General features: G+C 38.0%; 1 long non-coding RNA gene across 2 annotated transcripts; it reads left to right on the forward strand.

Moving 5' to 3' along the window:
• Positions 1 to 3,136: 3,136 nt before the first annotated feature.
• Positions 3,137 to 59,553, forward strand: LOC134172443 (uncharacterized). Of its 2 annotated transcripts, XR_009967923.1 has the most exons (4): positions 3,137 to 3,460; positions 52,401 to 52,524; positions 57,286 to 57,430; positions 58,688 to 59,553. It is a non-coding gene; the product is annotated as an uncharacterized LOC134172443 (long non-coding RNA). The 2 variants fall into 2 exon arrangements; XR_009967924.1 differs by lacking the exon at positions 52,401 to 52,524 and having other exon boundaries at positions 3,165 to 3,460.
• Positions 59,554 to 72,089: the final 12,536 nt, after the last annotated feature.

Consider the following 72,089-nt stretch of genomic DNA (forward strand, 5'->3'; position numbering starts at 1 on the left):
TGTTCAAGACTTATCACTGATAGTAAGAAATATTAGTACTCTATTGTTTCTCTATATTTTCACCTGGGTTTAAAAATGCTAGTTTCCCCAGATATTTAGATTTATTTCTTCCCCTCTCTCTATTAGTATTATTATTTCTTATTATTATCTTCAGTTATTAAACGATTCTTATCTCAACCCACAGGTTTTTAACTTTTTTCCAATTCTTCCCACCCTACCAGGGATGGGGTGTCTGGAGTGAGTGTGAAGCTGTGTGGTACTTCAGTTGCTGGCTGGGCTCAAACTGCAACAGTAAATAAATGGATTTTGCAGATGAGGATTTCGTCAGGGTTCTGTACATATACATATATTTGATTCATATCTGCTTCTGGCCATAGTTTTTAGTCAAAGGAGTGTTGGCATATTTAATGGCTGACTGTATAGTCAAAACCAGAAAAATACCATACTGTGTAAAGCCAGTGATCTGTCTAGCCCTTTAGTGTAAAGGAGAGCATAGTCAGGATGAACATGAGATTGGATGGTTCTTGCTGTTCCTGTGTAATTGGAAGGAGTTTGGTAGCAGAGGGACCTCAGGAAGACCTCTAAGTGTGTAGGTCAGGGACTGTCCTGGGCCAGACACACCTGACTCCTCAGTGGACCCACTCTGCACTAGATCTGAACCAGTTAGGGAAGTTTTTGTCACCTCTACAAAAAAATATTTAAGAAAGGGTGGTACTAGTCTCTAGGCAGAAGATGAGAGACAATGTGAGGACAGGAAGGACACCTGAGCAGCGGCAAGGAGAAACAAGAAGTATGCGTGGGCAGGATGAACAGTAGAGAAAGAGTGAGATACCAAAGGAAAGGAAGAGAAAGAAGAGAGATGCCAGGGTTGGAGGGGTGCCTGAGCAGGGGCAGGACTGCAGAGAAGGCATAGGAGAAGGTACAACCCCCAGAAGGATAGCAGGTAGTGGAGAAAGTCACACCAGAGCAGTGGAGTAAAAATCAAGGAGCAGCAAAAGAAAAGGAACCATTGTTAATTGGAATCCCCCAAGTGTTTTGTTGCCTGTGACAGAATGCCCTGTCTTCTTACTTGGCATCTAGAACTGAGGGCATCTTAGGGGGTATATTCCTGCATTGTATCTGCTTTCTAGGTTTCAGATGATGAATTTGTTGAAGCTTTCTCTGAATCTTGATTGTATGGTCCCCTTTCAGTCTTCCACTTTTCCCCTGAAGAAGCCCAGCTTGTTTAGTCTGCCTGTACAAGGAAGCTATTATCCACTTGATATTTTCAATTGCCCTTCATGGGCGTTTTCTAAGTCGATTACATCCTTTTTAGAGGCAACTACCCTTTCCAAGGTGACCAGACCTGCATTCAGGATGTGGATGCAGCAAGATTTTATACAGTCACAAAATTAAGTACTTTGTCTTGTTTTCAGTACCCTTTCTGAATGACACCTGATGATCTGTTGGCTTTTTTTGGCCACCGCTGCCTATGTATTATATTCTAGGTAAATTAATAGTAATTGCATCGCTGAGTAGGTAGTAAGAGTAGATGACTTAGACTGAATCCTTTGCAAAGATTGCCTCTCTATGGAAAAGCAGCAAACAGCCCTTATTTTGAAAATAAAACCTGAGAAAGTTGAGAGGTACATTCAGTACTCTCTGTGAAAGATGTTCTGTTCTCTGGCAATTTTAGTTATAATATTGTGTAGAATAACCAGATGTTTTTTCTAGGTACTGGCATTAAATTAAACAAAAACAAACAAAAGAGTTTTGGCCTCCAGCTTCTCAATAAATCTAGTGAGGGAGCAAAAGCCAAGTATTATATTCAGTTGTTTGTTTCTACACAAATATTATTCTCTTCCTCAGCTTGATTTTGTAATGTACTTAGTTTAAAGGGATTTGATTTTTTTTTATTAACGTTAAGGCTATTGTGCTGAGTGAAATCATTAGCTTGTCCAGATGAACTATGTTGAGAAAGATGGGTTGTTTCTTTGTGCTGATACTGAAGAGATTTTGAATAAAAGTGTGCAAGTCCAAAATTTAGGAGAATGCTTGTTTCCTACTTGTTCTAGCCAATGTACTCTTCAGTATACAGGCTCTGTACCTCCACCCATGTATTATGAAAATTATATGCTGGTGTATTGCTTATGAAAGTGTTACATGACCTCTGAACAATGGGTGCCAGTGTTGTTAGTATATGAAACATGAAAAAAAGGATAAAGGAAATGCTTTCAAATGCCAGAACCATTGCCAGTTGGAGGAATTAATAAAAGTAAGGCTCCAGAAACTTGCCAGTATATGAATGTCTTGCAGAAGCAACCCAAATTCAACAACCCAAACAAAGCTTCACTTAAAAATAAAAATTAGTGAAGGAACAATTGCTCCCTGTGACTCTTCATCTTGTTGTGTGTTTTCTCAAATATAATAACTTCCAGCTATGTATTTTCTCTGTGGTACACTTCCTTCTACCTTGTCCGATGCAGTCTCAGGTGTCATGGGAGGATTTTTGTACACTGGCTTAATATTCTTCACAGCTATGTCTTTCTATTTTTTTGCGTTTTCTTGAAATGATCTTTAAATGCACAAAGGTTCTAAGAAGCTTTTGTTTGACTTCTGTACTAATCTCCTGCAGGAAAAATAAAAGAAAGGGAGCTATTTAAAAAAAGAACCCAAAGCAACAGTAAAAAACTGCCGCACCACCACCAAACAACCCCGTAAACAAGCCCACTAAATAAATAGAAAAGTAGCTTTTGAGTCTTCAAGAACCACAGGAAAACAGTATACAGCAGTTTTTTTAAAACTGTATTTACAAGACCTTTCCTCCAGGTGGACAACTACTATTGTTTTAAAGAATATTACCTCAGTAGGATGCATTAGTATCTTGTCGGTTACACCTTTTCTACTGCAAATTCTGTTTGCACTGACTAAATAATTGTGGCTCATGAAAGACTTTTCTCTGTTAAGGGAAATAGACTTTTGTTTGTTAATTAGTTTCTGACCTGTATTCCATAGCTATGCTGACATGGAGTGTGTTTTACTTCACACCATTGCCTGTTTAAAGGCTTGGGCTGGCACTGGCTCTCCCATCACTTCTGCACATCATAAATAATCAAGTTTTATTCAGATGGGTTCCCTGATAGGAATTGTGGGTGTTAATACCAGTGATGCGATCTGGGGAGCTGGACAGTTAAGTCATTAATAGCTCTAGGAAATAGATGTTCTGCAAACATTTTATTGTCTTCTTAACCTAGATTGAATTTTCGTTATCCCTTACTTTGCCTGAGCATGTGACAAAGTGGCTTATGTGAACAAAGTACTAGGACGAAGTCCAAGTTTGGCTGAAACTAAAACAAGCCAGTAATTAGTGTACTTGCATTCCCATATGGCTGTGTGATTACTTACTTGCCCTCTTTGTGAGCTAAGCTGATAGAAATCACTGAATCATGGATGGGAAGACTGCATGCAAAATGACAAAATGGTTAAGTCTAAAGTTAGGAGCAGATGAAAACATTATTAACTAGGAAATGATAAATTCAAAAACAATGGAAACAATCTCTTGAGACTTTTCACCCCTCCTATATATATATTAAAAAAAAGTTCTATATCCATGGAATTTCAGCTTTATATGAATTAGGTACTTCTGGAAACTGTCTTCTTTATCAGAATTCACAAAGCAAATCCATTAGTCAGTAGTGATCATATCCTGTCAGTTGAAAATATTTTTATGGATATGTGTTTTTTTTTTCTGTAGTCAGTGCTGAGGGAATTATGTTGCTCAGTGGTTGAGAAATACTGAGATTAAGCAATGTTTTTCCCATTTACACTAGATAAATGTTAAATATATGTAACATACCTGAACCCTTTTGCCCGCCAGTGAATAATATTTAGCTTTAAATAAAAATAAGTAAGAATTCTGGGAAATGCAGTAGAAGCTTGGTGGTTCTTATCTGAAACTAAATAAGCTGTGACTGTCTGTCAGAGCAGTGCTTTCAGTAAGCTGCAGATATTAACAGGGATTCTTTTGCTTTGTCTTTATCAGTTTCTTCATCAGTGAATTTGGCTTTGGATTTTTTGATACTTGGTTATTTTCATAAAAACACTTTATGCTTCATGCTTCTGACATGTATCACTTGCAGTCCAACTGGATGAAAAAAAACAGGAGCCAGGTTAGATGATGAGAGCAAATTCTGACTTTGTGAAGTGAAAATCCTGTTAGGTATCAAGCCCTATTCATCTTATTTAAGGCAATTTGCTTAAGATGCTTGAGGCAACATTTGTTTTTAATTTGAAATATGCTTAGAAAACTGTTTCTTATAATTGAAAACATTACACATTTATGAACACTAGGGAAGTTTCTCTTTCAAATTTAATACTTCAGCATGATAATGCAGACTGTACATTACTCTTGCCTGATTCAGGGAATTTCTTGAATCATAAAGAACACTTGGATATAAGAACAAGGAACGCTTATGTAAGACTTTTAAAGTAGGCAGCCTTGCTTAATACAGATAGTGTTTTCTTTTTTAGTAAGTGCCTGAAGTGTTGTTCACTTGCTAATGATTATTTTGCATTCTCTTTCTTTATCAGTTTTCTATACCTGTATGTAGAAAAACAAAAGATTAATAATTGATCTGAGCAAGCAAATACAAGTTCTTTTGCAGGAATAAGAGTTTCCATTTTCTTATTTGTTGGATTTAAGTAAGGTTGCCTGTGGCTGGTAAATCCTGCTTTCATTCAGTCAGTCTGTGGAACTTGATGTTTATATGATGTCCATTTTGAAACGTTGCTGCAGAGAGGCTATATGGAAGGTAGTAGGATTAACATTAAGTATTTCTTGGGTGCATGGTTGTATTTCTATGCAAGTGGAGAGGAGCTGAAAATTTTACCAGTACTCAAGGGCTTATGGGGATAGGAAGGATGGTGGAATTGTTAACAGTTACAGCAAAACAGGAAGGAAAGAGTTGGGAGGAGGGAAAAGGAGCTGGTTTTGACATGCTGTTATTCGTTTGGCAAGAGGTCATCTGAAGAAGATTCTGTAGAAGCAGTTCTAATTACAAGTGTGAACAAAAGGGAAGTGAAGAGTTAAGAAATTTGGGAATCATTGACACAGAGACTGTAATTTAAATCCTTGAGAACAGCTATGGTTGGCCAAGGACAACCTAGTTATGCTGTGTGCATACTGCAGAGCATATGCATCTTAAAAATGTAAATCTTCTTGCTTGGATACTAATTTTGTAAAAATGGAAATAAAAATAATCTTGAAACATGGATATCTATTGTTCAAATTTAAATTTAAGTGCTTATTTCTAGAAAAACTATGAAGAATTGCAGAAATCTGTAAGTATCAAATCCCTTCTCATTAGACCATAGCATGTCTTCATGGCAAATAATCAAGGTTACTTCATTATGTAAACTTTCCCTGAATACACAAAAGGCAACATGATAAAATAGTTATGGTTTTAGCAAGGAAGCATCAAAAAAATTCTCTTGCAATAATGGTTTATTTTATGCACTGCATTTTCCTTTAAAAAAGGGCCCAATCATCTTTGATGTTCAAATTACTATTTACATACAAGGAATTTTTGTTACCATGATTGTCTGAGAAACTAATTTGGAGTTTCGCATGCCTGGAAGTTACAGTTCACGCCCAATGATAAAAGCCATGCAGAATACTGACATAATTGGGTGTACTGTAGTTCATCTCCTGCTGACGTGTCTGCCTGTTGGATTCAGAAAACATCAGATGTTTAGAACACTGCAGTTAATGATAAATGGGGAAAATATCAAGAGAATTAGTTTCTTCAGGCATTCAGGCATGTGATAATAGTCAGGTTATCTGCTTCTCATTAGCTCGTCTCTTTTTCACAGATTTAAAAAAAGTCATATGGCTTCTCTTTTTTGCAGAAATTTACTGATACACAGGCTGTCTTTTTTTTTTCCTCTTCTGTCTAGTCCTAAATGCCTTTTCAGTTGTTTTATCATCCATAATTTGTATATGTTGTTATTTGTCCTCAGTGTTTAGGAAAAGTGCACAACCTGGTGTTCATAACATATCTTGCCTGGAGCATGGTTAAATTTCAGTATATACAGGCCTTGCTTTAGAAGCATAATTATTTTCTTAGTCTGTCACTGTTGTTGATGTATGGTTTACCATTTCAGGTTTGTTGTTTGTGTCTTTGTTGTTTGTTGTTTTTTTTTTTTTTCCCTTGATTCTACTTCACTTTGCTGAAGAATGGTCTGATCAGGAAAATGAACACTTTAATGGTATTGAAAATATGTGGTGTTAAGAAATCAGTTGTTGAACTGATTCAGACACTGTTCTGTTCTGACTTTTACACTGATGTCAATGCAATTTCATGGAGAAATAATGTCTTGTTGGATTTCAGAAAAGGACGTAAGTATATTAAAGTATATTTACATAAGTAAAGTATATTCGGAGAATCATCATGTGGTTGCTATCCTTTGGCATGAATGTGGGTGTTCTCTGCTAGTATTCAAAACCTATAGCTCTGTTATGGGTTGTTAACTGAAGGCCTTCATTATTTTGAGACGTGATCTCAAGCTGCAAGATGTGAATCAGATAAAAATCCCCAAAAGTTCTGGCATTCAAATTCAGACCTGTATCTCAACTTCCCCCAACTGTCGAAGGTCAGTTTTTGTCTCTTGTTGGTTCAATTCTTGTGTCTCCTTTCTGAGTTTGGCAGAGGAATTGAAAGGAATATGGGCTCAGAGATGGAGGCTTATAAATAGAATCCACTCTATATCCCTGCATGAAAGGTAGTGGTTGGTGGCTTTGTTAAACAGCTGCTTTCATGTCCCATAAAATGGATTAACTTTCTCCTTCAGTGTAAAGATTGAATTTAATAACTGAATTATGAAGTGACATGTATCTGACTTAGAAAAATATAATACCTGGTACTTTGGAAGAGCTGTATCAAAACAAATGGTGGAGAATTATACTGTTGTTCTTAAATGGCAGAGGATGTGGTTGCAATATAAAAAACACACAAAAGAGCAATTTACTTTGGTCTTTATTGTTTTTACTGAATTTATAAGGGAAGGCCTTTTAGTACTAAGTGAATCCTTAAATAGAAATCATGGTGACTCAGAAACTTTTTGGATGTTAGTGTGTACATAGTTACCTTCAATTGTTCTTTCAGAGAATTTTATGCTGATAGCTGACATGTAGAACCCCATAATTCCAAGAATTTATAGGAAGTAATGGTTGTGCAAAGACTTCATGATGAAGCAGAAAACAAATGTATTCTAATACCACCCAGCTGTTTTCCAAGATAGCTCTGACCATCCTTTACTATTTAGGTTGCATAGGTGCCATGCTATCTAATTTTGCATTATCCAGTATCTAAGCGTACAACAGGCCACAACCATCAACTTCTTTATAAAGTGCAGTTCATTATTACTGGCGGTTTGGCAGTTGCTATTCCTGGCAGTCCTGTCTCTTAAACCTGAGGTAGTGGGATAACATTGTCAGACAGATCCATCTACAACAATAATTCTCTGTCTCTAATTCTTAGGTTCCTTTTTTAGTTTGGATCTGTTTGAATTTCCCACTGAAATAACTCAAATCTGGACCCAAATATTCCCAATTTGGTATGTTTGCTTGTCAGTGAAGAATCCTTCATATCTGAAAAATCATGTCAGTCAGGTGAAGTTCCCAATGACTGGAAAAAGGGAAATATAACCTCCACTAGCAAGAAGGGGAATATGGAAGACCCAGGGAACTACAGACGAGTCAGTCTCTCCTCTGTGACTGGCAAAACCTTGGAGCAGATTCTCCTGGAAGGCATGCTAAAGCACATGGCAAAATTTCCCTTCATTTGCTCATGGCATAAAAAGGAGACAAATCTTTTCTGCAGATGTTTCACGAGGCCACACCTTGTGCAAGAGTTTACACTATCCGCGACTATGAAGCTCTAGCTAAGTGAGGGAAACAAAAAGCAGTTCAGTGGAGGAAAGAAATAGCCTGCATTTTGGAAAATGTGAAGTGGCTGTAGCCACATCTCACAGATGCCCTAGCATTGCTAACGGACTTGAACAGGCTTGTGCCACCCATATGGAAGAGTTTGTGTAGCTGATGCCTCTTCTCTATGCAGGAATAATATGAATGCTAGAAGTCCTACAGTAGAGTACTTTTGTGTGTGTTTATTGCAAGGTGAAAACAACTAGCTGGATTATTGATATAATTTTAGTGTTAACTGTGTGGGAGGAACACTTGTCACTAAACGTGACCATAAACTCCCAAAAATGTCTTCATGTTGTGGTCATTTCTCAATTCTGCGTTGTTTGCACATTGATAATGGACCAGTAGATCTTATTTGAAAGGCAGTTTATGGTTAGTTGATGCTGAGAGAATTCTTGTGAAACTAACTGATCTCAAGGAACTCTGTATTTAGGCTAAGGTAACTGAAAATCAGAACTGTTGACCTCAGCTCCCAGTTCTTCTGCTAATAATGTGTGGCCTTGTCTGAGAGTTAACCTCTGCATGACAGCCTCACATTCTAATATTCTCACATCATATTTCCTCTGGGCTATTCTGGGTATAAGAATGCATCCTAAGACTGGAATGAAAAAGTACTGCTAAAATGCAAAGTGATTTTATTGATAAATATGCCAAGGATGCATAAGACTATGTAAGACTTTGTGATTTTTAAAAAGCCCAAAGCACTAAAAACTAAACTGAGCTCACCTGTTAATTGCCTACAGCATATAACACTTCAGTAGTCAGATAGTCACTTTGGTACTCAGCATGACTGGGCTATGTAAAAGCTTTGTAGAAGTGTTGCTCTGACTCCCTGAAGCTTAATGATGAGATGGAAGTCATGGTTATTCTGTTGCTCTTTCAAGAACATTTCTACATAAATTTAAGGAAGTGACTTGCTTTATTTCGCTTTATTTAGGGTGATCATATCAGGTTAAAAGTGAAAGGTGTATGTCCCTCACACCTGTGTCCCTCAGGGTCACTCCATGAGCTTGAATGCAGAGGCACCTGTATGGCATAATGCTGTGCAACATCGAAATTCCCCCTTGTATAGTAGTGTGCATAGCACTGTTGTGTCACTAACTTCCACCGTGATGCCAAATCAGCATAGCACTGAGCCTGGGACAACTGGACAGGGCTAGTTGGCTTTATTGCTCCTGAATTTGAGTTAGTTCATCTGACGTTTAATTAGTGTGTGCTTAAGTCACGTTCAAGACGCGCGTCTCTGGTTGCTCATTGTCGGTTGTCTGCACAGTAATGTCACTCTCTGTAGTCTGGAAATCACTAAAGTAAGGCCTGTGAAATCTTTTTATGGACCAGCATTAAGTTTAAAAAGAAAAAAACCCCAACATATACATACATGTATTTAAACCAGCTATTCCAGGGGTAGAACACGCAGCTAAACTTCCAGGCTAAATTCAGAACTGTCTGGCAGAATGTGATTAAGGGAGGAAATATAGTTTTGACTGAGAGATTTTATTTCTCTGAGCAGACCTTTAAAATAAGATGTGTGGAAATTGATGCAAAATGTTTGTGTTGTAGCCTGGCAAATGGCAATACTATATGTAATCTATTATCAGATGAATGGCATGTTGAGAAATGATTCAAGCTGGTTAATATACAGAGCTCTAATTCTGCCGCAATGTCCTGGAGAATACCACTGAAACAGCAAGTTGCCTGTCAAAACACCATAGACCTGTGTGCTTGTGTGAGCATATTTAATTGTCATATTGCAATATCAATAACACTTGAGGTTCAAGGCATTTCGTGGGACTTAGCTGGGATTCAGAGTGTCGTGGTTTAAAACCAGTCAGGCAGCTTGTTCACTCACTCCCCCCCTTCTTGCCCTCCCCCTACTCCCGGAGGGGTGGAGAGGAGAATCGAAAAGAATGCAACTCCCACGGGTTGAGATAAGAACAGTTTAGTAACTAAGGTATAACACAAATCACTACTGCTACCACCAATAATAATAATGATAAAGAGAAATAACAAGGGAAGAGAATACAGCACCTCACCACCTGCTGACCGATAACTCACTCCCCCAGCCCGACCAAGCACCGACCCATACCTCGTCCAACCCCACAGTACCCTAGCCCTTCCGGGTGACTCTCAGTTACATCCTGGGCATGATGTGCTGTGGTATGGAATACTTCTTTGGTCAGTTTCAGTCAGGTGTCCTATCTCTGCTTCCTCCCGGCTTCCCCTCCTCCCCGGCAGAGCATGAGGCTCAGAAAGTCCTTGGTCAGACTAAAACATCAGTGTTATCAGTGCTGTTCCCAGGCTGAAAGTCAAAACACAATGCTGCACCAGCTACTAAGAAGGAGAAACATGACTGCTACTGCTGAACCCAGGACACAGGGTCTGAAGCTCAGCCAGGTGCCATCTGCTCTTACCAGCTAGTCATTAATCCTCAGGCAATGCCTTGTACTTCAGTTTGTATTCCTTATCAGAAAGTTCTGTTGCTGAAATTTGAACTGTCACTTAAGATCTTGTTAATAATTAATTTTTCATGGGAAGTAATGGCTTGCAATAAAATAGAATATTTCCCCATGTGTAGTTAGCACTTAGTGAGCTTCCAGTAATATATGACTTGTGAAGCTGAGGGGTTAACTCCAAAGAGTTTGGTGCCACACTGGAGTTTCCAGCAGTATTTTTGCAACATCAGGAAGTGAAGTTGTTAGGAGTTCAGCTGTTTCATGAGGGATATCTTATCCATCTCCTTTCAAAGTCTGTTCTTTCTGTATTTATATCATTTCAATGCAAGAGCTGTTAGCTGTTATACTGAATGTGTTTGAAGGATCCCATATTTTTGGGTGCCTCTTTCATGTTCACATAACAAGCTTTTCTCTGGAATACTGGGAGTGGGTTAATAGGGAAAGGCACAGGAAATGTTAGAGGAAGGTGCATCCTGGGAATGAGTTTGCCCATCCCTTTTAGGAAGTGGCAATCTAGTTCTTTGTCATGTCAGTCAGCTTAAACCCACTTGATGCAGCCAGTTTCCTCCAATTCATGATTGTGTAAGTAGAGCACTGATAGGCATTTCTTTTCCAAGATTTAAAGTCCCCCTTCTAGGAGAAAAAGAAAAAAAAAAAAAAAAAAGCAGCTGTAATTCCACCATTTCCTGCAATTGTTCTACCTTAAGCTGAAGAAGATATGTGTATGGCTGGGAAAAGGCAGGAACTCCTAATTGCCATTGTTACCTGATATTTTGCCAGAGTAATGGGGGAATATGATAAGCTGTGACATCTTTGATAATGGAATTTTACAGCAGCCTATTGACCTGGGCAGCCAACTGAGCAACAAGCATTTGAATATATCTCCATTCATAGAAGTGCTGAAAGCAGAATCTTACTGCTGTTCTCCTACAGACCCATTCTGTTACTTTTACTTTGACAGCCACATGGTAAGATTTAAATTTTATATAGCTGTCACCTTGTCAAGATGGATATCTGATGTCCAACCATTCCTTATCGCAGTGTTGCTTAGCAGCTTGAGTACACTGCTAGACTGTAGGCAGTTTGTATAGGTCCAAAACATACTTTAAGAGAAATACTGGCTATCATATTGCATGGAATAAATCACAGCTCAAATCCTTTCAGCTGTGTACCACTGATAATAGCAAAAAAAGAACAATTCTGTTTTGCAATGGAGAATGTATCTCTAGGTAGCTATGCTGCTACTATACTGCTATACATGAAGTACCGTTTAGAACTGAATGTGCGTATTTTTAGGGTTTAGAGTTATTTGATAGTTGAAATTTAATGCAGACAGATAAACCTAATTTCTGGACTGCAATGAAAATTTATCCCAGAGTTCATAAATCAGAGGTTTTGCAAAAATCTACAGTCAGAAGGAGGTCAGAAACAAAGAGAAGAATCCACTCTTCTATCTATGGAGATAGAAAAATCAGGCCTTCCTTAGTGTTCCAGAGTCCCAGGAGCCTTTCCAAATCAGATATCTACAATGTCTCAAACCTGATTTGGGTAAATGTTCAGAAGTTCTGAGTTTTTCCAAATATAAACTGATGTAGAGTCTATGTGAGGAAATATCATTAAATTCCTGATGAAAAGATCGTATTTCTTACTAGCTTCTTAGCAGTGACAAAATTCAAGCATTTCCATGTTGATTGCTAGTGCCTTTGGAAATGGTTTAAACTGAACCACGAAATGGCCCATTTACCTCTCAGTAAGTGACCCTGTAGGAAGTTAGTACAGGATAGCAATTAGGTTTAAGATTGACATTCCAGCTTCTTTTGCATTTGACGGGCTAGACAAGCCCTTATATGAGATTGTTTTGATGTGCTGGAATCAAGCTAAGGATCTTGCTAAAGTTTTGCAAACTGTCAAGTCCATGAAGTTGTTGTTTTTTTGTCTGGTATCTTTGAAGTATAGTCATATCAGCGCTAACGCACAGTGGCAGTATTCCAGATTTCCTCTTTCAGATCTCAGTTTAAATTAGGGAGGGTAGCAAAATGTTACATGTAGACAAAGTCGTCAAATTAAAAATAAATAAAATAATTCCAGTCTTTGCTAAGAATTTAGATATCCTTATCCTCGAACAGTGATCGTTACTGTATCCTATCTAGTTTGTTTATTTTTATAGGGTTTGTATATTCGTTTGGTTGTTTCGGTCTTTTTAATTTTCCCTTTATAAAGCTTAGAGGTAAAGAAGAAAAAATAGAGGTATTTAGCATTTCCTTCGATTAATTTTTCTTTAGAAAGTGTAACAGCTTGTGTGCTTCATCTGATCAACTTCTAAGATTAATGTCTGGCTACTAATTTAAAGGATATTTGTTTTACAGTTCAAAACTGTAGCATATCTGTGGAAAAATAATTTGTTGCTTTGAGAAATACGAAGGGAAATGCTCCCTGTTCTTATCTAGATGAGCCAGTAGAGAGCAGTATCTTTCTTGGCATTAATTTTCATGTTTGCTGGCTGCACTGTAGTTCACTTTTTCTCAGTTAGACTGTGAATACTTGGAAGCAGACCTGCTCACAAACAAATTGCCGTTATGGAAGCAGATTCCATGTCAGCGCACTGGCAGAACAGATGGAGATTCAAAACAAAATGATTGTTTAGAAAAGTTCACGTAGCATTACTTTTCTTTAGTAAGTTTACTCCCTACTGAGCTATCTGGAACAAGTGATAGTTTTATTACATTAGCTATGAAGTGTGTAGTTAGGTAAAATCCAGCATGCAGATGATCTAATGGGATCTATTGATTAAAATAGTCACTCATAGGTGTAAATGCCTTTCGTGGATGAAATGTAAATGAAATGCTGCTGCTTTTAATTTCTGTGAAATCCAAGGCATGTTTCCATATTCGTAGATTTAATCCTAGTAGAAATAGGACAGAGAGGGTAAAAAATGAATTTGGAAGCAGAATTTTCAAACAGAATCAGTTAATAATTTTACTTAATTTTGATTTTGTTCTTCTTTGGGTTCATTCTTTCATCTGTATTATCAGAATGAAAATTTGAAATTGTCTTCTTTTATCAAAGTGTTCAATTAACTTACTACTTTAATAAGTAACAATACTATAAAAAACGTTAAGTCAGCAATAAGAAACCTAAAAATCCTCACTCCCTCTTTGCTTACTTTTTGTCTCTGACACCACTTTTGAACGTGCTGCCTTTTCTTTTTCAATGCTAGGTAATTTTAATTATTTAGACAGTTTTGAAGATGTGTCACATTATAGCATATCAGTGAGAGTATTTATTTTTGCTTCACAAAACAAGTTTATGATAAAAGATTGGGGAAACTGCAGTAACTGAAGAATATTTAATTCAGTTTTGTATGGAAAATCATCATTTTTCTGGATTAAAATGGTTGGTTTTGAAGTAAGTGAAGTTATTTTTACTAGTTTAGGGTTCAGGTATTGAGGCAGCAGCTATTATTTAGTTTCTATTTATATACTAGGTTTTACCAATGAGCACAGAATTCCCCTCTCTCTTTTCTAGGTGGGTGGTACTTCCATTCTGTAGTCCTGCATCCATTTGTTTCTCTTTTCTTATGTATTCTGTTTGCTTCTTTCATTTACCCTCACTCACTTTCCTTCATTGATTTCTCTCCTATCTTTGTGTTGGCTTTCACTTCCCTTTGCTTGCTTATTTTCACTCTCATCTCTTTTTATATTACCGTTTTCCCTCTGCCAGTTTTTTTTTCCTGTTACGTTTCCCCCACCTCTTCAATCAACACCTCTGCTGTTGCCTTATTTTTGTTACAACTTTCAAATCATGTTTGATTACTCCTTTCTGTGAAAAAAAAAAAAAATCACAGTAGGGAGCAAAGGCAATTCTTTCACTTTTCTAAAACTACAGATAACTAACTATCCCAATGTGGAAGAATTTTGTTTGGCTCCTTTCTGTTCAAGGAGGTGGCAGACAGTGGAAAAGAGTGACTAATTCAGAGAATTTGTAGAAAATCAAATTTTCTATTACTATTTCCATTTTGTATTCCCACCTCTACCTTTTTCTACCTTATTACAAGCAATACTATTATACTGAGGTCACTGCCTGTAAAGTGGGAGACAGGGAGAAGCCCAGCAGGCATTACCACTGTAACAGGCTGAATTAAGTCCTGATAAGACATTATTCTGAATATCCACTTGATCAGCTACAATGCAGAGCAATTGGTAGGTGGATGAGCCCACCTCCCTGATTACTGAATTAACACTGAAGGAAGACCTTGATGAGCCCTTCCAGATGAATTTAAGCTGGTTCCCAGGGAGGCAGGGAAAAGCCACGAAACTGCAGCTTCTTCATTTAGATAGCTTTTCTAAAAGAACTGTTGGATGTCAGTTATACAAAAGCAGAAGAACTGTGATGTTAAGACACTGTAGCAGGATTGTTGAATGGTCTGCCTTGGTTTGGAGCTTTTTGGTTGTGTGTGCATAGCTTTATTTTTATTTAATAGAACCTTAAGAAAACAATACCAAAACTGCTGTAGGCCTGGTTTTAAGCCAAATCTTTAATTACCTTCCTGTCTTTTGATTGTTGACTCTGCCTTGAACAGCAAAGCAGAGACTCTATTTTGGATTCAATAATACTAGCTAGATCATGACCTTCCTACTGAAATACTGTTTCTGCTACTGTTTCAAATCCAGGTAATCCTTAGAAATAGAGATTAATAAAAGCAGCAGCTTTTTCTCATTAGTCAGTCTTCAGATACCAAAATATAGAACAAACTTTTCATATAAAGAATTTACAAACTTTCTCTTTTTTTCTTTTCATTCAAATAAAAGCCAAGGCTTTGTCCTCTAACTTGCAAGAACACAATTTCTTCCATAGATTGTCAGAAGACTTAAATCTACATATTCAGATATGATGATGTTTCCCTTTTGCAATTTGATATTTTAATTTTATGACTGATAGCTTTCTTGGTACCAAATAACCAACCTCTACCACTTGACCTAAAAGATATTTTCCTAAATTGGCACCACGTTTGGTAATTACATTGCATGTACCTTAAGATAAATGGTAGCTCCATATTTGGCTCCACAGGTTTAACTATACAGTAGATTAATCCCAGAGCTGCTTCCCAATTGCTTGGGGTAAAGGGATGTTTCTAGTATGTTAATTAGGAATCTAGAACTTACTGGATGATATGATTAGGAATCTGGATAATGTAAACAGAGTATTTCTGAATGAGTATATGTGGAGGCAATTAGCTAAGAGGTTAAGAGGTTCTTACGAAGACAAGATACGGCAGAAGGAGAAGCTTGCAAACAATGGTGATGACAGGTGAGCTGAGAGTACTGTTGAGATGGAAAATAGAGGATTTGTACAAGGGATTATATGTAGGATAGATGACTATGGACTCCACATGACAGGGCAGAAGTGGGTCTTTGTTTAACCTCAGGGGGAGACTATTGTGAAGTGATAATAGTAGAAGAATAAAGGAAGTAGTAGGTGGGAAAGGATTATGGAATGAAAAGTATGAGAAGTCCTAGTATGAACAACAAAATCACATGCATTGTACAAAATAGTTTCTAGCTTGAAACTTTTGTGTTTGTGAAAGTATAGTCAGACAGTATAATTCTAGAATCATTCTATTATAATGTATAAAACTATGCCTCAAAATATTTTCCTGATTCTCTGGAGAAATAGGATAAATCTGTTTCTTGGCGTAAATGAAAATGGGCCCTGATAAGTTCGTGTAGCTACATCTGCTTATCTGTGGCCTGCTTTCTGCCCACAGACTACACTGAGACCTTTGAAATTTCAGTAGAGCTCTTGCAGAGAAAAAAATTACAGAAACCTCTTTCAATAGCAGGAACGAATTGGAACATTCCTACTAGCATTATTATCATTATAATAATAATAATTATTGCCATTTTCTGAAAGATTTATTCACTCTTTATTGCGTTGTCTGAAATGACATTTAAATGCAATGAAAGACTATTTCCAAATAGAAATGAAGACTATATGTATCATTTGGACAGTAGTCTGTTTTTTTACAGCATAATACCGGTCCGTTAAACTGGGGGATGAAAGTTAAGGTTCATAAGTAATTGTGACATTAAAATGGGGGGTGGGGGTGTTGGTGTATTATGAACTCTAAAAAACAGATGAACATAGCAGGTGAACATACTTTAGTTTCAAGTGGTTTAAATAAGTGTGAAATATTATGATATTGTCACTTAATGAAAAATGTAATAATTTGTTGTAGGCCAGACAATTGTTGATTGTCAGCAACGAGAAATGTATGTCTTTGTTCACTTAAAGCAATGATAAGGAGATGGAACTTACAGTTCCCTACTGTTGGGAATCATCAGAACTTTTGTTAAGGTGCTATGTTTGGGTTTTTTTGTTGTTTTGTTTTGTTTTTTTCTTGGGGGGTGGGGAGGGGTGTCCTGGAAAACTTGATCCAAGGAATCCGTTACATAGGAAATACAAAGATTTGCAGATGAGTACTTACTTGTATTACAAAATCAGATTTCCGTATCTTGACAAGTTAAGTATTTGTTCGCGTAAGGAAAACAAACCCTGAGCTAATATTGTAGCTTAACTTTTTTTAAAATATCTTAAGCTTTACTCAGAAGCAGAGATAGTCTTTGCTATATCAGCCACATGTCTGTACAGGCAGTAGAAATTAAATAGACCACTAGTCAGTCTCTTAAAAAATCCTTGACTATTACTCTCTAAGGCAATTTAGTTACCACTGTAGTGATAGAAAACATGATAAAGAATCAGTTTTTCCTAAAGATGCTAAATTGTTGTCCCAAATAATAGAAAATGTAAACATACTAGTTTACATTTTATTTAGCTACAAGTGAAAACAGGAAAAAAACATTGTGCTTTATCAAAAAGAGCCACGTTGTTTCAAAAGAAAAGGGGCACCTAGGCCTTCATTTTAACTGGCAGAGCTGATTGTGCCCAAATAGGAAGACTGTATGTCTGGAATTGTGTACAGCCACAAAGAGTTTTATAATTTGAGACATTTTTCTTGAGAAATAGAAATGTTGAGGAGCTATTTAATCCTGGTTAGTGAATAGTTAAAGTCATGAATGGTTTGTTTCATGACCTATTATGTGTTTTGTTCTATTCCTGATTGGTGGTCTGCTGCTGAAAAAAGTGTTTAAATCATTATTCAATGGTGTCCCTATGTCCTGATTTGTATTCAGAATTTAAAGATGTCACATACATGGCCTTTGGGATTGAAGCCTGTTTTGTCAGCATAATAGCAATGTACGTATGTAGTTGAAAGGGACATTGTAGAATTAATACATAGATATTCTTTAGCAAGAAGTAGAAACAATACATTGTTTTGCACCCATTGCTCTTAGAGGAGACTACTCATTGCTTACACATTAAATTGTATCCTGCTGCTCCTACCTGGAAAGAGAGAGTATAACTTGAAATCTGTGTTAATATTTGAAAAAATGAGTTCTTGGACATGGAAGGAAGGCATAGGAAAAATCTGAAGTCTGGGAATGAGGAAAGATTATTTTTTTTTAATGGTACGTGACTTAAACTGTCAGATGTGAGGCAGACTAAAAGACCTTTTAAAAACATCATTAAATCTATTGGAACTGTTAACATGAGAAGTCACACATGGTTTCTGCCTGACCTATTAATCCAGTGTAATAGCAGATCAGAACGGTTCAGACCCAAAAGCGATGTGACAGTCCAGCATTCCCACTTGCAAAGACAGTGAAACCAACACTGTACCCCTATTTTAGTTGAGCCCTTGTAAAGAATACGAGAATGATTCGTGTCAAGAACTCAGGAATCATTGTTATCAATGCCCCTGTGACCAGTGTACCATGTGTGGAATGTATAAAACGACCTTGATTGTAATAAATGTTGCTGTCAATGTAATGATGGGAAAGAAGAAGAAACAAGGGAATAAGCTAGTCCCCTCTGTAGTCATTCAGACTGTTAAAACAATAAGGAACGCTTTTAGCTTTGTTTAGCTGCTTGAATGCTTTAAGGGGGTTAGATAACCAGGGAGACACATCCTGTTAAATATACGGGTCTAAGATTGTGGTTAAGCTTGTGATAGACATCTTTCTCTTAATGTATTACCGAGAAGTTTCAGTACGTTTCTCTACCTGGAGAGAAGACCCCAGCAACGGGACAGAAACAAATGAAAAGGAGCCACATCGAGTTTCAGGCAAAGAAGACAACAGGATTGGCTGAAACTCAAAACCGGGAACTGAAACCCTGGACCGAGAAGTATAAGAGACTGTACCCCAAAAACCCCGGTTTGCGTTGTTGGCGAAGCAGAGACTCCCTGCACACCCAGTGCTGCTTTCTTATTGCCTCTTCATATTAATCAATTGTAATAAAATAATTAAATCAGATCATGGCCAAGGCTAAATTTTTCTAACAGCCCTTATATTCCTGGGTGGGGTGTCTGACATATTGGGTAGGTTTTATTGTTGCTTCTCTGGTTTTGGAAGTAGGGAGTGGTGAGGGATGGGAATTTTTTCCATTTTGCACTCTGTTCAAGGGCAGGCTAGATGTCCAGCAAGATTCCTTGAAGGACTGATGGAATCCAATGGAGATTTTCCCTCCTATTGCCCAAAGCAGACAGCAGTTTCACCAGTAAAGCTTTAAGCTTATTTTGCAGAATAACTGAAAACCGCTTTGTTGAAATATCCAGCAGATAAGAAAAAATGTCTATTTAGTGGGAAACCCTACAGAGCTTAATATTAACATTTTAAATCTCCTTATTAGATTTTTATTTCCTTGTGGATACAGTGTAGATTTTAATATGCAATTATATCATACCTTCAAGGCAGTGAAAAAAAATAGAGCTATTTACCATAAAAATAGGAAAAAATTACTTTAGAGAAATTTCTCCAGAATGCTATCAAATTATAAATAGGATTAATCTATATGGGTCTATATACTTTCCTATGCTTACAGAAAATAAGGAGGCTGGAGCACCTCCCATATGAAGGCAGGCTAAGAAAGTTGGGGCTGTTCAGCCTGGAGAAGAGAAGGCTGCATGGAGAACTCATAGCAGCCTTCTATTATGTGAAGGGGGCCTACAAGAATGCTGGCGAGGGACACTTCATCAGGGACTGTAGCAATAGGACAAGGGAAAATGGGTTCAAACTTAAACAGGGGAAGTTCAGGGTAGATATAATGAAGAAGTTCTCTACTGTGAGGGTGGGGAGGCACTGGAACAGGTTGCCCAAAGAAGTGGTAAATGCTCCATCCCTGGCAGTGTTCAAGGCCCTTGGATGACATGACTTAGTGTGTGGTGTCCCTGCCCATGGCAGGGGGGTTGAAACTAGAGGAACTTAAGGTCTTTTCCAACCCAAACCATTCTATGCTTTTATAAGATTGATTCATTGATCCAAAATTGTCTAATTGATGGCCTCAAGCATTCACTGAATGTTACTGAGCTCTGTAAACTAAGGCTTGAAGGTCTTGCTTCTTCAAAGACTCTTGTCTTTGAATTTTCCTGATCTAAAAAGTCAGGACTGTATAGCAGCCTTCTTGTTCTGAACGGGGGCTATAGGGATGCTGTGGATAGACTATTCATTAGGGACTGTAGTGACAGGACAAGGGCTAATGGGTTAAAACTTAGGGGAAGTTTAGATTGGATATAAGGAAGAAGTTCATTACTGTTAGGGTGGTGAGGCACTGGAATGGGTTGCCCAGGGAAGTTCTGAATGCTCCATCCCTGGCAGTGTTCAAGGCCAGGTTGAACGGTGCCTTGGGTGACATGGTTTAGTGTGAGGTGTCCCTGCCCGTGGCAGGGGGGTTGGAACTAGATGATCTCAAGGTCCTTTCCAACCCTGACTATTCTATGATTCTGTTGGTAAAAATATTTCTGAGAACTGGAACTGCTACTGTCATCAGAGAAATTAGTCCTCCATATTTACTAGTTGAAGCCCCTTCCCCACTAATTGCAATTTGCTCCTAAAGCTTTTGGTGTTTCCCATCTGTTATGCTGCTACTCAGGTTTTTAGGTCATATATTTCATATCTTCAAACCCTGTCATAGCATTACTAATTTTTAAATGGGTTTGACAAGTTGATTTTTAGGGTTTAGTTTTATGGTGTATGTTATTCCTTAGCTTACAGAGGGGGACCAACAAAGCTTAAACCTATTTAATATTTATGTAGTTTCTGGAAAAGAATTGGAAAAATGTTGCTTGGTATCGTTGTGAATTCAGAGCTTGGTTAAATGAAATTTGAAGAATCTCAGCTTCCAGTTGTGAAGTTGTTACGGATATTAGAGACAAAGTCAAGAATATAGTGTGGTAATTATCAAAGGGAAATAGGAAAAAAGTATTACAGCATTAACTGATTTAATAATAATTAAAACACTAAAGTATTATCTGGGTGAATATTTACTGTATTTCTTGAACTTCTAAGTTTATAATACAGTAAAAGATCATGCTAGAGGGCTGTTTCATGTAAGAAGTGCTGTTTAAGCGTTTGAACTGTTTGTTGAGAGTATTTCACATGACTTTCTTACAGAAACCATTTGGGAAAGTTTATTAGTGAAAGTCTTGAATCTTGTATTTCAATTGTAGTTTAGATCTTCATGGGATTAATGGAACTGAACTGTATTGTAGTTGTTTACATGAAGGAAGAAGGTTATATTTTAAGCATGTGAGTATAGAATTAACTAATTGCCCTACTCTCACCAAAAGTCTAGGTAGCCACAGTAAATTGTAAAATAATATTTAGAAATTAACCTATTCTGATTTGGGTGATTTCCCCCTTCCTCCTCCCCCCCCAAACACTTAGAATTTTGGTAAGAGCAAGAATTGGAACAAGATAAAAGCTTTCTTATAGGGTGCAGCTTGAACCAAAGGTATTCCCTCAGTTTTCCATGCAATCTATTGCAATGTTGATTTATTCTTACAAAGAGGAATTTTTGTCTTATGTGCACATGGATTTCCTTCTGAAGTGGCTTGTGTCCATTTCATCTTATCCTGTCACCATTTATCCTTGTGAAGGAAGTATCTCTATCTTCTCTGTAGCTACCTATTAAGTATTGCGAGGTTGATCAGATCCCTCAAACCTTCTCTTCTTTTGGTTGAGCAAATCCAGTTCCTTTAGCCATTCTTCATGCCTCAAGGTCTCCAACTGTCCTACCCTCTTGGTAGCCCTCTGTGGGCCTCTTCAGTTTTACAAAGTCTCTACTGAAATGGGGGAACTCAAATGGGGGGCACTGTTCCAGGTGTGGCAAAGGGAAATCATGACACCCTTTGATAAAATGACTATGCTTTTACTGATGCATCCCAGGACATGGGTCACCTTCAGTGTTGCAATGGGACAACTGCCAATTCATGTTCAGCTTCCTGTCCACCCATACTTCTAAATCCACATTCTAGCTAGTGAGATCTCAGCCTTGGGATCTTGCTGCTTGGGTCTTTCCATCCCACATGCAACACTTTGCAGTTATCTTTGTTAAACCTCATGCATTTCTTGTTACTCCAGTCTTCCAGCTTGCTAAGCTTTCTCTTCCTAAGGCAGATCTTATTGCTGCTGTACCTACCTCTGTTTCTAGCTTGGTGTCATCTCCAGATTTGGTGAGTGTGCGCTCCATCAGCCCAATCATTTGTAAAGATACTGAATACTAATGGACCCCAATAATGATCCAAGAGGAACTCCACTTGTAACTGCTTGCATCTAACTGAGCAACTAAACACCACCTCTATACTTTAGCTTTCCCATATTGAAACTGTGATAGTTTCCCACATGTATTTACTGTGGATATATGGATTGGAGGTAGCAATCTTGTGAATGTGAAAAAACGTACCTACTTGGTAGAAATTTACAGCATTTACAAAATCATAGAAGGTTGTGACGTGAAGAGTTAATGTGCATAGGTATTTACACCCACCCATCTGGTAACTGTTTCCTAGGCAGTAACTTACATAAGACCATGCATTTCAGAACATATTGAATACTCTAGAGACCAGCAATAAAAATGTAAATTCACACACTTATTTTTTGATTCAGTAACTTCTGAGGTATCACCTTTTGCTATTTTTTTGTTCATGTTGTCTCATACGAGATGTCATTAGCAATAAAATTATTACAAATAATATTGCTAGTGTCACAGAAGTAGAAGTGAATGGTCATTAGAGTGTCAAAAAAAGATGATGTTAAAGGATTCACATGCTTAATGGCACAATGTATTTGGTAGCTTGGTTCCTATTATGGTTCTTATTCTCTGTTTTGAGATATAAAGGGTACAGTAGGATCTGTAAAGGGTCTGATAAAAGGTGTCAGCCATGAGAGTTTTTCTTTCTTCTTCTCCCTTTCTTTCTTAAGAGTTTCTTGTTTGTTTATTCCCTGTTTCAGGTGAAATCTCTGTGGAAGTAAATGATTATTCTTTGCCCAGTTATAAGTCACTAGGAAATCTTAGTTTGGCTTTGGGATGGGACTTTGCTCTCCTTGTGTGTCAAGTGAGGACCGATGATTCCTGGGTTAAGTTTCAAGTGACAAAAGCATGTCCCTTGTTCTTTGATCTTTAGTTTCAAGGACTGATGGAAAAGATGTAATCATCTGCTGTCCCATTAAAGTGAGAATTAAATTGCACAGTGGCAAAACTGTGCATTCAATAGCTGAGCATCATTTTGTAAAACTGGACAAACATCCTCCCTGTATCTTATGAAGAATCTTTTTCTGTTCAGTTGATTTAGTACAATCAATGTTGGAAGCTGCCTAAACTTGTTTCCTCTTTCCTTTTCAGCTTCCTTATTTTAGCTCAGATGGTATTTCACTTTAAATCACATAATACACTAGAAGGTCTGTTATTTAACCTAGTACTAGGGTCACACGACCAATCTTAGCTAGTCTAAAATTAAATGTAAACAATGCTAAAATATACCAAATAATTCTTGATTTAAATTTGGGAGCTGCCAAGTAGAACAGTACTTAATTATTGCACATTAAAATGTAATTACAGTGATGACTGTTAATCTTTTAAGGTGTTTGTAAGATGAATATGCCAAACCTTTCATTCAAAAATATTATTATTGCAGCTGTACCCTATTTATTGAGGGCTTGAGGAGATGTTTCCCATTTTGTTTGATTTATAGTCTTACGACTTCACTAGTAGTAGGAATTTTCCACTGGTGACTGCAAAATGTATAGAAAGGACAAAATTATTTTAAAAATTGAACATGTTTCACAAATGCCCATTTCTACTCTCTAGTAAAGTATTTTCTACTTCTGCAGGGTTTTTTTTCCTCTTAGACATGATGCATGTGTTTACAGAGTTAGCTGTCCAGTTATAGCACACCAACAGGATAATTTTTACCATGGAATTTGTTATCTAGGAAAGTTAAAAAGTCATCGACTATGGTTTTAGAGACACAAGCTATAAAACCATTAATATCAAGATTAAATTGTTTGTCGTTTTGTTTTTTGTTGTTTTGTCTTTACTTAGTTCAAATCTGTAAGTGTAGTAGCTTGAGCAATTCCCTGATAAATTGCTGTTAAAGAATGGGAAGGGCTATGAAATGTTGCATGGCTTGAGAAATGCTCCATGGAGGCACTGTGGATTGTTTAAGACAACAAATCCACAATTCCTGTGAATTAATCGAACTTCTTTGATGAAGCCTCATGAGCTGTCTTAGTACTATGTTCATTTCTGTTACAGAATGCCTCCAAATATTGCTAGATGGGTGTCCAGATATGTTGTTTATTGTATTGTGTGTCCTAAGAGTATCTGTGGTTGTTTTTCTGCTAATCTGGCATGCAATTAATTTACATTCAAATCTTGCTTTGATGGATGTGTGTGGTGAGCAAGATAGTTTTAGGTGGCCAGTTTTTTTTAGTTACTGTAATTCATTTGGGCCAACAGAAAAGAGAAAAATAATTTTTCTCCTCAGAGAAAGTGAGTTAGAAATGCTAAAAAAAAAAAAAATAAAGTTATTTGAGAAGATGTGGGGCTTCTTTGTTTAGCTGGTAGTTTTTTAAAGCATGCTGCCTTACAGCTAGGAAAACTTCAAGCTATTTTGCCAGTGTTTTGTATTGTCCATGGAGGCCAGACAAGTCTTTTTTCCATCACAGGCCCAAAACAGACATGAAACCATTATTTTAGGGTTTACTGTCACTCTTTTGGTTGTCCTATTTAATACAGCATTGCTCTGAGTAAGAAAAGCCAGAACTACAACTATTGTTAGTTGGGAGGCTGTGTGTGGCAGAAAGGGTACTTTTCTTAAAACAATCATCATGTGACTGCGATTCACAGAAATTTCTGGCATTTTTTAAAGAAACTGAAGGTTACAGGCTTCTCACCTTCATGTACTTGTTCTGCTGCCTGAAGGGAGTAACTTGCTAATGATCAGTGTGTCCCCATTGTTTGCAACATGTTTTAAAGGGATATCTGTAGGTTCAGGATAATGGTATGACCTCAGTCTCACAGCCTAACATGGGCGAAGCTTTCATAATGTTCACTCACTTATTGCATAAACCGAGAAAGGGAGTGTCACTTGTAGCAAGGGCAAAGAATCAAGACCCTGTTTCAGTTTTCATTAAGGGAGAAAATAAAATAAAATACATATTATATATCATCTCTGTCGTGGTTTTTAACTGTTTCATTAGAAGCTTCCTCAAGTTAAGATGGAGGTCGTTGTGTATGTTTGTGTCCCTGTGCATGTGTTGTCCAGGTATTTCTCTTTCATTTGCTGTGGCTTATAGTAAAATAAATCTCAGATTAAAGTGGTGAAAGCTTGAACAGCAGTTTTAAAAGTGTCTTTTGAGTTCTAGAAATTCAGCTATTATGAATTATTATTTTGAAAATAATGAATTACTGTCATTTAAAAAGAACAGACAATTTTTACAAATGGTATTAAGTTTTTAAAAGCTTAAAAAAACTATTTTCTAAAATGGGAGGGACTTAATCATCAAGATTAAAACTGGATTTCTGGTTAGCTTTTACATCTAACATATTTGCATTACAGTGCTGATCTTTTCTTTAGAGATTAAGAATACACTGCAATTAGAAAACCATTTTTAGAATGAAAGCTGAAGTTTTGATGAAAAGTAGTTTTCCAGGCCACTAGAAATTTTCATTGTACTTTAGTTCATACTTTTTGGAGACTCATAATGTTACTGGTAAAGTAACATTTGTTTTTATGAAAAGTATCAAGAAACATTTACTTTATTAATAATAGCCAGTTACTTCTAATTTTTAAGTTTAACAGGCACAACAATATTAGATGAATCTTTTTGTATATTAAAGGTAATGAAAGCTGAATTTTCATTTGGCTGAAACTTACATTACTGCACCTGCAAAAATAAATATGAATCTATGTTTGTTCTTGTAGAGAAAGGGTAGCTGGCCAATCCAATATCTGTTAATTAAATGTGTGTACTTGTGCCTAAAGTACAAAATTGGAAGTCCTGCTTAATATGACCTGCTCTATTCAAGAAGCCTTGTCTCTATTTCTCAGTCTTGCAACACTGGCTACTATCTTTTGTGAACTGAGATTTTTTTTGATCAAATTTAACTAGTAAGGAAAGCAAAAACCTCATAATGTGAAATGCATGATGCAAAGCCTTTGAGAAAACTATGAACACAGTCAAGGCAATCCAAGAAGTCCCTTCATGCAGGACACAACCTTTCTCTAACCTGTTTTTAATTTCTTATGTTAACGATGAAATAAGCTAAAACTCAGATGACTAGAGATGACTATGCTTAATTTTAAAATGGATTGGTTCATCTATTCCTTAAGATTACATAGAAACTCCTTGTCTTAAAATATCCAGGAAAGAGAATAATAATTTAATTGTGCAGAAGTGAAACAATACAAATTGCACAGATTGCAGTGCAGGAAAACAAATGTTGGTGTGGGCTAACAGAAATAAAGGAAGCTTTCCCTGAACATGGAAACACAGTACAGTCAGAGGTGATGATAGGATTTGTCTGTTTCTGTTTGGGAGATCTTAATTTTAAAATTAATGAATATTACTTTAGGTGGCAGATTATTTTACTTCCCACTGATAGAGCATTTTTATCCTGGCCATAGTAAATATGTAACTTAGAAATTCAGTAGGATTAACAAGAATTTAGTGTAAAATCTTACTATAGTTAGGTGTTGTAAATGGCTTAAAGGTCTGTTTCAGTTGTGGTTTTAACGTATAAGGTTTGTTACCAATTTATTCACTTTTGCAGATTAAGACTAGACAATGAACCACGGAGTCCTTGCTTTGATAAGTCCTTCTAAATGTAAAGTGTGTATTTGCAGTTTCATTGCTAACAATCAGTCAGACAAAAAACCCCACAAAACTTACAGTAAAGATCACTAGGCCTTTGAAATATTGAAAGATCAAGAGAAAAAAAAACCAAAAACAAACCCAAAAACAAACAAAAAACCCCCAAAAGTACTCGGCCACTCTTCAGCTTCTTGTTTTGGTCCATGTCATAAAAATAGATCAACTGTTCATTAAAAAGAATAGATTCAACTGTTGTATATTGTAAAAGTAGAATCTTGGTGTTTTGACCAGTTGAAAGGCATTTCAAGATAGAACTGTACTCAGGAAAGAGGAGAAGATGTTGTACTTCAAATAAAGTAAGCAGTTTACTGGGGAAAGGTAGGGTTTTACCTCTCTCTGCCTATATCCTTATTTTTAAGTCACACCTTTCTTTCAGTACTTGCTACTGTACTTGGCTCCCTGTCTGCAGTGAAGATGTCTCTGGCTTAGCAGTCTTGGAGATTTTCTTGAAGGGTTTAAACTGGCCGCCTGGCTGATCTGTGGACTGAATGGTAGTTCATGTCTTCTGTGATTTTCACTTTTGCTGAATATTCAAGTAAAAATCCAGATATATTCTCAACTCTAACATGAAAACTTGGTATAAGTATTTAAATCTTTTTAATATGTTATAAGGATAGTGCATCTTCACGAGGTCTTTGCTTTAGATCAGGAGTGCAGTTTTGAAGTGAATCTCCCATTGTTTACCCTCACAGTGCAATGGTTCACACTGCAGAGCAGCCAATGCATAACAAAAAAATTAAAATGTAAATGTGCTTCAGAAGCAAGCTGGAAAAAATTGCTATTGTGTTTACATTTGTATAATTGTCTGAGGCCAGTGTGTGAGCCCAAGGAGAGGCTGAGAACTTTTCAAGTTGACTGCTGATTCTAGGTTGCTTTGAAAGGTGCTAAAGTCCTGGAAGTCTGCACATCAGTCCCACAGAAGTATAAGGCTCTAGTAGATACCAGTGCTCAGTGCACCCTAGTGCCATCAAGCTGTCAAGGGGTGGAAGCCATCTGTATTTCTGGAGTAACAGGAGGATCCCAAGAGTTGACTGTATTGGAGGCTGAAATCAGCCTGACTGGGAGGAAATGGCAAAAGCACCCTATTGTGACTGGTCCAGAGGCTCCATGCATCCTTGGCATAGACTACCTCAAGAGAGGGTACTTCAAAGACCCAAAAGGGTACCGGTGGGCTTTTGGTATTGCTGCTTTGGAGACTGAGGAAATTGAGCAGCTGTCCACCTTGCCTGATCTCTCAGAAGATCCTTCTGTTGTGGGGCTGCTGAAGGTCGAAGAACAACAAGTGCCAATCGCAACCACAACAGTGCACCGGCGGCAATATCGCACCAACCAAGACTCCCTGATTCCCATCCATAAGCTGATCCGTAGACTGGAGAGCCAAGGAGTGATTAGCAGGACCCGCTCATCCTTTAATAGCCCCATATGGGCAGTGCAAAACTCTAACGGAGAGTAGAGACTAAAGGTAGACTATCGTGGCCTGAATGAAGTCACACCACCATTGAGTGCTGCCGTACCGGACATGCTAGAACTTCAGTATGAACTGGAGTCAAAGGCAGCCAAGTGGTATGCCACGATTGATATTGCCAATGTATTTTTCTCAATTCCTTTGGCAGCAGAGTGTAGGCCACACTTCGCTTTTACTTGGAGGGGCACCCAGTGCACTTGGAACCAACTGCCCCAGGGGTGGAAAAACAGCCCTACCATTTGTCATGGACTAGTCCAGACTGCACTGGAAGAGGGGCAAGCTCCAGAACACCTGCAATACATTGATGAGATTATCGTGTGGGGGCGATACAGCGGAAGAAGTCTTTGAGAAATTGAGGAGAATAATCCAAATCCTGCTGAAAGCCGGTTTTGCCATAAAACGGAGTAAGGTCAAGGGACCTGCACAGGAGATTCAATTTTGGGGAATAAAATGGCAAGTTGGACATTGCCAGATCCTCACAGATGTGATCAACAAGATAACAGCAATGTCTCCACCAACTAATAAGAAACACAGGCTTTCTTAGGTGCTGTGGGGTTCTGGAGAATGCACATCCCAAATTACAGTTTGATTGTAAGCCCTCTCTATCACGTGACCCAGAAGAAGAATGATTTTAAATGACGCCCTGAGCAACAACAAGCCTTTGAGCAAATTAAACGCGAGATAGTTCATGCAGTAGCCCTTGGACCAGTCCGGACCGGGTCAGATGTAAAAAATGTGCTCTACACCTCAGCCGGGGAGGATGCTCCTACCTGGAGCCTCTGACAGAAAGCTCCAGGGGAGACTCAAGATCAACCCCTCGGCTTTTGGAGTCGGGGGTACAAAGGATCTGAGGCCAGCTATACCCCGAGAAAGAAATACTGGCAGCCTATGAATGGTTTCAAGCTACTTCAGAAGTGATTGGCACTGAAGCACAGCTCCTCTTGGTACCCCGGTTGCCTGTGCTGGGCTGGATGTTCAAAGGCAGGGTCTCCTCTACACATCATGCAACCTATGCTACATGGAGTAAATGGGCTGCACTAATTACACAACGAGCTTGAATAGGAAATCCCAGTCGTCCAGGCATTCTATAAGCCATCGTGGACTGGCCAGAGGGCGAAGAGTTTGGAATGTCACCAGAGGAGGAGGTGATGCATGCAGTAGAGGCCCCACCTGTCAGAAACTGTCAGAAAGGGAAAAGCAGTATGCCTTGTTTACTGATGGCTCTTGCCGTATTGTGCGAAAGCATCAGAGATGGAAGGCAGCTGTATGGAGTCCTTGACGAAAAGTTGCAGAAACTGCTGAAGGAGAGGGTGAATCGAGTCAGTTTGCTGAGGTGAAAGCCATCCAGCTGGCCTTGGACATTGCTGAACGGGAAAAGTGGCCAGTACTTTCTCTCTATACTGACTCATGGATGGTGGCAAATGCCCTGTGGGGGTGGTTGCAGCAATGGAAGCAGATCAACTGGCAACACAGAGGTAAACCCATCTGGGCTGCTGCACTGTGGAAAGATACCGCTGCCCGGATGCCGAACCTGGTGGTGAAGGAACGTCATGTAGATGCCCATGTACCCAGGAGTCAGTCCACTGAGGAGCACCAGAGCAACCAACAAGTGGATAAAGCGGCTAAGACTGAAGTGGCTCAGATGGACTTAGATTGGCAACATAAAGGTGAATTATTTTTGGCCCGGTAGGCCCATGACACTTCAGATCATCAGGGCAGAGATGCAACATATAGATGGGCCCGTGACTGAGGGGTAGACTTAACAATGGACACTAGTGTCCAGGTTATTTATGAGTGTGAAACATGTGCTGCAATTAAGCAAGCCAAGCGGTTAAAGCCTCTTTGGTATGGCAGACGATGGCTAAATTGCAACTATGGGGAGGCCTGGCAGATTGACTATATCACACTGCCACCAACCCGCCAAGGCAAGCGCCATGTGCTTACCATGGTGGAAGCAACAACCGGGTGGCTGGAAACATACGCTGTGCCCCACACCACTGCCCAGAACACTATCCTAGGCCTTGAGAAACAGATTTTGGGGTGACACGGCACCCCAGAGAGAATTGAGTCAGACAATGGGGCTCATTTCCGTAACACCCTTGTAGACACTTGGAACAAAGAGCATGACATGGTATATCACATCCCCTACCATGCACCAGCCTCTGGGAAAATCGAATGGTACAGTGGGCTGTTAAAAACTACACTGAGAGCAATGGGTGGGGGAACTTTTAATCAGTGGGATAGACACTTACCAAAGGCCACCTGGTTGGTCAACACCAGAGGATCTGCCAACAGGGCTGGCCCAGCCCAGTCAGTACTTTTACATACTGTAGAGGGGGACAAAGTTCCTGTGGTACATATGAAGAATTTGCTGGGGAAGACAGTCTGGGTTATTCCTGCTTCAGGTAAAGGCAAGCCCACTTGTAGGAATGCTTTTGCTCAGGGACCCAGATATACTTGGTGGGTAATGTGGGAAGATGGGGAAGTCCGATGTATACCTCAAGGGGATTTGATTTTAGGGGAAAACAACCAATGAACTTAATTGTATGCTGTTGCCTGCTGTGTAATAATTTTATAGCCTATCAACTTGATGTCTTCAAGTCACCAGCGACTGGCCCTGACTTCCCTCCAACCATAATCCCAACAGAGAATGAACTTTGATAGAACCAGACGAGTTCTGCAGTGAAGGAACGATCAGCATCAGCAGGCAACAATCCAACACTGCACACAGCCTTTCCTGCCTTGAAAGACTGTTACAAGAGATGAAACCTGACATCATTGACCGAATGGACTCGGCCGCATCATAGGGATTGGTCCATGCACTAAGAAACGATCTCTTTGTCTGTGTGTGTATGTGGATGTATATATATGTAAGAGCGATGGTATATTGAAAATGTGGGATCTGAGCATGATGTGAATGGTATGGAATAAGGGGTGGATACTGTCCTGGGTTCAGCAGTAGCAGTCAATTTTTTCTCCTTCTTAGTAGCTGGTGCAGTGCTGTGTTTTGACTTTCAGCCTGGGAATAGAGCTGATAACACCAATGTTTTTAGTTGTTGCTAAGTCATATTTACTCTGACCAAGGACTTTGTGAGCCTCATGTTCTGCCAGGGAGGAGGGGAGGCTGGGAGGAAGCAGAGACAGGACACCTGACCCAAGCTAGCCAAAGAGGTATTCCATACCACAGCACGTCATGCCCGGGAAGGTAACTGGGAGTTACCTGGAAGGGCAGGGGGTATCTTTTGAGGGTTGGATAAGGTATGGGTCAGTGCTTGGTCAGGCTGGGGGGGGCGAGTTATCGGTTGGCGGGTGGTGAGTGGTTGTATTCTCTTCCCTTGTTATTTCTCTTATCATTATTATTATTGGTGGTAGCAGTAATGATTTGTGTTATACCTTAGTTACTAAACTGTTCTTATCTCAACCTGTGGGAGTTGCGTTCTTTTGATTCTCCTCTCCGTCCCTCCAGGAATAGGGGGAGGGCAAGGAGTTGGGGGGGAGGGAGTGAACAAGCTGCCTGACTGGTTTTAAACCACAACACCAAGTTATAGCCAAAGTTGCAGCAAAGGGCTCAGAATATTTTGCTGGAGAGGTGCATATTTGTTACTGGAAAAACCAATGGCATATTCAGATATTTTCAAAGCATTTCTGCACAGAGAAAGTACGCTCTGATTTTGTTGAAAAGCTGTCAGCACTGCTGGTAATTCATAGGTTGAAAAGATGGTGTGAACATTGAGTAATAAAGCTTCTATCTTCTGCTGTTTATTTTCAGGGAAACAATTGCTGTACATAGGATTTAATTAAGGAAGTATGAAACACTTAACAGTTTCTCTTCCTAGTATTGTTACTGTTACTCCTCTCCCTTAGAACTATGAATGTGGGTCAAATAAGCATATATGGCCCCAGTCTGAATTGATTCTCCATGTAGATTCACACGCATATTGTGGGACCAGCCCCTTGTTGAGGGTATTTTGTGGTAAAGAGGCCTCTGTCTCTAGCACATCCAAACAGTCCCTTCCTGACCTAAGTGATCAGTTGAAAAAGAGAAACTCTTAATAACAATCAGAACCAAATATTTTGGTGCAGTAAGTAAGGAATAATTACAGAATAATTTAAAGATAACTAGAAAACATCTGACTTGTCTCTTGCCTTTCCTTTTTTTTTTTTTTATTCTGGTCTGCAAAGTAGCAGGTTTGAAACCATAGGCATTTTTTTTACTCAACTGGCAAATAATGGGTCACAGAAGACAAGTAAATGTTAGTTTATACTCTCTTGCTTTTACTTTACCTTACATGGTGGTCTTCCAAGACCAAGACTCTGCAGAGTTAGATATGTAAATACAAAGTTTGAATATCTCTTTTATTTAATATTTCATAGGGACAAGAAATCTGCTATACTTCATTGCCTAGTAACTTGTTTTGAATTTTGGTGTAGGAGCAGACATGGGGTTTGTACAATTGTGTTAGTGCCCTCCAGTCTTCTGGCCAGGCATATGTGTGTGGCACTGCGTAGTGTTCGTGGAGGAGAATTGCAGTCTTCTCTGCCTTCTTTGCTAAGTCAGCTCCTAGATATACTTTTATACAGAACCCACTGAATAATGCTTGATAAACTTGCTGGTAACCATTTTTAATGTGTATCTGATAGAATCATAGAATGGTTAGGGTCGGAAAGGACCTTAGGATCATAGTTCCAACTCCCCTGCCATGGGCAGGGATGCCTTATACTAGACAATGTATCTTCTGGTATCTCTGTATCCCTCTTGCACTGGTAAATCTGTGTTTTGTTAAAAATATCCTTGAAAGATAAAAGCCTTCAAATTTTACTTTTTGCTGCTGCTAAAGAGTTAACTTTTTATGATGAGGAGAATATGTTGTCTTTTGCCACTGACAGCAGCATTAAGAAATTACAGTGCAGCTGATTTACTTTCAGCACATTGATTTGAATTAATATGAGACAGGAAAATGAGGGACTGACTGTTCTAATTGCTTTTGAAACATCACTTTGGATTTAGAGCAATCAACATGCCAGAGGATTTCTTGAATACAATTTCATTAACGGAATTTATTGCTTTTTTATTGGCTGTGCAGTCTGCACTTACTTAATTTATGTTGGGACCATTCATTAGAATAATGTCATATTTCTGTGATGCTGTGTTTAAATCCTGTATAACCTGTCAAGTAATAGATCTTAATTCCAAGATTAGTTTTCTTCTATTTGTATTTCTTCTATTGTATTATTTGCTTTTAAAACTTACAAAATTTTGTATAAAATTTAAGTTAGTGAAATGTTACTGCTGTTTATTCTTTCCTGATGGAGAATTGTGAACTGGCTCTTTCAGTTGTAAACGTCCGTCTTGGAGAAAGTTGATTTCACTAGAAAAATTCTGATGCATCTTTTGGCTGATAAGTGATGGTATCACTTTGAATCTCAGGGGAGAAATTGTTAATGTCAAACAAAAACTAAACAAGTGGTCTGTTTAATACCAGATTGTTGTGGTTTAAACCCAGTCAGCCATAAATCACGCAGTCGCTCTCTCACTACCCTCCCCTTTCTTGCTCTCCCCCTGCTCCCAGAGGGATGGGGTCAATCAAAAGAATGCAACTCCCACAGGTTGAGATAAGAACAGTTTAGTAACTAAAGGATAACAGAAATCACTACTGCTAGCACCAATAATAGTGATAAAAGAAATAACAAGGGAAGAAAGTACAACACCTCACCACCTGCAGACTGATAACTCACCCCACCCTGCCTGACCGAGCACCGACCGATACCTAATCCAACCCCGCAGTTCCCTAGCCCTTCTGGGTAACCCTCAGGTACATCCTGGCCATGATGTGCTGTGGTATGGAATACCTCTTTGGCTAGTTTGGGTCAGGTGTCCCATCTCTGCTTCCTCTCGGCTTCCTCTCCTCCCTGGCAGAGCATGAGCCTCACAAAGTCCTTGGTCAGCCTAAAACATTTCAGCGGTAACTGAAAACATCGGTGTTATCAGCGCTGTTCCCAGGCCGAAAGTCAAAACACAGCACTGCACCAGCTACCAAGAAGGAGAAGAAATGACTGCTACTGCTGAACCCAGGACACAGATTTACAAAGGGACATGCCCAATTATCTTACTAATTGTGTGTGTTTGCTGCAGGGTCCTTTGCAAATAGTTATCCTCAAGAATTTCAAAAATAGTCCTTTTAAATTTTCATTGCCACTACTTCTAGTTTGTTTTATTATAACAATGCTTATGTTTGTGAATGGGCACTACATATTCACTTTGATAGCTGGTGTGATCATGTAATAAAAGGACAGCTTCTATCCCCAGAGAATTCTGCTTGGACTTATCTGTACTGCTCCATGTGCAATATGTGCCAAAATACCCCTCTTCTAGTACAGTCTTCAACCTACTGGGAAACTAAATAGACATTATTTACGGTATCCTTTCTATTTAATTTCTGTTTCATACTGTTTGCCTTTAACAATAACAAAATATGTTTCAGTCCCTGTGAAGTCACTAAGGCTCTGATCCTGAGAAATATAAAGTGTTGATCTCAGGATCAACATTAACAGCAATTAGCAAGATACACATACATGCTGAATGTTGTCTTTCAAAGCTTACAACTTTATCCATAGGTATGGTTTCTTTCATGACTTGCAAAAATGAAGAGAGAAGCTGGGTATGGAGTTTTTAGTCATAGACGAGCTAATCTCATTTTAACATGGAAATGTGAAAAAATGAAAACCAGAAAGAAAATGATACTGCAAGAGATGAAACCCTGGCAGAAACTGATGGTGTTTAAGAATCATTTAGTTTCTGATAGAGATGTTAGCTACTCTTGTAAGTAATTTTTGCATATTTTAAGTATTTGATGAAATTGTAGAAAAAATTTTAAATAAATTCTGGTTGGTTAATCCAACTCCTTTTTCTCTTTTCACTGAGCCAAACCTGATGTGTTTATCATATGCTCACCCATATAAGCAAATTGCATCAAAGAGACTTTTGTGCTGTACTTGCAAAAGTTCCAGGAGCAACCCCAATTCTGAATGCACTTCCTACCATTGTCATAAATCACTAGCTAGGTGTTTTGCTTTATCTGGGAAATTCTTTTGTAAATCAATAGCTGCACTAAAATTTATGAAAGTATGGTGGGAGCTATGCTCTGAGGTTTTTGGTTTTTCTGGAAGTCAACTTTTTTTTTCCTTCCTCTTCACCCAGTTTTGTGATATTTTAGTTTTAAAGGAAATTTTAAATACTCTAAACCCCATAATTTTTGATGTTTCAGTAATGAGCTTGGAGCAGCTCTGTGTTGTTCATTTTGTGATAAAAGACTGAGTATTTTTTATTATTGTTTTAAACTCTTACTACTGCTCCTGTCTGTTTTGAAACGCACACTGTTCTACAAAATAGGTCTTTATTACAAAGTTATACAGATGTCAATTTGAGTCTGAATCTCCCATTTCTTTGTTAGGTGACTTAATAAGCATTCTTGGTAGGGATTATCATTGTAAAAATGAAGTTTGTTATGAATTCATACAATATTTAGCTTTGTTGGGTGTTGCAGAAATTGCATGTTAGAAACATCTAATCATAGTTGTTAATATTTTCTGGATGAAAGTTCCTAAGAGTCCAGCTATATGTCTTGCTATATTTCTTTTGAAGTAATCTTATGGAATCTTCACTGCTAATTAAGTGAAGTTTGAATAGCAACAATATTGAAATTATTTAAATTAAACTAAGAATACTATTTTAAAGTCAGGTTTTGTCAGATATTAATAGATATATTTGACACTGGAAATCTTCACCTGTATGTTTTCAAATGTGACAAATTCTGTTCTCAGTTTTATCTTTACATTTTCCAGCACATATTTAACAAATATAAAAAAAGTGGTCTGACAGAGCTTAGCTGTGGTACACGTTGCTATTTTTTTTGGCAAACTCAGTGTAAATGATTATCTTATAACATTCTTGGCACTTGTTCCTGATCATTTTATCACTCCTTTCTGAGATGGAGCTTATAGTTCCCTCAGTTTTCAAACTTGAGTGGTAGCATGAAAATGCACTGAAACTAATCAGTGAAGAGATCCTTTAATGAGCTTTCTGTCTAAAAACTCTTTCTAAAAAATGTTTGCTTGGGTGTTTTATTTATTTGTGTTTTTAAACCAGACCATTTCCCTGTTCTGTTTACAGTGCAGTTGCACAAACTCTTGAATCAAAGCAAATAATAATACCCAGAAACGCTGAGTCAGCAGATACAATGTCTTGCAACATGTTTAGGTCAAAATGAAGTTTTATGGGCATTATAAAAGCCCTTTATAATAACTCAGTTTCTCATAATTACTCTTTGAATTTATACTGATCAGTACAAGCAAACTTCCCTTAGGGCTTTATCCTGGTTTTGTTGAGATAACAGCAGTTGCCATAGATCTCCAACTTTTCCCAGTATGTTTTTACAATGTGCTTCAGGATATTACTATAGCATAATAAGTTGTTTTCCATAGAAAGGAATGTATTTCAATCTATGACTTCACAAATTGAATTTAAAGTGTAATTCAGGGAGCTTCAAATATTTGAAATCTGTTCCTGACGGTAATTTCAGGAGCTGTCAAACTGACTGTTCTGTGGTTGCATGTACTAAGTGGTTTAAATAATTGCATGGTATTTCTTAAGAAGGTCTTCTTCACAGGGCAAAATAACACTTTCTGAAAACACTGTAAATCTTATGATGTTCTGACAGGCACTGTTTTCAAAATGTGTATTTCAAATAAAACTAAGAAAAATAAAATGTAACCTGTGGACCCTCCGTAGTCTGAATATGTACGCTGTAAATTTTATGTGTTGTATGTGATAATATTTATTCCAAATTGATACAGATCTTCAGATACTCTCAATATGAATATAAAAAGTGCTACTATTTTCAGATCAAAGGTTTGTCTAATGCAGTATCTTTCTCTGAAGGTAGTTATTCTTAGCAGATGCTTGGGAGTGTAGTAGAAAAACATGACAGTGAGTGGAGTGATTCTATCCAGTGGACTCAAGAGTGTTTGTAATCCTTTTCAAAGATCATCAAACCAAAACAGCACTTCAAGTATGTGGTGCCTTGGTATATGTACAATATTCTTACAATCAGAACACAAGAGGTAGAGGTCTGTTATGATAGGCTGAAACCCTTTTGTGTTAGGGACTGTACAAGCACAGAACAAGGAAACCTTTGCTCCTCTTCCTCCTTTTGTTGAGCATAAAAGCTCTGACATTAACAGCATGACTCCACTGCCAAGGTAACTTATTTTATCAGTAACAATTTTGGAAAACAAATGTTTTTAAAAGACATACCTATTTCTGCAGCTTTTGAGAATTCTTTCTAATTCCTCATTGTCCTCCTAGGCAGAAATGGAATGTGTAACTGAAGAATACAGAAAACTTTTCCAATAGAGAGGTTATTGAGATGTGCCTTAAAATTCATTATTTTCTTCATTACCTCTGCTTTACATTACTTTGAAAATTGGTAGCTTAGTGTCCTGGGTTCAGCAGTAGCAGTCATTTTTTTCTCCTTCTTAGTAGCTGTGTTTTTGACTTTCAGCCTGGGAACAGCACTAATAAACCCAGTGTTTTTAGTTGCTGCTCGGCAACATTTACTCTGACCAAGAACTTTCTGAGTCTCATGCTCTGCCAGGGAGGAGGGAAAGTCAGGAGGAAGCAGAGACAGGACACCTGACTCAAACTAACCAAACAGGTATTCCATACCACAGCACATCATGCCCGCTATGTAAACTGGGGGCAGTTACCCAGAAGGGCTAGATCACTGCTCAGTCGGGCTGGGTATCGGTTGGTGGGTGGTGAGCGGTTCTATTCTCTTCCCTTGTTATTTCCCTTATCATTATTATTATTGCTGGTAGCAATAGTGGTTGTGTGTTATACCTTAGTTACTGAACTGTTCTTATCTCAACCTGTGGGAGTTACATTCTTTCTATTCTCCTCCCCATCCCTCCAGGAGTGCGGGGGTAGGAAGAGGGGGAGTCAGCGAGCGGCTGCGTGGCTCTGATTTATGGCTGGGCTTAAACCACGACACTTAGAAGCTTTTTTCATGTCACTGCTGTGAATTTTAATGCCTCTTGCACTACTATAAATATGAAATGGTGCATTTAGAAAACAGCTTCTTATTAAAATCCTCCGCTGAATTGAAATCATCAGATGGTGCCATGCCATTTCATTGTGCCAGAGCACAGGTAGTAGTAAAATGCAGTATATAGAATGTCAAAATATAGAGCTTTGCTGTCAGAATCAGCCTTAGGGTTACTCATGCTTTTTCCTTCAGGCTCTGTGAGGCTGATTACAGAATAAGAAAGGGCAGAAATTTTCTGTTCCTAAGTACATTTGTTTGTAAAATACTTCTTCTGACATGTTTATTTTGAAATCAGAAGCATTTTCTTCTCAAGTTTCTATTGTTCCTTCTCATACAAAATTCACCAGTAAGCACTTTTTCTTAGAGCCAGCCTTAAGATTCATCAAAGGGAAAGCAGGCTTCTGTAAACTCAGCCGAGTCACATTTGTTCATTTCATTCCAGACCTGCAGCATTAGTTTGCCTTATGCTTCATTTTATCAGAAAGGTCTGCCAAAAGATATTCCTTATAGTCTTTCATTTCTGCATCTAATGAAAACAGAAGGTCTTCATGGGGTGGATGAAAGAGGCGATGTTTCTCAGACTGCTTCTGATTATTTTAATGGGAATCATTACAATAAAGGGCAGTAGGGGGAACTGGATTTTTTGGTCTGTGTCGTGGTTTAAACCCAGTCAGGTAACTTGTTCACTCACTCCCAGTGAGTGGTGCCGAGCTGACAACAATCAAGGTCCGTGTTCCCCCCCCCCCACCGGGGCTCTCCCCTTCCCCGCTCCCGGAGGAACAGGGAGGAGGATCGAAAGAGTGCAACTCCTACAGGTTGAGACAAGAACAGTCCAGCAACCAATGTACAACACAAATCACCACCGCTACTATCAACTACAACAATGATAAGGGAAAATAACAAGGGAAGAGAATACGATACCACCGGCCAAGAAAACGAGTTCCACCCGGAAGCCCGTGTCCTTCCGGGTAACTCCCAGTTACCCCCCACCCCGGGCACGACGTGCTGTGGTATGGAATACCTCTTTGGCTAGCCTGGGTCAGGCGCCCTGTCTCTGCATCCTCATGGCTTCCCCTCCTCCCTGGCAGAGCATGAGCCTCACAAAGTCCTTGGTCAGGGTAAACATCACTTAGCAACAACCGAAAACATCGGCTTCACCAACAGTGTTCCCAGGCTGGAAGTCAAAACACAGCACTGCACCAGCTACCACGAAGGAGAAACATGACTGCTACTGCTGAACCCAGGACAGTCTGCCTTTTTCCCAGACCTTTCTCCCATATGTTAGTATGGGAATATGTAAATATGGCAAGTTGATAAAACTGAAGTACTTCAATTTTCTCCTAAAGGTCAAACATGAATATTGATGCAGAGAGTCCTTTCTAGTAGTAGTTCTGTTTTTTATTAGAGCTTTTTTAGCTTTAAATTTGGGAAGAGGAACACCAAATTTCACTGAGAGGACAGCATAGGTTTGATTAAACTCCTCTGTGATGTAGAAACTAAGACATCTTGTCTTATAGCTGATCTAACTAGGTTTGGAGATATATAAGTCTATTACTTGTTACACTGAAAGTCACTGGCTCATTTTGTGTTATAACTGTCAGTGTGCTGACCTAAAGCTTTATTCAAGGCTATAGTGAGAGATTAAATTTGCATATATGACTGGGATCTGTTCTAATATGTGTTTCTGTAGCGATAGAATTTCTCTTGTGTTGAAGCTTATCTTGCAAGTTAGCTAGGTCACCTGTGCCTGCACCATTGTTAACAGTGTGTCTGCATTCGAATGTCCTGTGAAGCAGTTTCATGATGTGACTCTTGCATTATTGTTACTAGCAGAAATAAAACAGACATTTTACTGCTACAGAGCTGTTGAATGAATGTTAAAAGCTGTAAAATATTCTGACCATATGGTTCAACAGCTAATTAAACAAACTGAAAAATGTGTTATCCTCCTGAAGCTGACTTCTGACTAGAAGATTTGTTATTAATGCTCTGTTTAGAGAATTTCTGTTGCATCAGTTTGACTTGGGTTTGAACTCAGTTCCAGAGGTGAGTATTCAGTGCTGCAAAGTAAGTGTTCCACCCAGTGCACTGACTGTTCAGGTTCAAGAGTTTTCTCTTCCAAAATTTCCACCCAATGTGTAGGGATAGAACACTTGATGGCACAAGTACTTCCTGTATTTGTGGGAACTTTCTGTGAGCAGATCTCAATCCCATATGTAGCGTTTCATCTGCAGAAAACATCCTAACTCCCCATACTCTCCCCACACACAAATAACAAAGAATTATTTCTGACCTTAAATAATTTGAGTTTGTGCAAAACACTTCATTGCTTGACAACCTCAAAGTAACTTGAAGATGTTAGCTTATTATCTGATAACCTGTGTAAATGGTCTTGCCCTCAGATTGCCCTCACAGCAAAAAAAATCTTGCTGGACCAGAAAACTCATGTAATTTCTGTTTAACTGAAGGATTGAGTAGCTGTAGCAATAGAAAGTTCCTTTTTTATTTCAGTACTTTCTCCTCACTGTGGTTGTGAAATTGTGCCATTGTCGTAACTTTCACCTTCCTGAGCAAAATGCTGACTATAAGAAACTTAAATCAAAGCTTACAGCAAGTGCAGGCCAGTTTAGCTGAGTAAGGTAAAGGCTTAAAGCTGTAGAGTATGCATCCTTGGAGACCTCAAAACCCAGCTGGACAAGGCACTGTACAACCCAGTGTAGTTGATGCTGCCTTTATGGGAGGATTAGACTAATTGATCTCTAGAGATCCCTTCCAACCTCAACAGTTATGTGCATCTCTGATTTTTTGCTGTATAATTGAGGTTTTTTATTCTCTGTAGGGGAACATGTAAACTTAAACGTGATCTTTGCAGTGTGGTTGGTGTTATACATAAAGGAAATGTGATGAAAACAGAGAAGTAAAAAAATGTAGATCATTAATAAAGATAGATAAAATTTTATTATGTGTTTTATTTATGTGTGTTTACCTCTGCTGGTTTTCAAAGTCCAAGATATTTAAGGGGAGAAATCAATGTTATCCTCTCAGTGGCCCATGACAGGACAAGGTGTAACGGGTTAAAACTTAAACAGGGGAAATTTAGATTGGATATAAGGAAGAAATTCTTTACTGTCAGGGTAGTGAGATACTGCAATGGGTTGTCCAGGAAGGTTGTGAATTCTCCATCCCTGGCGGTGTTCAAGGCCAGGTTGGACGAAGCCTTGGGTGGTATGGTTTAGTGTGAGTTGTCTCTGCCCATGGCAGGGGGGTTGGAACTAGATGATCTTAAGCTCCTTTCCAACCCTAACTATTCTATGATTCTATGATTATAGACTTTTAACAGTCATATTTACATGAAGGCCACACCACTTGTTTAACATACAGCCTATTTTAACATACTCAACCTTGAATCTAAAATAAAACATAATCAACGAGTTTATCAACGAGTTTACCATTCTACAAAAAGGCACACTTATTAGTACAGCTTTTAGAAATTGCATTGAAAACTAAAATAATGGATATGTCAGTAATATTCTGCAAAGCAAAAGTGTGCTAGTATTGGAAGTCATATTAATTTTCATAATTGGTGTCATTTTGCTCAGTAGTTAATACTAAAAAGAAGAGGAATGTAATTAAAAAGGTTGATGAGTGTGATTTATGGAGAACCCAAGCATTTAAATTGTCTGATTATAATGTTTTGATGTGGGGTCTTGATGTTAGTCCATTATTAATTTTTTTTCTTGAGTTGTGTAACTGCAGGTTTGACAGTTACCTTGTGAGTTGGATAAATGTCTCAGTGAAAACTGCATGACCTGTATAAACACAATTGAAAGAGAGAAATTATGGTTTCTGACTAGTGATTAATCACAATAATATTCCTTCACATGGCCTTTCAGTCTGCTAGTGTAATGTACTCTTGGGCAATTCTTTCTTCCTTCTCCAGAAGGATCTCTCTAGTTAATGTGCACTCTTAACAATGTGTGTCAATTAAGTGGGCATTAAAAGGAAGACGTACACTGTGTCAAATAAATCTTAGCAAAAAGGAGAGTTATGACTGTTCTGCTGTTTCAAGAGTTTAAACATTTTTAGCCTATTTTTCATACTGAATTGCACTACTTTAAAGCACATTATACTTTTAAAAAAATTGGGATAGTTACAATTTTTTTTTAAAACAGTGCTTGACAGACTTGTAAGTCAACAATTTTATTTACTGTTCACTTCTAGAGATGTCACTACACACTTCATGTTTTTTTTATGTTTTTTTTTATTTTTCCTGATACTAAAAGTCTCCCATTCCAAACTTTCCTATCTTCAGTATGTGACTGAGGGCAAAACGGAAGGTTTTAAGAGCAGTCATGAGGAAAAAAACACCCCACACTGTTCAGATGTAGTTTGAATTTCTTTTTGATGCCTGCAATGAACAAGGCCATCTTCAACTAGATCAGGTTGCCCAGAACCACATCCAGCCTGACCTGTGGTCTTCCTCTGGACTGTCTCCAACAGTTCCAAAACTTTCCTGTACTGAGGACTCCAGAGCTGGATGCAGTACTCCAGGTGGGGTCTCATCAGAGCAGAGTAGAGGGGGAGAATCACCTCTCTGGTTACACATCTTTGGATGCAGCCCAAGATAAAAATGGCCTTTTGGGCTGCAAGTGTACATTGCTCACTCATGTCCAACCTCTGATCCACCTGATGAGTCCTCCTGAGGGGCACTCTCAATCCCTTCATTCCCCAGCCTGTATACTGAGGGATATTAAATACTTACATTTCAAAATGAAAGTCAGTTGAAAATGTCTAATTGGACCAAGATGACATGGGGAAGCAAGATAAAACATTTATTTTGTTCATATTTCTCTGCATATTTTAGTTATGAGTACCTTATATTATCTGGTATCACAATATTTGTTAAGAATAGCTGAGTGGCTTAAGCTCTACATTTTATTACTAATGTTTTATTTTCACTTGTTGCATGTGAAGTCATTGTCACTTATTGTCCTGGGTTCAGCAGTAGCAGTCATTTCTTCTCCTTCTTGGTAGCTGGTGCAGTGCTGTGTTTTGACTTTCGGCCTGGGAACAGCACTGATAACACTGATGTTTTCAGTTACCGCTGAAATGTTTTAGTCTGACCAAGGACTTTGTGGGGCTCATGCTCTGCCAGGGAGGAGAGGAAGCCGAGAGGAAGCAGAGATGGGACACCTGACCCAAACTAGCCAAAGAGGTATTCCATACCACAGCACATCATGCCCAGGATGTAACTGAGAGTTACCTGGAAGGGATAGGACTGGGGGGTTGGATTAGGTATCGGTCGGTGCTTGGTTGGGCTGGGGCGGGTGAGTTATCGGTCGGTGGGTGGTGAGTGGTTGTATTCTCTTCCCTTGTTATTTCCTTTATCATTATTGGTGGTAGCAGTAATGATTTGTGTTATACCTTAGTTACTAAACTGTTCTTATCTCAACCCGTGGAGTTGCATTCTTTTCGATTCTCCTCCCCGTCCCTCTGGGAGTAGGGGGAGGGAAAAAAAGGGGGGATAGTGAGAGAGCGACTGCGTGATTTATGGCTGACTGGGTTTAAACCATGACACGCTGGTGCTTAAGTCTTACACCATTCCTTCCAGAACTGGTCTTTGAATAACTTCTGATCTTGAGCTGCAGTGAAGTCTTTAGATGCAGGTACTCCTGATGCCTGGGTATTTGTTTATGAGGCTCACAGAGCTGGATTCTCTCGCTGATGTCAAAATTCATGACAGTGATTCATCTTGGTAGAATAAATTACGTTCTGTCACTCTCTTGCCTTCTAGGGAGCATATATGAGTTTTAAGTAGCTCTAGTTAGGTGGAGCATGGGTGATTTCTTGATATTGTAGCATGAATCTTCCAACCTGTGTGGCAACTAAAGTCTCAGAAACAGGACCAGGTGGTTTTATAAATAATCTTAACTTTTCCGCTTTCTGCTTCCATATAAGTTGTCCAAATGAAAGTGAATGTCCCTGGAGAGGTGTCTAAAATATTACATTCTATTCTCCCAGCATCCAATTTTTGATAGTATCAGAAGTGTTTTGTTCTTAATGTACATGAATAAGCTTCCTGCAGACAGACAGCCTCTGTTAACAGAGTACTTTTATTTCCTATCTCATTTCCTTTGTTATAGCCCATAAGACCTGTAGGTGCTGTACCTTGGGTTGTGCTCATTTGACAGTACAAAATGGATTACTGGGCAATAAGAATGTCTGAAGAAGTAACTTCAAAAAGTGCTTTGTTGTATAGTGATAATCTATGCTTAAACAATTACCTGTTGCAAAATTAACCTCTCTTACTAAGAACTGCACTTGAATCCCTACAGATACTTGAAGCTGAACACACAAAACCAGAGTTAGAAAGCCATAGGACATTTCCTATAAGTGTGTCAGAAAGGTTAGGGTTATGTTAATATAAGTAGACTATGAGGTACTAAACTGAGTTTGAATTGATGATCCATGAGCTGCAGTCCAGACACTTGAGTTTAAAAATAAGAGAATCCCTAAATGATTCTTGCTACTGTAAGTCCTTGAATTGCTTTTGACTTCTGCTTGATTAGCTGTTCTTCAGTGCAATGATCTTTGTTGGTGAACAGGGCTGGGCAATAGACCTTTCCCTTGACTTTTAAAAAATGTTTTTAGATCAGATCAAAAGTTAATGACTCTTAAAGCTAAGTCAAATGTGGGTGATATTTACAGTGGAGAAGAATTGGGTTTTGTTTACATTTTTGAACCTTTAAGTTCTTACCTCATATGTGTTCTTTACATACAAAACTGAGAAATATCTATAGCTAGGCTGAAGAATAAGGAACTTATCTTTTATTCTTCAGCCCGTCTATAGCATTAAGTGGGGAAATGAAAAATATTCTATTGAAAAGGATTCTGTGATTCTAAGTTCCTTAATGAAATGCACCCTCATAAAAATCATCATGAAACACAAACAAAAGTCTTGAGGCTCACAGTTTCACATGAACACATTAAGAGAAGTTTTTACGTGTATTCAAAGCTCTTATTCAGACCTGATTTCAATTCTAGAAGAGCATTTGTGTCTACTTCATGGTTAGCCTTCCCTGGAAGAGGGAATCCAAGTGGGACCACCTGAGGAACTGGGACAGAGCCAGCCACCACTTTCTCCACCATGCTCTTGAAAGAAGAAAAACAAAAAGGCAGACAATAATGTTTCTGAACAGAAGAATGCATTGAGAGATACGGTCTTTGAATGTGATTCCTGTGTTCATTTGTTTCTCTTACAAGAGAGAGCACCAGATTCTTTAAAGTGTTGCTCCTCATTGCATGATTTTCACATTGGAAAGGAGCAAGGTCCTAACAACCATCCCAATTCCAACTTATGCTCCTGTTGTAGAACTGTGAACAAAGCTTGAGATGAGCACTGTTGCTTTCATTTCACTTTGACCTTCCTTGCTCAAGTCTGGTTCCTGTGTGTTCCAGGGAAATGGCTTTAGCATCATACATCAATGCTTCATGCTACCCTAATGGCACATTGAAGCCAGCTTCTTGTTTCATTCCAGCCATCTGAATAGATAACAAGGTGTGCTGCAAAGGGCTAAAGCAAGACAGCCATTGCTTAAGCTTATCTCAGCTTCTGCATGCATTAAGAATATACCTATAAAACAGGTGCCAAGCATGACTTATCATCATTTACATAGGCATTATCATGTCACACAAGTCACGAACAAATTACATTTGGATAAAATAACATTTTATAATACAAAAAGATGTACTCCAGATCTTGGGAATTGATCCTCAGGGCCAGGAAACATGTCTGCACTGGAAGTGTTTCCTTCTTTAACCAGCCCTTTAATCCTCCAGACTCAACTTTTAAACAGGTCGTCTACGCAGACAGCACTGATTCAGCACGGCAGGGGTTCCGTAGTCCACCCCTGGTAGGACACAATGGTTGTGCCGCCATCCACAGCATGCCCAGCCCCTGCCTCAGTGTGGGCTCCATCCATGCCTGCACTTCCCCTGCTGGGTCAGGGACTGCTTCCTGTGCCGTCCTGGCACAGCCCAGTGCACCTAAAAAATGATGAGAAAATGAACATGCGCCAGCAGTGTGTGCTTGCAGCCCAGAAAGCCAATCGTATCCTAGGCTGCATCAAAAGGAGCGTGACCAGCAGGTCGAAGGAGGTGATCCTGCCCCTCTACTCTGCTCTCATGAGACCTCACTTGGAGTATTATGTGCAGTTCTGGTGTCCTCAACATAAAAAGGACATGAAACTGTTTGAACAAGTCCAGAGGAGGGCCACGAGGGTGATCAGGGGTCTGGAGCACCTCCCGTATGAAGACAGTCTGAGAAAGTTGGGGCTGTTCAGCCTGGAGAAGAGAAGGCTGCATGGAGATCTCATAGCAGCCTTCCAGTATCTGAAGGGGGCCTATAGGGATGCTGGAGAGGGACTCTTTACTAGGGAGTGTAGAAACAGGACAAGAGGTAATGGGTTAAAACTTAAAACAGGGGAAGTTTAGATTACATATAAGGAAGAAGTTCTTTACTGTAAGGGTGGTGAGGCACTGGAATGGGTTGCCCAGGGAAGCTGTAAATGCTTCATCCCTGGCAGTGTTCAAGGCCAGGTTGGACAGAGCCTTTAGTGGCATGGTTTAATGGGAGGTGTCCTTGCCCATGGCAGGGCAGGTTGGACCTTGATGATCTTAAGGTCCTTTCCAACCCTAACTATTCTATGATTCTATATTCTTTGAACAGCACCAGAATTTTGCTAGTATCAACAGTCATTTTGCTCTGCGTACTGTATTGCATGGAAATATTTTTTTTGTTCTAGTTTTCTTTAATAATAAACACTCTTATGCCTTTGTTGTATGTTTTTCAGCATGGGAAAACCTCATTCTAGAGAATAATGATGATTTCAATGTCTGCTTGGCATCTACGAAAGGGAAAAAACAACAGAGGTTACATATGCTGTAAAATGTTTCTGTCAGAGTGGCAACTGATTCATCCATTTAGTACAGTGTCATGTCATGTGTCTTCTGTAGGTTAATATTTCATTTGTAATTCATTATTTACAAAATGAACCCTTATATACTAGATACAATGCCAATGGAGTATATACAAATGAGAAGCAGTTTTAAGCGTGGAATATTTTTGAGCGTGGAATGCATCAGTTTTGAGGACTTTTTAAAAAAATGTGTCTTGAATACTGTAATGGTATAATCAGAGTACAAAGCTACTCTGTACAATGGAGGAGTACAAAGCAGGAGATCCCTCCTCCCCAGTAATCCGTAAAATCCCATCCGTAAATGTGCATATTTGTGTCTGATTATATCATGGGAAATTCAAGGTCACGTCAAGCTTAGTGCTAAAAATAGAAATGTAAGAGGAAGTACTTCCCTTGTGTGTTTTTTGTTGTTTTGTTTTGTGTGTGTTTTTTTTCTAACATCCGGCTTTTTTTCTTTCGGCTTCTTTTTTTTTTTTTTCTCCCATTGGTTTTATACTATACTGTAATGCAAGTAAGGCTCATTTTAAGGTCATAAGTGAAGATAAAAGTATCATCATAGGATGCATTTCAAATATAAAGGCTGGTCTCACTACAGTAACTTTAGTTGTCCCTAGAAGTGCTAGTTCTAGAAGAACGTAAGGGAAATAATTAAAAATAAAATAACTAAAAAAAGGTTATTTCTTTGACATAATTTTTAGAAGTCAGTAAAACACAGAAGTCTCATTTGCCCCCAAATGGGTTTCTGAGAGTTCTTTTAGAACCTCAACCACTCTCTAATTCTAAGTGAAATGTTGAGATTGTCCAGTGTCCTGGGTTCAGCAGTAGCAGTCATGTTTCTCCTTCGTGGTAGCTGGTGCAGTGCTGTGTTTTGACTTCCAGCCTGGGAACACTGTTGGTGAAGCCGATGTTTTCGGTTGTTGCTAAGTGATGTTTACCCTGACCAAGGACTTTGTGAGGCTCATGCTCTGCCAGGGAGGAGGGGAAGCCATGAGGATGCAGAGACAGGGCGCCTGACCCAGGCTAGCCAAAGAGGTATTCCATACCACAGCACGTCGTGCCCGGGGTGGGGGGTAACTGGGAGTTACCCGGAAGGACACGGGCTTCCGGGTGGAACTCGTTTTCTTGGCCGGTGGTATCGTATTCTCTTCCCTTGTTATTTTCCCTTATCATTGTTGTAGTTGATAGTAGCGGTGGTGATTTGTGTTGTACATTGGCTGCTGGACTGTTCTTGTCTCAACCCGTGGGAGTTGCACTCTTTCGATCCTCCTCCCTGTTCCTCCGGGAGCGGGGAAGGGGAGAGCCCCGGTGGGGGGGGGCCTCGATTTCTCTCAGCCCGGCATCACTCACTGGGAGTGAGTGAACAAGCTGTCCGGCTAGGGTTTAAACCACGACATCCAGTTAAATGCTACTCAAAACAGCATCAACTAGAGCAGCTCGTCCAGAGCCCATCTCCATTTTGACTTGTTTTGAAGGATGGAAACAACCTCTCTGAGCAAAGCTAGTACAGTGTTCAACTACCCTTACAGTTGCTGAGTAGAGTGTACTAAACCTAAATAAAACACTGGAAGTTGGTCTATCATCTACTTATCTTTTGTCAAAGAATGTCAATTCTGTAGCTGTCAGTGTGTATTTGTAGCAAAGTTGCATTACTTTTGCAGTTGTACACTACTGTGTAGATCAAACTGTGTGCATGGCAACTACATGCAACTAATAAGTTGGTTTAAGTTAAATGGTCTTACAAGCAGCAATTTGCCTCAATTGCATCATAGTTTAAACCCTGCTGATAACTTAGCACCGCATGGCTGCTCACTTGCCTCCCTTCCCCCTCCATGGATGGGATGGGGAGGAGAATCAAAGGAATGTAAAACCTGCAGGTAGAGTTGAGAACAGTTTAATAACTAAAATAAAGTAAATATCGTGGTTATAAAAAGAATAACAATAATGATGATAATAGGAAACAGAAAAAAAAAAAGAAAAAGAAATGAAAGCTCAGAAAACGCAAGTGATGCACAGTACAATTGCTTACTGCCCATTGACTGATACCCAGCCCAACCCAAACAGCAATTGGTCCCTCCTGGGTAACTCCCCTCAGTTTATATACTGGGCATAATGTGCTGTGGTATGGAATACCCCCTTGGCTAATTCGGGTCGGATCCTGGCTTTGCTCTCTCCTGGCTTTGTGTGCCCCTCCTTATAGCAGAGCATGAGCAACTGAAAAGTGCTACTTAGCTATAACAAAATAACCAAAACACAGCACTGCGCAAGCTGCTAGGAAGAAAAATAACTGTTACACCTGAAACCGGGACAATGGTAAAAAAAAAATAAATTAATTAAAAAATCAGTATTTAAGTGCAATTTAAACAAGTGGTCAAGACCAGGTTGGGCAGGGCTTTGGGCAACTGGGTGTAGTGGAAGGTGTCTCTGCCTTTGGCAGGGCAGTTGCAGCTAGGTGATTTTTAAGGTCACTTCCAACCCAAACTGTTCTCTAATTCCATGGTTATTTTTCTGTTCTCTCCAACTTGGCTTTGGTTTATTAGTTACAGGAAGTTGAATTTAATTTCTAAAAAGCACCCAACTTTGTTGTTTATTTGAACTTTATGTTGTTATCTGAACTTTCCAAGTATCTTCAGATTGTGAAGCTGTACTGTAAATGTCATGAGAATAGGCTTGTACTTGATTTTTTTTTTTTAATTTAATACTTTTGTCTTCATATGGTAGAACATTGATCTTAAGCAATCATTTAAAATTACAGTGATTAATTTTATAAATCATATATACTGACAGAATTTTCAGGGTCTGAAATAGAGAAAGAAACTTTTAGATGAGTTCCAAAGCCTTTGGATAAGCCAGTTATCTATAATTGGGGCAGTAGCAGTATCACTTATTCATTAAAAACTTAAAAGGAGCTAAATAAAAATTATCATCATTTTTAGAAGACCTCTGAAATGTCTGCTCTGTGCTCCTTCCATGAATCAGTTATTTTGGAAAGCTTCAAGATCTGTGTAATGTCTGAATGTTGTGGGGCTGATTTGTGTGGTCTCACACAGAAGGAAGGTTCTGAAACACCTCAGAGAAGGGTCTTGGCCTGAGGCTTCTTTTTTGTGGTTCTGTTGTTCAAGATTGAGTAATCTCAGTGTTGTTGAAGGGAGAAATGCTAGGCAGAGTACTAAATTGCTGATGTACATTCTAACTTTTGTGGTACAACCTTGCGGAAAAAATGATAGCAGTGAAGAAAACCCACTTCACTTTCCTATGGGGACTGGGAATGTAGTAGACGGAAATCTGGTAGAGCATGGATGGTGTGATAAGATAAAGGCCACATCAGTCTGTGTCTTTCTCCCCTCAATCCTCTCTTCTCCTTCAGTAGTCCAACAGGAAATCTGTATGTGTAGCTTTATGTCAGTTCTAGGGAGCATCTCACCCTTTGTGGTCAGTTTTGTGGTAATAAACTTCAGGGATGGCATTAGGATGACCCGATTGCTGCTTGGATCAGGCTCGTTATCGGTCAGCAGGTGGTGAGCAGTTGTATTCTCTTCCCTTGTTATTTCCATTATCATTGTTATCATTGGTGGTAGAAGTAGTGGGTTTGTGTTCTGCCTTAGTTTGTGTTATAATTTGTGTAATACCTTAGTCAACCCGTGGGAGTTACATTCTTTCGATTCTCCTCCCCATCCCTCCAGGAGTGGGGAGAAGAAGAAGGGGGGAGTAAGCAAGCGGCTGCGTGGTTCTGAGTTACTGGCTGGGCTTAAATCGCAATAGTTGTGTTTGGAGAAAGAATTTTCTTTCTCCAAAGTCAGTGCAGATCTGAAGGCACTTTTTTTATGGTTTGCTTTTAAATCTGGCGACAAATATAATGGAGATGTGAAAATAAACCAAATACTGTTTTGATTTTACAATTTATAGGATGTGCAATTTCACTATTCATGTTACACATGCAGAAATTACATAGGGATGTTAAAAAAAGAGAGGAGCAACTTCATGATTTAATTTAAATGCATTTTTAACAGCATGTGCTTTTTGGACAGCACATTGTGGTTTAGATAAACACTGTGTTGGCAAATAGTGAGTGACAAGGAGTGGCCAGTTAGCATGTAATCACTGAATGAGTCATGAAACCAGTATTATAATTATGTCACTATGAGACCAGGTTTGCAAAGCCCCATGTTTGCAAATATACAATCCGGTGACTGAGAAGGTTTGTTTTGTTTGTTTTTTGTTTGTTTTTTTTTTCCAATGTAAGTGAATTTCAAAAAAGTAAATTAATCATACCGAAATGGGAGATGATAAAATGCAAATGGCTCCTAGTTGCAGGTGATAGACATGCTGACTGTTAGTTTTCTGGGTAATTAAAGATACAATATAAAATACCTGTTGTATTTTGTAGTTACAAATATTTGATAAGAGCGCATGGCCATCCTGACAGTGAAAGAAGTCCAGAAGTCTCATATATAAGCAATACGAACTTCTCTTACTGTGAGGAAAGCTCCTTAATAGTAACAGACATCAAAGCCCATTACATGGTTGTATATGGTGCCAGTCTGCAATACATAATTGTGTATGAGGAACATAAAATATGTGATTAAAGGAGTAGTGGGCAGGAAGAAGGAACAGTACAGACCCTCAGGACTGCAGGCCTGATGACCTTTCTTTTATGATAGTTTAAGAGCATCCTATCAGGATTTGAACGGTAGCACTTTATAATCACAGATCATCACCCTGTGTGGACCCAAGAAAGGTCCCAGTAGAATAAATTACTCTGTTTCCAGCTTGATCAATAACCCAAACCAGTGGATATTTGAAAAGAGAAATTTGCTTATCTGGTCTGAAGCTTTATGCTTGGGTCTATGTATATTTAGGAGAGCTTTTGATATGTATTTTGATTTTTCTTTAAACAAGTGTTTTCAAAATTTGCCTGTTGCTGTTCAGAATCCAAATCTGATTTAATTTGTGGAAAAGACAAAGATGAAAAAAGGAGAAAAAAGTAAAAGTCTCCTTATGCATACTGTTATTATTATCCAAATTTAAAAAGATCTGATGATGTGGGGGGCTGGTTTTAAAAGCTCTGCCCCCCTAATGTTTCACTTTAATTTGCTGTAGGTAGGTAAACCTCTTCATTTCTGAAATGCAACTATTCTTTTTTTCGCCAATGCACACTTTCAATATTTAGTGATGCAGATGCGCAAAATGCTGTTGCAACTTTCAAGAAACTTTGAAAATCCATTTACACATCATTGAAAGTTGGGATGGCTTCTCTGTGGATAAAAGTCAGATGCAGGATAAATACTAAGCAGGTATGTTGTTAGATGTGAAGTTGAAATTAGGTTTTCTGTTTTAATCTTCTTTTTTAAATGTTTGGTTGAATGCAAGTAGTGTCTATTTATAAAGAAGTAATTAGTTCGACAAAAATACTTAGTCTCCTCACTAAATCATGTTTGTCAGAACAGAATCATTTGCATAGTAAATAATTGTGATATTACGTATAGCTGTTATTTTGATTGAGACATAAGCCCCGGCAGCAAATGCAGTCTTGCTGAGAAAGAAGTTACCTTTTGGATTGATAAGTAAGGTGCATGTGGAAAAAATAATGTAGAAAGGACTCACAAAACTGTTGCTATTTAATAAATCTTTTACTAAGTTTGTTCTGAAAGATAGGAAAAGCAAATTGTCCAGCTGCATCTTTGCTTGTATAATCAAGGATTTCATAGCATCAAAGTCAGCAGCGTATTACATATTCTTTATCTTAATTCTGCAAAACCAGAAACCATAGTATCAGGTGACAAATTATTGTTAGAAAAGTGACTTACATGCATTGTGTTATTTGGAACTTGTCATGATGTTTCATGACCAATGATCAATTGCTCAGGCAAAGGGTTATCAAGTGTGAGTACTTTTTACTAGTAATTTTTCACAAATTAACTCAAGTGTCAGTATTTTTTGTTTCTTTTCCAGATATTGCATATAATTGCATATATTTGGGATTGATACTATAGTTATGCATTGTTTGAAAGCATTGAAACTCCAGTTAATAAACGCAATTTTTGAAGATGATCCAAAGAGCTGCCATTACTTCTGCATTTGGAATAAACAGATCTATTCATACATTGACAATCAGTTATAAAATAGGAAATGTTCATCAAGGAAAGAATTCAGAAGCAGTCTGTAGAACAATATAAATATCTACTATGCAAGAAACTGATTCACATATTTTTAAAATGTATTTTGTTTGGGGCAATCCATAATTTAAAGAACAGTTAATTGGTAGGTATGAGTGAATCTGGTTATGAATAACAAAGAGTTAAAATGAAACTCTGAAAACATTCTTGGAATAAAGTGTCTCCCTGCAGCTTTTGTCTGGGGAAGCAGAATCTGTTGAAAGAGGTGGTCCAGTAAATAGAAAACAGAATGAAAATGCTTCTCCCGCATCTGTCATTTGGTTAGTAATCCAGTCTACTTTGTTCTTTTGGTCTGGATTCATGTGCAATAAACCAGCAGATATAAAAATGACTTAATTGTTTGGCTTCCCTCCTTGGTCAAGTAATACCCTTAACTTCTCAGGCGAGGAGGATGCATATCACTTACAATCCCTGCATTTTCCGATGACTGTTAACCCCATCCTTTGATGCAGTGAAAGGTAGAAAGCAAGTTTATTTCCTGGTTTATGACAAGTTTTCATTCTGCTGTCTGTCCCTTTTCTTACACAAGTGGAATGGAGAGGCTAGCTTTCCAGCATGTGGGCTGATTTATGCCATGTGTTTCAAGTGTGGAAGTTATAGCTGGCTTTTTTCACTGCTTGATTTTCACTTTCCAGGAATCTTGCTTGTCATGGTTTAAACCCAGTCAGCCACACAGTCTCACTCCCCCTCTTCTTCCCTCCCCCTAGTCCTGGAGGGATGGGGAGGAGAATTGAAAGAATGTAACCCCCATGGGTTGAGGTAAGAACATTCCAGTAGCTAGGGTGTAACACAAACCACTACTGCTACCACCAATAATTATAGTGATAAAGAAAATAACAAGGTAAGAGAATACAACCACTCACCACCTGTTGACCGATACCTCGCCCCACCCAGACAGAGATCTAGCCCTTCTCTCAGTTACATCCTGGGCATGACATGCTGTGGTATGGAATGCCTCTTTGGTCAGTTTGGGTCAGGTGTCCTGTCTCTGCTTCCTCCTGGCTTCCTCTCCTCCCTGGCAGAGCATGAGGCTGACAAAGTCCTTGGTCAGACTAAACATTTGAGCAGTAACTAAAAACATCTGTGTTATCGGTGCTGTTCCCAGGTCGAAAGTCAAACACACAGCACTGCACCAGCTACTAAGAAGGAGAAAAAATGACTGCTATTGCTGAACCCAGGACATTTCTTCATAGAAAGAAGCTATTATTTCTTGTGAGGTTTGCATCTGAGTTTCAAATAAGGATCAGAATAAGAACAGTAGAGACTTTCATGTCCGGTTTGAAACATCATGTATATAGACACGTCATTACCGTATGAAATTTCGTCTTCCAATTCTATGAAATGTTTCTGTTGTTCTTAAGGGTATGAGGGCTCCTCCTTTCCCTATGATATGAAGAGGAGAAAAAAAGTGGTGCTATCAAAGTATTTTGAGTTGTTCTAGTTGTGAAAGAGTCCAGAGAACATAAAGGCATTTACTTGACTGGGAAGCTGAAGAAACAGAAAGGTGGCTGTAGAAACAAATGAAAACATGTGAGCAAGCCTTTCCAGGTTAATTCCCGGATCATAATCCTCTTTGTGAAAGGCGAGGCTAGTTTGCTGAAAGAGAAAGAAATGTTAGTCTAATCAGCAGCCTAATAACGTATGAATATAGGCAGCCTAATAATATATGAATACTGCCTTAATATTTTAGGTCAATCTTTAAATCAGGTCTTCACAAAATTCAGACTGAGACTTATGAAACCAGAGAAAGTATTGAAATATATTAATTACACAGGGAGCTCTGTTTACAGCTTTTCTGTTTATCATATTATAAACTTTTGAAGTGTTTTTGCTTGTTTTGTTGTTGTTATTGTTGTTGTTTTATCACCATAGATCATAGAATTTCAGGATGGAAGGAACCTCAAGGATAATCTGGTCCAACTTTGACCAAAGCAGTTTAGACAAGATGGCCTGGCACCCTCTCCAGCCAAAGCTTAAAATTGTCCAACACTGGGGAATCTATCACTTCCCTTGGGAGAGTATTCCAATGGTTAAATGTTCTCATTGTGAACAATTTTCCTCTTGTCCAGAATCTTCCCAGGAGTAACTTGTGCTCATTACCCTTTGTATTTCCTTGTGACTCCTTGTGAAAAGGGAGTCTCCATCTTCTTTGTAGCCACCATTTATATACTGGAGCATGGTGGTAAGGTCTCCCTGAGTGTCCTTTTCTTTAGGGTGAATGTCGTGGTTTAAGCCCAGCCGTAAATCAGAACCTCTCAGCCACTCTCTTACTTCCCCCCCTGCCACTTCTTCTCCCCCCAATCTCAGAGGGATGGGGAGGAGAATAGAAAGAATGTAACTCCCACAAATTGAGATAAGAACAGCCCAGTAACTAAGGTATAACACACAGCTACTACTGCTACCACCAATAATAATAATGATAAGGGAAATAACAAGGGAAGAGAATACAACTGCTCACCACCCACCAACCGATACCCAGCCTGACTGAGCAGTGATCGAGCCCTTCTGGGTAACTGCTCCCAGTTTATATACTGGGCATGATGTGCTGTGGTATGGAATACCTGTTTGGTTAGTTTGGGGCAGGTGTCCTGTCTCTGCTTCCTCCTGACTTTCCCTCCTCCCTGGCAGAGCATGAGACTCAGAAAGTCCTTGGTCAGAGTAAACATACTGAGCAGCAACTAAAAACATTGGGTTTATCAGTGCTGTTCCCAGGCTGAAAGTCAAAAACACAGCACTGCACCAGCTACGGAGAAGGAATAAAAATGACTGCTACTGCTGAACCCAGGACAGTGAACAAACACAGTTCTCTCAGCCTTTCTTCATACAACTTCCCAGTCCTTTGATCATCTTTATGGCCCTTCTCTCCATCCTGTCACATCTTTTTTGTGTACTGGGGACCAAAACTAAACACAGTATTCCAGGTGTGGCTAGACAAGCCCTGAGTAGAGTGGGATAATGACTTCTTTATCTGGGCTAGGGATTCCCTTGTTGATGTAACCAACATCCTGTTACCTTTCTTTGTCGCAGCAGCACACTGTTCACTCATAGTGAGCTTGTAGTGCAACAGGACCCCCAGATCCCTTTCCACAGAGCTGCTTCCCAGCCAGGTTGATTCCAGCCTATGCTGCACTCTTGGATTGTGTTTATCCAGCTGCAAGTTTTAGCATCTCTGAAGTCATTTTGAAGTGTGGAAAACTATTAGGTTGGTTGTTTACAAAACCAGATGTTTTACCTTTAACTATAAGGTGATGATGATTAGTCACATAGAACAGAGAAAACTGCTGAAGTAATCACAATGTTTTTATCCAGGGTACAACTGGAGACATTTTCCAGGTTGTGAACATAATCTGAAATTTAGTGGAATATTCAGTTAAGTCCATCCTTTCTGTTTAATTTGAAATGTTCAATCAGTTTTTATTTTAGATGGCAAAGAGGTAAATACAAATCAATTGACCTTTTTTGAATCAATGACCATGAACATGATTTTTGGCCTGCATGCAAATGAAAGAGCTACTTTTCTTTAAAGCCTTTAAAATCTAAATAAACCTAGAAAGCTGGCACCTGCCATTTTCTGTATACCAGCATTAGTAATGACCAGTGAATTCTAGCTGTGGTGAAGCAGCTTGTCTTGTGTGAGCAAGATATCTTAATATAGACAGCTCACTTTTCTCATTAAAGTAATTATTGGATCAAACCCAAAGCGATTATTTCAAATGTGTTGCAGTTCTGCTCTAGAGTGCTGTTCAGAATCAATGCAGCAAAGCACTGAAACATATTTATGAATGAATTCTCAAAAAAATCCTGATGCTTGTTTGGAAAATCCTTATAGGCATAGGGCTGTTTGAGCCATTTGAACAGAAGTTATGCATTTCTTTGCAGGCTCCCTTCTTCCTTTGATGGTCACCATTAGTATCTTGAGGCAGAGATCCTAGAGGTCTGTGCAGCTAGAAAAGCTTCCTGCTCCCTCCTCCATCTGGTGATTCTGCCTTTCAAATGGGATGCAGAGCAAATTGCAGTGACGCAGGTAAAATTACCTTAGGTGTTGAATTCAGACAACTTTTGCAAGAGAGCACTGTGAAGGATGGGTATCAATTGGATATTGATGCTTTTCAGGTCCACCCACATGGATACACACAGGAGCCTAGAAAATAAATGTCTTTAAAATTACAGGAAGAGAAGGTTGAGAACACAGATGCAAAGGAGTTTTTCCACTGCTCCCCTTCTCTCATAGTTTCCAGTTCAAGTTTATGTGCCATTTTACTTAATCCTCTGCTTAATTGCTCTAGCATTAGAAAGCTATTCTTCTTCATACAAGAAACAAAACAGCTTTTCTTCTGCAAACATAAATCACCTCTCACAAAGCACACAACTAGTTCAACAACTACTGCACAGCCGTAAAGCACACAATAAGTTAATTAAATGTTCAGATTTATAAGCAATATTCAAAGACATAATTAATATCAAAACTGGGTTTATACAGAAAACCCAAGGATTTCACAAGCAATGTATTAAATACCCAAACTTTTTCTGTAATTCAGTGATGTTATTCAGTTTCTTTTTAAATAAAAGTGCTCTATATGTGCTGCTTCTCAGCGGAACATAAGCAGGCTATCTAGATTGTGCTGCTTATGCCATTATAACTGGAATAAGAAATAAGAGAAATATAAATGGTATGGTTAGTAGAATACAGTAAATGTCTTGAAGACCTTTGCCATCTTTGAACATCATTTATGCTTACTGCTGAAAGCCCAGTGAAGGCAAAAGTAAATATCCTGTGTAACAGTATGTGAGTAGCTTCATGGATTTTCTTGAGCATAGGAGGGTAAAAACTCTCTAAAATAATTCAGAAAAGTATAGCAAAACCCAGCATTTGGTACCTGACAAGGGAAAATTTAAAAGAGAAATTAAATGCAAAAGGGTGGTGAAATAGCTTATAAGTAATGGTTTCGTCATTTCTCTTCCAAGGAATTCCTTGGTCTCTTCAGTTGAAGACTTGCTGACTTTTCTTTGTGGAGGAGTTAATTTTTCTTGTTACAAAAAATAAAACCACATGGTAGTAAACCATACAAATATGTTACTTATTAGTTTGCCTTAAGTGCTAGTCCATAAACTGTGGCAAATGAACAGTTGATTCTCATAGGTCTCTGTTGCCCATGTACTCTCTTGGATGGTGGATGGCAAGATCTTGGATAACCTTCTTAGCTGGTATGAACTATGTTCATGAATCAGAACTCCTAAGTTACTAAAATGTGAAATCTCTTCATATTGTGTTGCATCTTAGAAATCTGAAGAAATATTACTTCTTCACACTTGGAATTGGACATATTTCTCCTAGAGAGCATCTGCAGTGATTGTGTAATTCTTACAAGAAGAGAAGAATCAGAACAGTGTGCTTGAAACATCATTGAGATGCTCAAGGAGAAATGAAATGTGAAAGTCAGCACAAGACCGGGTATTTGCAATGCACCTGTACAGTCTTGCCATGGTAGAGATGTGTATCAGTTTTTTTTGTGAGGCTTCATAGAGTGAAATGGATACCATTGTGTTGACAGTGCTAAAGAACTTGTGAAAAGCAGCATCTGCTGTCCTAGTTCAAACAGGTCATTATTATCCATGAACAAATATGAAGGTGACAATTAGTGACTGCTAAGCTTCCTTTTGGTTATTCTCTTGGCCTGAGTCCTAAAGACACTACATTACCAGAGCAGAAAATGGAGTCTTGGGGATTAAGTGCTGAAGACTCTCTCCCTTAACTTACTTCCTCCTTTATCAGACACAGCTGATTAGATAGGAAGGTGTGCTGGCTGGCGCCTTCCCATCCGACTTGTTTTTGTACCTTTCTGCTGTGTAGTGCTGGGTCATGTTCCTATTCATTTTTCATGACCTTTCCTCATTACACCCTTTTCAATTGCAGCTTGTTTCTGTGACCTTGGAGTCTTACGGGCCAATCCAAAAGATCAGGCACTGTGTTTTTAAGTTACCTTCTGAAAAGGCTGGAAACACAGAGACATTTTTGTGCAAAGTTTATGGGTATGTGTATCTTTTACTCTTTTTTTTTTTATCATGTAATATTTGGCTCAGTGCTGTAGACTATTTTTGGAGCCTGTTAGCAACTTTATGTATTCTTGTTGAATGAATTGAATGACTCTTTTTTTACAGATGTCTTATATTTGGTACATATGTGGCTGTTTCATAAAAAAGTGGATAATTAACTGATATGTGTAAATATCCATCTTTAATTCACAGGTTTTCATTCCCACTGCTTTGCTGCTTGTTTCTATACCGACTCTGTGTTTCTGCCTCTCTAAAAATCATGCAGTTGTAGAGGCTTTGAACTCACACCCATTTATTGCAGTCCTGTACAAATCAGATCATGTGTTGAATTTATGCTGTAAGCAATAAACTGAATTAAAAATATACCTATATACCTTTTCATGTGCTTTGACATATATAGATATCCTTAAATAACTACTTTATTTTGATTGTTGGATTTGTTTTATTCACAAGTTCCCTATGCAAGTTTTCAGTCGATACTCAAGTAGTTTATAAGGAATTGTGATCCTTTATCGATGGGAAAGAATGACTAATAATCCATTTTCTCATCTAAAACCATCTTCCTATCAGGTTCATAGCTAAAAAGAGAAGATGTAGAAATTGCATGCTATGTTTTGAGAAAACATGAAGTATATCTACCCATGTAAGAATAAAGAACATGTTGTTATAGATCTGTTCTCCTGTATTTGTGATGGGAGGCACTTCTGTCCAGGAGTTGTGTAACCTAATTTGCATGGCACTGAGCCTGAGTTAACATACCTTGCTTCTCAGCTTACCCTTAATGCTGGTGCATGGCTTCTGGATCAGAGATTTCTTAGTCCTGGTGAGCTGGGTGGACTGGATACTCAACTTTCTGTACACTGTCATGTCAACATGCATTTAATGCTCCCTGAAAGGGATTGAGGGCTGAGGTATGAGCATTCTGTGTGGAGACAGTACAAACCTTATAAAAGCATTGTCTTTAGGTTACAATTTTTAGTGTTGGAGCCTAGAATGACGTATAACTTTTAGAGGTCTGATGCTTGGATGCATTGGGTTCTTACAGCTCTTCTAGGGGTGGAAGAGACAAAAGAAAATAAGAAGATGGGCAATCTGGATTCACCCAGATGCTTCCATTTGGTTATAAGTTGCCTTACAGAAGGTATTTAAATCTGTCAGTTCTGATGTTGATGTATTTTATTATAAAATCCTATACTAAATGCAGAAACAGATGTAACTTTGACGTAAATAGGAGGATTCTTGGGGCTAAATGTCCTCTTTTTCTGGTATCTATGCCTCAGAGGTGAATTAAACTCCTTTTGTTTCGCCAGTGGTGCTTCCTTTCTGTATCTTCTTTTGGTTGCCTATTTCATCTGCAGAATGAAAGTTTCCAGGGTGTTTCAACACCTTTTTTATGCAGTTTCAGTTCTTTGGAGCTATTGACTGCTGCTGTAAATCAGAACAGCCTTGGGACTGAAGTGTAAGGAGAGCAGTCACAATGTACAGGGATGCAAGCATTGTTTTATTCTGTGCAGCTCCACTTTCTAATGGCAACAATAGTTTGAATCATAAAAACATGAATAGGAGAGTACCTATTTGTAAAATTTCTTTGAATAAAACCTTGCTACTTGCTACATAAGGTAGGGTGTTTTTTTTTCCCCCAAAATTAATTCAGGTGTACTTGAAAGGCAGAAATTTAATTTAGAAACATGCTCCAGCATAATTTAAAATATCACTTCTATCAACTGTAGTTTTACTTTCATGTGGTGGTTGCAAAGTAGTACTTCTTTTCTAGAACGACGTTGTTTCTTCTTGTTACTAAACACAAAGAAAATGAGTGCAACTTTCTGACACTAATAACTAGTGCTGAGACAAGCATTTTACTGTGGTAAATTACTTTGGAATGAAACATGTTTTTAAAGTTTCTTGGAGGATTCACTCTAAGAGGAAATGCAGCTGCAGTCAGACTTAACATTTGTGGCAGTACTGCTGAATTGTTTAATATTAGTATATTGTATATATCAACTTTCTTAATGTAACATTGACTCTTATTACAGTACATGTGTTAAGTACCTGCAGACCCCAAAAGATTCAGTTTCACTGACTCAGGAATTTGTTATGGCAGTAGCAAAACAAACCTTTTTCTCATAGTTAAAGTGCAAATATTAAATTACAGGATTAATTTTGGAGAGAACTTTGGGTTAATAATAACATGCGACTACTGAAGTTAAGGTGAAGTTTGTCTTCTATTTCAGCTGAAACATAGCATGTCCCTTGTCAAAGGCTTTTGAAAATATCTCTGAAAAAAATGAAATTTATTTAAAAGAAAGGGAATCGTGTGTTCTGTCAACCCTTCATTGCTTCCTTTGCAACTTGAAAAACCTATTGAGCCTGACTAACAACATCAACAAAAAAATTGGTTCATTAAGTTCAAGATCTTCCACTGACTCCCTTAGGCACTGATGCAGGCTCCTACTTATTAAGCATGCAAAGAACACATGATTTGTGCTTAGAAAGTTGGGGGATTTTTTATAAGTAATTACAGCAATCTAATAAAACTATAATTTTTTTAGCAGGAGGTCTCACTTTTTGAAGTGTTGGAGAACTAATGAGAAGTCATATTTGATAAACCTTATTCTTCAATTTTGCAAAAAAGAACATATAAAATGTACTTCTTCCTTTAATTTTACTTAAACCATATGATTTGGTGTAAGTGAAGTTTATGCAGAAGCAAGAGATAATATTTGTTTTAGAAAGATGAAAGCTTCATTCTTTGAAATGATATTGTAGGAAGCTGAAAAATGAGTAATCACCTACTGGTTATGATGCTGCCCAATAGTAACCGCTGTACCAAGGGGTAATCCAAACAAAGCCTTCCTGATCATTGCTGGAAACAGCTCCTATTGTTCTTGTTCTGGCTGCTTCTAATTGTATAATAATGGGCACTAATGCTTTTCATGCTATATGTTTCTGAGTCCCACATTTGTGAAACAGACTGAAAAGTAATAACGTCAGAAGTAGTTTAGAGTATTTTCTACCCCAATCCCTGCGCATGGTTTAACAAATCTCCTTGTCTAATCTTTGAAGAATTAAAACTGTGTTTAGTCTTTGCTGAAGACATAAATATACAAGCCTAAGAAAAGTGGGCTGGACATTTACAACAGTGAGACTTGAGAGCGATTTCCCTTGAGTGGGCTGTATGAATATGATTTATTTATTCTTCTCATAAACAGACTGATTTCTCATCTTAACAGTCAATAGGAAAATGTATTTTATTATGCAAAAAAATAAAGAAGCAAATTTATTTCCAGTCAGATCTTAACATTTTGTTCAAAAATATTAAAAAAAAAATGTTTTTTTTTTAATGAAGGAGTTCCTGAAAACCAGCCAGGCAGGAGTGTTTCCTTCTCTCTACAACATTGTAAATAAGCTGTTGATGGGCACCTCTGATTCATTGTCTGCATTAGGACTTGTGCTTTGGTTTTTTGGTACAATTACTGCTATTGTATTTTATCTAAAATAGAATAATTTATGCAGGAAATTATTGGTTTAATTAATGCTTTTGTGTTTTCTCTAAAATAGAATAATTTCTACAGGAAGGATTGTTGTTTTTTTTCTTTTTTTAATAAGTACTGCAGAATATAAGAATCTCCTGTAGGAGACTAAGGAATCAAGAGTGCTGTTTGATTTAAATATGTGCTTTAAGGGATGCACAGAGGTATTTACCCTAATTCCCAAATGTTCTGCCTGTGCCATTTGAGTTCTGAGTTATAAGGTGGAAGGTGAACAGCCCCACTTTGCTTTCATTTTTTAAAATTTGATCTTGTGAATTTAATCACTCAGAATGTGACCCATTTCAACACTTGTCTCCCATTCCTCTTCTCCTCCCCCCTTTCTTCCTTCTCTCTCCTTTTCTTCATGTTTTTCTTCCTATTCAGCAAATACAGACAAAATACACAAATATTTTCAGTTAAATTTTTTGGCTTTCCAGCATTTGTACTTAGCTGTAAAATTACCACGAGAAGCTATCCAGCAACATTTATGAGGCTAATATATGTATCCTTACAAAATAGTTATACCGCTTTCATAAGGACATGATATGTAGGCAGTTGCCTGTCTCTTCTATTACTTAATTTGTATATTGCGTTATGTTATTTTATAATCGATTTCCACAAGTAAAAATTGCCACTGGTACACCATGTAAATGACCTATTTTTCAGATTTTAGGCAGTTAAATATTGAATTAATTAATTTTATTGAACTGGATTAAACTAATAGCATAAAACCCTTGTTTGCTTTTCGGTATTAGATGCTTAATTGGTAATTTGGCAGATAGGACAGGCAGGTATTTCCTGATGGTTGACAATTCATTGAGTTGAGTGCCAACAGCAAATCTAAAATCCCTTAACTGCTATTAATTAATTACCAGGAAATACCCCGCTTGGGTGGAGTTGGTTCATTATGCTTCTATTCCACGTAGAATTGTGACAGGTGAAAAAAAATCAAAATAATGTACAAAGAGGATCATACAAAGCTAGTAGAGAAACCTGACTGTATATTTGCTGTAGTTATATAGTAACACAAATATATCCTCACAGATTTCCTATTCACAAGCAGAGCTCAGAGACCCAAAACCAGAACCTCAAGGTGCCTTTAAGTTTAGAACTGCAAGGGTATAACCAGTATATATTTTACAATGGGGTAGCATTTTCTAAAGTGCACAAGTGAACAATTAAAATGTCTCCTGAGTACTGCCTTCTAACCTTTACAGATTCCATTGTATATCAAATCTGAGAAGTGTTTTACATGTTAATACTTCAAAGCAAGTGTACCTATTCACACAGGGTAAAATTAGGTTTCAGGAATTTTTGCCAGTATATCAGGGCTCCTAAAGTATGTCTACGAGTTTTCTCCTGATGTTTTAGGTTATGGTCTACAGTTGCTGATTTATTACTGCAAATTGTGTTGCGAATAATGATGAAAGTATAGATAGTCCTTGATAGCAAATCATGTCTATTTATAATAACATTATTTTCCAATATATCAAAGGAAAAGGGAGGGGAAAAAAGATATTTTTTAAATTTTTTTTCCTCCAACACTCTCTCTACCAAGAACCCCATATAATCATTAAACAAGAGAAATCTTATTTTTTATTAAAATAGACTCCTTAGTTGAAGGCATGAAGAAGATGTGATTTAAGAGACTTTACGATGCAAAGATAGGAGAGATGTATTATCTTTTTTTTCTGCTTGTACAAGTCCAAATCAGAGGAGGACTAAACACAGAGAACTAGTTTTAGGTTCCTTATAATAATAGAATCATAGAATAGTTAGAGTTGGAAAAAAACTTAAGATCATCTAGTTCCAGCCCCCTGCCATGGGCAAGGACACCTCATCCTAGACCGTGTCACTGAAGGCTCTGTCCAACCTGGCCTTGAACACTGCCAGGGATAACATGGTCTAGGGTGACGTGTCCCTACTTATGGCAAGGGGTTGGAACTAGATGATCTTAAGGTCCTTTTCAGCCCTAGCTATTCTGTTATTCTATGATTCAACCAAATGCATGTGAAGGTAGGAAAGGTATTTTAGGCGGTGGTGCAGGAGGTGGAGACACAAGTGGGATGGAGAAAGAAAGGGGAAACTATAGGAAATGTTCAGCGAAATAGTTCATTTCCTTATATTTATGAAATGAGTGAGTTCCCACATGTTATTTTTGACTGGAATTGTGTTACGTTTTTTGAAGAACCCTTGAGAATCAGTTGATACCAGGGATAGATAACTCATTGAGCCACTGGAACCTAGCAGTTTTTAAAATAGAATAATTCAGATTTGTTTTTCTAGGGTGCGGTCTCTGAGCAAAATTTTACCATGTTTAGGAAGAAAAGGAATTCTAATGTATCTTTAACAACCTGAAGAATTTTACTGTTATTCAATGGCTAGTTGCTTAAATTTAAACAGTGTTTCCGTGGGACAAGAAAGAACTACTGCTAAGAATCAATGTAGATCTTATGATTGTGAGCTTTTCAGTGATCACCCTAATAATTTACATACTTTCATAACAGAATAAGATATCATGTACTTACAGCTGAATTATGGATACTATTGCATAAACTATATACAATGTCTTTCAAGCTTTTTGTTTGGATGCTGTTTAAATATGCAGCTCAAATCCCACTATCACTGAAGTGAGTGATACAACTTCAAAGACAACAAGAACACACCCTCTTTATCTGATCTAGTAGAGATACAATGGGACAATGAATACAAGAACATTTTTGTTTCTTCAGATGTAAACTTAAGTATAAGATAGCAATGTATTTTGTCACTCTGTTTTCCCTGTGGGACAGACCTAGTAAATATTATAGTATATTTTCTTTAATGAAGATTAAATTGCAGATGTTGTTTGTAACCTGTTAATTTTTAGGGGATTTCTTTCTAACTAGTTGTCTAAATTAAATTTTGGTGAAAAGCTAATATTATATGGCCTAAAATGCAGAGCTACTGATATCTTAGCCCTATCCAAAATCTTAGAATCACCAGTGGTTAATATTAATGCCATTTCTAGGTAATCTCTTACGTTATGGTAGACAGGTTTAGGCATTCAGATGTGTAGACAAAAAAGAATCTTATATGGGCTGATACTAATTGCAGTATGTTCTTAATGAGGAAAACCGGCAGGGAGAGTTCATCTGAGTACTATTGGAGATTAACAATAATTAATCGTTTAACTGAACTAAAGGCAAATTATTAGTATAATTTGCCTTTATTCATAATATATGATGTTATAATTATATAATATATAATTTGCCAAATTGTGGGATGCATTAAAGTGTCCTTTGAGTTTCTTGTAGGTGGAATTATTTATTTATTTTTTAACCTTTTCTTGTTTAAAGTTGCTTTGGAACTAGTCAGAATAGCATGTTATCCGCGTATTATTTGCTTCCATTTTATTTTATTGCATCTATGCAGAGTAAAATAAGGATACTTTCCTTAATACATAATGGTCAGATACCCTGACGATGCCCTTAAGAACTATTCCATTGGATTTGTGCAGATTGTAAGGAAATAAATTTCCTTACAAATTGAAATGAAATAGGACTTAACTTATTCAGCCAGTAAGACCTATGTATTCCTTTTGAAAAATACGAATACATATCATAAGAATAATAAATAAAATAGGAATACATGACCAGTGTTTCTGCAAATAGATAAGAAGATGCATGTTTTAGAAGCCCGTGACACAGCTGGTCTGCCAGACTATTGTTTCACACAGCAAGAAGTGGAGCACTGGCAAATTAAAAATGATGCACTTGTCTATGACTTGATAAAATCCAGTTTGAACCCTGTGAGACTTTGAGGATAGAAATGGTATACAGAACTATATGCTTTGTAACTTAACTACTATTATAGGAATAATAGTTCTCGCTGTGAGAAAATAAACAGGAACAGATTCTAATATTGCAAAATTCTTACAGATTCTTACAGAATCCTGTGGTTATCTTAGCATTTTATTCCATTATTGCAAACAGAAGCATACTAGAAAATTAGATAACATATGGATTTTATTTATTATACCCTTTGTAATACTGTTGAGTCTGTATCTGATTCAGTTTGAAAATATAAATTGTTTTTTATGTTATTTCAGTTTTCATTTTAAATACTTTCATTACTCTGCTTTTTAAAATTATTTTCAATTCAACTTTCTTTATCATCTGCTATTGATAACTTCTTTGAAGGAACTCTGCTTGCTTTAGAAACTATGGCAATTTTCTGGTATTAATACTGATTTTTAAACAAAGCCAAACAGTAGCCTTTTTGCTGCCTAAATATTATCAGTACATTTATTATATGCAGTAGAGAAAGTATCAGAGCTATATTCTGCAGGGTTATGGGTATGCATATGTGCATCAAACTTAATCCTACTGGAAATAAACAAACAAACAGAAGCAAGTCTTCACATCTTTGCATCAGTCTGCATGGCTCAAAGTATAAATTTACATTGATATTTCTGAGAAGATAGACTGTTTAGATTTTTCTTCCTTTTTAATTTTAGCTAAACATGTAAGGGCTATACAGAGTACTGGACTAGATTTGCTGAAGAAAAAAGTCCTCAAAGTAAACTCTAGACATAAGGATAATTTACCATAAAATACATGTGTCTTGAAGAATGGTCAGAATGAAAGTTTTATGTAAGTGGGCTGTAAAAATCAATCGGCAATCAATCTTATTTCCCCATATGAAACATATTCTTTTTACTCAAATAGAGACATGCTAGCTACTGTAAAAGCTGAAGATGAAACGAAGAAATGCTTGAGAGTCTTGATTGTTCTACAGATTCTGTATTTGATCACTTCCATACTTCCTTAATTGAAAATGGAAGTTGCAATAATCATATTTTGCAGGACTCAGATCCTGTTAGTGTATGTTAGACAATGTTATGAATTATATGACTGAATCACATGTCAAAAGCCAGTGGACAAATGTTTAATTTCTGATTCCTAATTAAGTTTAGGTGAGCACTGCACTGGAAGTGAACTGGAAGCTGCTCTGAACCATGGATGTTGTGGAGCTGAACAGGTACAAAAATCCGTCATTTGTGTCAATGCACAAACTGCTCTAGTTTCAGCAGCAAAAGTGAATGGTATGTCACTTTGAAATTTGAATGACTTCATTTCATGAAGTTCTTCCAGAGTGTTCATTAGGCCTTTGTGAGCACAGCCTTGATCCTTTTTATGACTGTAGAAAAATGTAGCTATTTATTTATGTAACTTTCCTTCCAAGTCCTAAAAAGGCAAAGATGTCATATGATGGGTATATTATTCCAGGGAGAGATACAATTCATGACAATGGAGGACTTGAGTTTTAAATAATGCCTTGAACAGACTCCCCTGCTTTCTCTGTCTCCTCTCACCACAATCGTTTCGTATGCTGATAAATATGAATTTTTAAAAGGCAATGAAACTATAACCATCTTGACCATTATTTGGTTTGTTCCCGGCTTTTTTATACATTAACATCACTTCTTCATCCCAAATTGGATCCTAAAATTTCCCTCCCTGATATTATTACTGATTCTAATTAACTTATTTACTCAGAATGTGAAGACTGATGATCTCAGAAGGGATATATGTCTCATCCTATTGCCCATGTTTTCTTGTTTTACTGTTTCAGTTATGTCATGTCATTCTCTGACACTTTTCCTATTTCATCTTCATCACTTTTCTTACCTTTTTTGACATTTGTTTCCTTGTGGCGTTGCCTCATTCAGTACATTACACCCTCTAGGTTCCTTGGCAGCTTCTAGATTAATTTCTTTTTTTTCCTTTATGTAAAGATTTTGTTTAGCCTTTGATATGTTTTCCGTTTTATGCCAGTTCCTTTCCTGCAATTTCAGTTGTACATTGCTCTTTCAGTGGTATTAACAGCTCCCTGTGTCTACCAGAGTGCATACTATTAGGATTTTTTCAGTCACTTTCTGGTATTTTGTATTCCTCTGTTTCTAGCACTTGTTATTACATCTGGAATTAAATTATTGTTAAGCTCAACTGCATTTGATTCAGGACATGCATGAGTTTTAAACATGCTGAGAGAGTTCATCTAACCAAAACTTATTTTTCAGGTAATTTCCAAAGGAAGGTTTTTTGCACACTCTCCACCCCCATATATGACTGCCCATTCTTCAACTGCTTTTTTATAATTTCTTTAATTCATACAAAAAAAAAAAAAGCATTGTTTTCCATACCACTAGAACATTTAACATAAGTTATTGTCAAAGAATAATTTTTGAGATTGCCCAAAGTATGTACGGAGCTTGTGCTAACCAAGAGAAGATATATTTCTCACATGAAACTCTGTTGATCTGGAGAGAGTTACTTTGAAAAAAAAAAACCAACCAAACAGCAAAGAGCTGCACTTCCCTATGATGGGTATAAACTTACTCTACTAAATTGGTATTGCAGTAAAATGTCAGTGATGTTCGTTTTCTGACTTGGGTGATGCTGCACACTAAACTGATCTTTACATATTGCCCAAATCTTCCAAAGTGGAACAGACCAGACCAAATTTCATGAGTAACTTCTGTTTTGTTTCACAGTCTCATTAGAATTGGAAGGGAACGCTGGAGATAACCTTTACTATTTTTAAATATTGTATGCATTTCTGCAAATGTGGGTTTTTTTCTATCTTTATTTTTACATAATTGTGGGGCAAGTGAAATGGCAGTCCAAGAGTTGGAGAGAGAAAGATAAATCTTCTTTCTAATTGTAGGCTCAGAATTTAATCTATTAGTGGAACAGTTCTACCTTTTTACGTCTCCATTTCCTTGCTCTGAAGATGTACTAGACCAGAAGAACCGTGGCTAAAAATAACATTAAATTTGGCATCTCTAACAGAGTATGTCAAAGCTACCCAGAGGTACATTCATTAGAAATGTTCTAGTTTGAAATTCTTCATTGCTTTAGCTGGAGTTTGTTAGTTTTTGGGTTGTTTGAGTTGTTTTTTTTTCTTTCATAAATTTATCTATCTTCTGCAGTGTTTAATTTACCCTCTGTATTTTTGTGTTTGTATATTTCTTTTCTAAGTTTTTCAAAAGAAACTAATGATTTTATTGCTACAGAAACCAAACTGCAACAACTCTTTTGCAACCATCATGTTTGGTTTCAATGTGGCTGGTTTTAGCTTTTGTCATTTTTTCCTTTGTCATTGAGCTTTCACAGTGGGAAGGTGGACTATACGGTAAGCTATAACTATGAATCCTGTGGAAAGGCAGGGGTAGTAAAGGATAAACACAGTATCCTATCAGGAAGCACTGCTTTGTAGGCAAAAAAGAGTTCTCACAGGTCAGTATTTGACAAAATTTGTTGTGTGTATGTTCAAAAATATTTTTTAGCAGCAGTAGCACAGTTCTCTTGTTCCTGCATTAGGGTTGTATCTTGTCATCTTATGTGCTGAACTCACACTGACTTCTGTTCATTGTGCATGGCAATGAATTTGCATTGTCAGTACAGAAATTTGCAAGGGGGAGGCCATATACCAACTCTTCCCAGGAATCCATAGCATATCTAAAGGGCTCATAATTCTTCACAGGTTCTCAGTGTAGGCAGGAAGGTCTTGTCTAGGGTTCACATGAAGCAGAAGTAGACATGCTCTGAAGAAAGCTAAATAATGAAGACAATTCTGAGAATATGTTACATGAATTTGTCTCTGTGTTTGTAATATGTGTAAGCATGAAATAAAAAAGAGAGTGTCTGAATGAGCACTGTTGTTAAGAAAAACAAAACTCACTGTGAAATAAGAAAAAAGAACTGAAGAACTAAAACAAACTAAGAAATAAAGGGTAAGCAGGTGCAGAGCTTGGAAAAAAGGAAAAAGTCTATTTTAACATTTTAAAATTTAAAAACAGAGATCTAGAAGTAAATATTTCCTTATTGTTCTGAAGAACCAGAATGTTATTTACACTGATTTACTCCTCTCCTCTTTGATGCATCTAACTACCAAGTTACAACTGGCAGTGATAAAGTTTGATGATGGGATAGTAATTTCCTCTAATTTTGAATTGTCTCTTTTTTTCTTTGCTTATCTTTTATATAGGTCTTCCTCATGTAGGCAGTTCAATAAGGATTTAAGGATCTTTATCTATTGTAGGCTTTAGCCTTAAAAAAGTAATGCTGTGAAGAGTATTTCTGGTTTTATTACTGAAACAAATGACCATTTAGAAGACCCAAACAAAATCCAAGCCACTAGGGAACTGGACATATATAGAAAGTAAGTGCTTCTGCCATATAGAATTTATATTTTAAAGGGACCATGTAGAAAGGCAAATGTTATTATCTCATTTAAGAATATGGGAGGAAGAACAGAGCAATGAAGTGAGTTGCCTAATGGCTCAGGTTTAAGCTAGGAATAGAATCCAGACTGCCTGACTCTCCTGGCATGGCATTAAAACATTACTTCTATAAAATAAATTAGAATGGATCGTAGAATGATTAGGATTGGAAAGGACCTTAAAGCTCATCTAGTTCCAACCACCCTGCCATGGGCAGAGACACCTTCCACTAGACCAGGTCATGCTGCAAGCCCCATCCAACCTGGCCTTGAACAATGCCAGGAATGGAGCAGACACAGCTGCTCCGAAATACCTCTTCCAATGTCCCACCACCCTCACAATAAAGAACTTCTTCCTTATATCCAACCTAAATCTCCCCTGTTTAAGTCTGAAACCATTATCCCTGTCATTACAGTCCCTAACAAAGAGTTCCTCTCTGGCATCCTTGTAGGACCCCTTCAGATACTGTAAGGCTGCTATTTTAATATGTTTCCTTTATTAAAAATAGACTTTCTACTATATTTTTTCCTGGTTCTAGATAAATTGTATAAAAACTAATTACTTGCAATGAAACCACATAGGTAGTATTTGTAAAACAGAAACATGTCTGTATTTGCATTATAGGAGGGAAAGATAGAACCACTAATCATGTTAATGTTTCTTCATAACTCTTCTTATACAATTGCATTTTCTGCTGCTTGTAACTTCATAAAACTTTGATTTGGGGGATTTATTTTCTTTTTTAGATGTCTGTTTCAGTCTGAGGTTTTATTAAAAGCATATAGACAAAATGGTTTGGACATTTCCAAAGACCTGGAAGTTGGTGC

The sequence above is a fragment of the Pezoporus occidentalis genome, unplaced genomic scaffold (assembly GCF_034315485.1).
Source record: "Pezoporus occidentalis ecotype Australia unplaced genomic scaffold, CSIRO_AGI_Poc_V1 ctg458, whole genome shotgun sequence".
In the NCBI taxonomy this organism is placed as follows: domain Eukaryota; kingdom Metazoa; phylum Chordata; class Aves; order Psittaciformes; family Psittacidae; genus Pezoporus; species Pezoporus occidentalis.